Source organism: Drosophila erecta, unplaced genomic scaffold, assembly GCF_003286155.1.
Source record: "Drosophila erecta strain 14021-0224.00,06,07 unplaced genomic scaffold, DereRS2 tig00000307-arrow-arrow-pilon, whole genome shotgun sequence".
In the NCBI taxonomy this organism is placed as follows: Eukaryota; Metazoa; Arthropoda; class Insecta; order Diptera; family Drosophilidae; genus Drosophila; species Drosophila erecta.
Window position 1 is genome coordinate 587,667 of NW_020825221.1, and position 54,182 is coordinate 641,848.

Sequence of the window (54,182 nt, forward strand, 5' to 3'; positions counted from 1 at the left end):
TTCAAAGAATGATGATTTTCAGGTATCGAACCTTCTCAGGCATTCTTGTATATGATATGGATGACCTAATTGTCATCGGATGTTCAAAAAAACATACGATAAAAAACCTCACAAACGTTTTTGACTTATGTAGAAATAAGAAATCTTAACCTGCTCCAGAAAAGTGCTCATTTTTCTGAAACGAAGTTACCTTTCTAGGACACAAGTGTACTGACAAAGGTATTTTACCAGACAAAAAGAAGTATGACGTCATAGAAAAATACCCAATCCCAACGGACGCAGACAGCGCTAGAGGATTCGTTACATTTTGCAAATATTACCGATGAAATATAATAAATTTTTCCGATTATTCACGACACATGACAAAATTATGTAAAAAGAATGTAAAATTCGAATGAAGCCTTCCAAAAAGCCTTCAAATATTTAAGACTTCAATTAATGAAACCAACATTATTAAAGTATCCCGATTTCGGGAAAGAATTTTGTATAATAACAGATGCAAGTAAACAAGCATGTGGAGCTGTTCTAACACAAGATCATAATGGAACTCAGCTACCAGTAGCTTATGCATCAAGATCTTTCACCAAAGGAGAAAGCAACAAAAATACTACAGAACAACAGTTAGCAGCAATACTTTGGGCAATAAACCATTTTCGACCATATATCTATGGCAAGCATTTCACTGTAAAAACCGACTACAGACCCCAGTTTAAAATTGACCAGCATGAGTCTAGATTTAGAGGAAAACGATTTTACAGTGGAATATCTTAAGGGAAAAGACAACCAATAAAACATCTGAGTTAGATACTGCATTGATTATTAAGGAGTAACCCATAATAAAACATTGTAAATTTTTATCTGTACTAGACCTAAGTAAATAACCCTTGAATCCCAAATTCATGTATATAAACTCGAAGTCATACCCAATAAAATATGTATGAAAAGAAATCTTGTCGTATTCACTTCTCCGCAGCCCAATTTGTCCTGTACTTATCGTGGCGACTATTGTGCACTGGTTCTGTACTTGCGGCAACCAAAAAAATATCATATGTCAACACTACATTTTCGGTAGAGATTGTACATTTTCTTTGAACCGCAGCTTTGTTTGAATTGAGACTCCAATGCAGATGATGCCATCAATCACAAAAAAACAACCATTAAAAATGGCTGCAATTTCATATCTTTAAAAAAAAATGATTCATGCATGAATCGTCTTTACCCATTATTCAAAAAATATGGAATTTAAAAACAAACTTTACGTGAGAAGGAGAACGGCTAATTCGGGAAAGGCCAAATTGTTCGTAAACTTATTGAGCAAAAATCATTCTCCAAAGACATGCACAAAAAGAGATTGTATCAAGTGTAACAAGAAACACAATACATTGTTGCACACAATACATTACAAATTCGATGCTTAAAATAAAGGGCATTGGTGGAAAGGCTCACCCTCACAATCAAGGGTAAATGTTCTAATTAAATCAAAATATGGAGATTTCACCTCAAGGCTTGAAGCAATGGTGTTGCCTCACATAGTCGCTGGTCAGCCGATTTTTCCAATTTTAACTCAGGTAAACGAGGTTGTGGAGCAGAACACTATTTTCGCCTCATGCAAACTGAGTGCCTGAAGTTTACAAAGGATCCAAAATACCAATTTTTGTAGCCGGAAAAATATCACTAAGCGCAGTACTTACAGAAGGAGAAACGGTTGACGAACAACTCGCCAAGTTTTTGGAACTTGATTCATTATTTTCAACTTCATTTAACTTCATTTTCAACCTGGAACAAAAAGGTATTTCCAATGGAAAAGGAGTGCGAGCACATTCAGAAGGCCCAAGGAATCAAGTTTTATTTATTGAAGTCACCGTTTTTGAAAACTATTTAAGTGTTAGGGGGGTCCTGACGTTGCCAGGTTTTTATCCCTGTAAAAGCGATACCAAAAATCTTAAACAATAAAAGAAAGATATGTGGAGTTTATGAAAAAATATGAAACTCTCGGACATATAAAACGAGCTACCTCAGATAATTATTACGAGGTCCGACAGTCAAACAACAAAATTAAGAGTGGCTACGCTACGGCAGCTACATCATCGGAAAAATCCCTAAATGATTGAGAAAATTTACAAAAATTTTGATAAATGCTTATATGGAGAAACGACCCTTTAGAAAATTTAATATTTTACCGTCTAAAAACCGTTACATATGGAACATAATCAGCGCCATATCTGGCATCAAAAGGCTTGTAATATCTGTCTTCGAATCAAATGAAGCAGTATCCTATTGGAGTATTCAGTACTTAGAAATGATTGACGAGAACTTAAATAGATCCCTTTTAAGTCCGAATTCAAATTAAGGAAATGGTGCGCAAATAGTAGCCACGTAATAAGAAAGGAATATATAATCCCTTCGGTGCAATTTAAATATACTCCGTATGAGCATTGCAACATAAAAACTTTACGAATTACATTGAATCCTAAAAGTGATCAACTTTGTGGAAAGACACAAAGTTATTGAAGCGACTATTGCCACTGGTTCTGTACTTGCGGCACGCAAAAATAACATATTTCAGCACTACAATTTCGGTAGAGATTGTACAACCGTCATCGTGGAAAAAGCGAAATTGGCGAAAGTCACAGCAGAAAAGTTTACATCTGAAAAAGAAAGTTAAAGAAAACAGCTGAAGCATCGTATATCGATGAAGGTTTAACAGCCGAACATGCTGAAAAATTCAGTACACAAATTAATTAACACGATGAATAAAAATTGTGAACATGGCAGACTAAAGAGAATCCGGGAGACTGGAAATTCTTTGACTATGAACGAAGCTGTCTCAAAATATATACAAAAAAGTAGCAATGTCATGACTGGAAATGCCCAGTCAATACCAGGAGAGTCAGCCCTATCGCGGTAATAACTATCAAACTAATTATCGTTGCAGAGGAAACAATCGTAGTATCTACTACAACAACGGCTACTACCAAAATAATGGATACTAAGGAAGTAATACCCAGATCAATAACTACAGTAGAGGTCCAGGAAATTACAAAGGAAACAACCCGGTTGGCAACTATAACAACATGAATTATGTCAATAACAGACAAAATAATAATTTCCGACAGATACAAACTGTGCCGGAAAACAATTAGACCTCTTAAGATAAAACAATTAAAACAAAACATTTACTTAGATTAATCTAAGCTCAAACCTTCTAATTTCGATAAAAATACTACTCGAAAATACTACAAAACTATACACATTATTAGTTGATACAGGTGCATAGATTACAGAGAAATTACTCAAATATCAGGCATTGGTGAAGGAAGGACAAGTTCAAAAGGATTAGTATCAATAGATCTTCTTTCTTTAAACTATGCAACACCATTTTCACTTAGTAGAATTAAATTTCACTATTCCGTGCGATGGCATTATATGCATAGACTTCATGAAAAAATATAACTATCAATAGACTTATATCCAGAAAACGACTGGCTCATACTGAGGCCGGATAATATCCATCACCCAATTAAAATATTAATATCCCACAACCTTCAAAAAAATTTAACTGTTTTACCAGCAAGATCCGAAGTCGTCCCAAAAATTTTTAATACAATCCGACACAAACAAAGTTCATTCTTATACCAAACCAAGAAATCCAAAATGGAATATTCCTTGGAAACGCTATTGCGGATTCCAAAAATACCTTCGTCAGAATTCTTTACACAACAAATATAAATGTAATGTTTGAATTGAATAAGATAATAGTAGAACTTCTAGAACATTAAAAAATAATAAAAACTGAAAAAGAAGTAAATCAGACAGAAATTTTAAATCAATTGATCAAAAATTTTCCACCACAAAAGGAAAAAATTGCAAAGGAAATCTGAACGAAATCTGCATCAAGTACGTAGATATATTCGGAATTGATACCGAACCGATATCAACTAATAATTTTTATAAACAAAAAAAAGAAGGATAAATGATTCGGAGCGAATATATTATATATTATATAAAAAACTACCGAATCCCACATAGTCAACAAATTAATAAAAGACAAAATAGTAGAACCATCCGTCTCTGAATACACAGTTACGTATAGTACCCAATAAGGCTTTACCAGATTGTATTGATTGTAGAGATGGCGGTTAGTAATTGACTATCGCCAAATAAACAAAAAAATCGTATACGATCAATTTCCATTACCAAGGATAGATGATATTCTTGACCAATTAGGAAGAGCTAAATATTTCTCTTGTTTAGATTAAATGTCAGGTTTCCTTCAAATAGAGCTCGAAGAAAATTCCAGAAATATAACGTTTTTTTTCAACGAGCAATGGCCAAACTCTTTTCAAAGAATGATGTTTTCAGGTATCGAACCTTCTCAGGCATTCTTGTATATGATATGGATGACCTAATTGTCATCGGATGTTCAAAAAAACATACGATAAAAAACCTCACAAACGTTTTTGACTTATGTAGAAATAAGAAATCTTAACCTGCTCCAGAAAAGTGCTCATTTTTCTGAAACGAAGTTACCTTTCTAGGACACAAGTGTACTGACAAAGGTATTTTACCAGACAAAAAGAAGTATGACGTCATAGAAAAATACCCAATCCCAACGGACGCAGACAGCGCTAGAGGATTCGTTACATTTTGCAAATATTACCGATGAAATATAATAAATTTTTCCGATTATTCACGACACATGACAAAATTATGTAAAAAGAATGTAAAATTCGAATGAAGCCTTCCAAAAAGCCTTCAAATATTTAAGACTTCAATTAATGAAACCAACATTATTAAAGTATCCCGATTTCGGGAAAGAATTTTGTATAATAACAGATGCAAGTAAACAAGCATGTGGAGCTGTTCTAACACAAGATCATAATGGAACTCAGCTACCAGTAGCTTATGCATCAAGATCTTTCACCAAAGGAGAAAGCAACAAAAATACTACAGAACAACAGTTAGCAGCAATACTTTGGGCAATAAACCATTTTCGACCATATATCTATGGCAAGCATTTCACTGTAAAAACCGACTACAGACCCCAGTTTAAAATTGACCAGCATGAGTCTAGATTTAGAGGAAAACGATTTTACAGTGGAATATCTTAAGGGAAAAGACAACCAATAAAACATCTGAGTTAGATACTGCATTGATTATTAAGGAGTAACCCATAATAAAACATTGTAAATTTTTATCTGTACTAGACCTAAGTAAATAACCCTTGAATCCCAAATTCATGTATATAAACTCGAAGTCATACCCAATAAAATATGTATGAAAAGAAATCTTGTCGTATTCACTTCTCCGCAGCCCAATTTGTCCTGTACTTATCGTGGCGACTATTGTGCACTGGTTCTGTACTTGCGGCAACCAAAAAAATATCATATGTCAACACTACATTTTCGGTAGAGATTGTACATTTTCTTTGAACCGCAGCTTTGTTTGAATTGAGACTCCAATGCAGATGATGCCATCAATCACAAAAAAACAACCATTAAAAATGGCTGCAATTTCATATCTTTAAAAAAAATGATTCATGCATGAATCGTCTTTACCCATTATTCAAAAAATATGGAATTTAAAAACAAACTTTACGTGAGAAGGAGAACGGCTAATTCGGCAAAGGCCAAATTGTTCGTAAACTTATTGAGCAAAAATCATTCTCCAAAGACATGCACAAAAAGAGATTGTATCAAGTGTAACAAGAAACACAATACATTGTTGCACACAATACATTACAAATTCGATGCTTAAAATAAAGGGCATTGGTGGAAAGGCTCACCCTCACAATCAAGGGTAAATGTTCTAATTAAATCAAAATATGGAGATTTCACCTCAAGGCTTGAAGCAATGGTGTTGCCTCACATAGTCGCTGGTCAGCCGATTTTTCCAATTTTAACTCAGGTAAACGAGGTTGTGGAGCAGAACACTATTTTCGCCTCATGCAAACTGAGTGCCTGAAGTTTACAAAGGATCCAAAATACCAATTTTTGTAGCCGGAAAAATATCACTAAGCGCAGTACTTACAGAAGGAGAAACGGTTGACGAACAACTCGCCAAGTTTTTGGAACTTGATTCATTATTTTCAACTTCATTTAACTTCATTTTCAACCTGGAACAAAAAGGTATTTCCAATGGAAAAGGAGTGCGAGCACATTCAGAAGGCCCAAGGAATCAAGTTTTATTTATTGAAGTCACCGTTTTTGAAAACTATTTAAGTGTTAGGGGGGTCCTGACGTTGCCAGGTTTTTATCCCTGTAAAAGCGATAGCAAAAATCTTAAACAATAAAAGAAAGATATGTGGAGTTTAAGAAAAAATATGAAACTCTCGGACATATAAAAAGAGGTACCTCAGATAATTATTACGAGGTCCGACAGTCAAACAACAAAATTAAGAGTGGCTACGCTACGGCAGCTACATTATCGGAAAAATCCCTAAATGATTTTTTACGTAAAGGTCCAACAGTTCAAAACACGTTAATGCATAAATATGACATTGAGAAAATTTACAAAAATTTTGATAAATGCTTATATGGAGAAACGACCCTTTAGAAAATTTAATATTTTACCGTCTAAAAACCCGTACATATGGAACATAATCAGCGCCATATCTGGCATCAAAAGGCTTGTAATATCTGTCTTCGAATCAAATGAAGCAGTATCCTATTGGAGTATTCAGTACTTAGAAATGATTGACGAGAACTTAAATAGATCCCTTTTAAGTCCGAATTCAAATTAAGGAAATGGTGCGCAAATAGTAGCCACGTAATAAGAAAGGAATATATAATCCCTTCGGTGCAATTTAAATATACTCCGTATGAGCATTGCAACATAAAAACTTTACGAATTACATTGAATCCTAAAAGTGATCAACTTTGTGGAAAGACACAAAGTTATTGAAGCGACTATTGCCACTGGTTCTGTACTTGCGGCACGCAAAAATAACATATTTCAGCACTACAATTTCGGTAGAGATTGTACAACCGTCATCGTGGAAAAAGCGAAATTGGCGAAAGTCACAGCAGAAAAGTTTACATCTGAAAAAGAAAGTTAAAGAAAACAGCTGAAGCATCGTATATCGATGAAGGTTTAACAGCCGAACATGCTGAAAAATTCAGTACACAAATTAATTAACACGATGAATAAAAATTGTGAACATGGCAGACTAAAGAGAATCCGGGAGACTGGAAATTCTTTGACTATGAACGAAGCTGTCTCAAAATATATACAAAAAAGTAGCAATGTCATGACTGGAAATGCCCAGTCAATACCAGGAGAGTCAGCCCTATCGCGGTAATAACTATCAAACTAATTATCGTTGCAGAGGAAACAATCGTAGTATCTACTACAACAACGGCTACTACCAAAATAATGGATACTAAGGAAGTAATACCCAGATCAATAACTACAGTAGAGGTCCAGGAAATTACAAAGGAAACAACCCGGTTGGCAACTATAACAACATGAATTATGTCAATAACAGACAAAATAATAATTTCCGACAGATACAAACTGTGCCGGAAAACAATTAGACCTCTTAAGATAAAACAATTAAAACAAAACATTTACTTAGATTAATCTAAGCTCAAACCTTCTAATTTCGATAAAAATACTACTCGAAAATACTACAAAACTATACACATTATTAGTTGATACAGGTGCATAGATTACAGAGAAATTACTCAAATATCAGGCATTGGTGAAGGAAGGACAAGTTCAAAAGGATTAGTATCAATAGATCTTCTTTCTTTAAACTATGCAACACCATTTTCACTTAGTAGAATTAAATTTCACTATTCCGTGCGATGGCATTATATGCATAGACTTCATGAAAAAATATAACTGTCAATAGACTTATATCCAGAAAACGACTGGCTCATACTGAGGCCGGATAATATCCATCACCCAATTAAAATATTAATATCCCACAACCTTCAAAAAAATTTAACTGTTTTACCAGCAAGATCCGAAGTCGTCCCAAAAATTTTTAATACAATCCGACACAAACAAAGTTCATTCTTATACCAAACCAAGAAATCCAAAATGGAATATTCCCTGGAAACGCTATTGCGGATTCCAAAAATACCTTCGTCAGAATTCTTTACACAACAAATATAAATGTAATGTTTGAATTGAATAAGATAATAGTAGAACTTCTAGAACATTAAAAAATAATAAAAACTGAAAAAGAAGTAAATCAGACAGAAATTTTAAATCAATTGATCAAAAATTTTCCACCACAAAAGGAAAAAATTGCAAAGGAAATCTGAACGAAATCTGCATCAAGTACGTAGATATATTCGGAATTGATACCGAACCGATATCAACTAATAATTTTTATAAACAAAAAAAAGAAGTATAAATGATTCGGAGCGAATATATTATATATTATATAAAAAACTACCGAATCCCACATAGTCAACAAATTAATAAAAGACAAAATAGTAGAACCATCCGTCTCTGAATACACAGTTACGTATAGTACCCAATAAGGCTTTACCAGATTGTATTGATTGTAGAGATGGCGGTTAGTAATTGACTATCGCCAAATAAACAAAAAAATCGTATACGATCAATTTCCATTACCAAGGATAGATGATATTCTTGACCAATTAGGAAGAGCTAAATATTTCTCTTGTTTAGATTAAATGTCAGGTTTCCTTCAAATAGAGCTCGAAGAAAATTCCAGAAATATAACGTTTTTTTTCAACGAGCAATGGCCAAACTCTTTTCAAAGAATGATGATTTTCAGGTATCGAACCTTCTCAGGCATTCTTGTATATGATATGGATGACCTAATTGTCATCGGATGTTCAAAAAAACATACGATAAAAAACCTCATAAACGTTTTTGACTTATGTAGAAATAAGAAATCTTAACCTGCTCCAGAAAAGTGCTCATTTTTCTGAAACGAAGTTACCTTTCTAGGACACAAGTGTACTGACAAAGGTATTTTACCAGACAAAAAGAAGTATGACGTCATAGAAAAATACCCAGTCCCAACGGACGCAGACAGCGCTAGAGGATTCGTTATAATATAATAAATTTTTCCGATTATTCACGACACATGACAAAATTATGTAAAAAGAATGTAAAATTCGAATGAAGCCTTCCAAAAAGCCTTCAAATATTTAAGACTTCAATTAATGAAACCAACATTATTAAAGTATCCCGATTTCGGGAAAGAATTTTGTATAATAACAGATGCCAGTAAACAAGCATGTGGAGCTGTTCTAACACAAGATCATAATGGAACTCAGCTACCAGTAGCTTATGCATCAAGATCTTTCACCAAAGGAGAAAGCAACAAAAATACTACAGAACAACAGTTAGCAGCAATACTTTGGGCAATAAACCATTTTCGACCATATATCTATGGCAAGCATTTCACTGTAAAAACCGACTACAGACCCCAGTTTAAAATTGACCAGCATGAGTCTAGATTTAGAGGAAAACGATTTTACAGTGGAATATCTTAAGCGAAAAGACAACCATGTAGCAGATGCACTGATCTAAGAAACATCAATACTAATAATTTAATCCTGAAAGTCACTACCAGAAAAGAAAAGATCAAGTAGATTTGCCTAGGCAATCTCAAAATAAAGCTTCTCAACGTATACGAAGACATTTTAAATGACGAGGTACGAAAAGTGGTGACATGCGAATAACGGACTCACTATGTCCACTGAAACATGGGAAAAAATTTATAGCAAGAATTAAGGCTTGAAAAAGAAGCCGGTACACTTAAAATCAGTCAACTCAAACTGGCATCGAGCGAAAAAATTTTTGATACAATTTCAACAGATTTTTTTAAGAAAATGGGCAATAAAATACTACAATCTCTTAGAGTAGCGCTACTCAATTTGGTGACTGTATTAAATAATGAAAAAGAGAATGAAGCAATTCTGTTTACATTCCATGACAATCCAATACAAGGAGGTCATACAGGCATAGCTAGAGCATTAGCTAAATTATAGAGACGTTATTATTGAAAAAACATGACAAGATATACAAAATACTGTATAACAAAATATATATAAAACAAATGCCAAAAGTCAAAAACGACTAAACACACAAAGCATGTGTGGCACTCCTGCTTTCAGGCTCTTGCATCTACTTGCAATGTGCCCAGCTCCAGGCATCTATAGCACCGTGGCGGGCCGCTCATCGCGCGGATCCGGATCTCTCCCTCATTGTGTCCTCGGTTATTGCGCTTCCCTTATCCACTTCCAGGAGAAAGATACCGTTAAAGGTACGATTGACCTTGCTAACACTGCTCTCCAAGTCTGTAAGCTGGTTTTCATCCCTTCCGGTAACCATGGCAAGGATCTCGTTGTACGCCTTCCCTTGCGCATGCCTGATGACGGCTTCCGGGCGTCTGCGTACTTTCTCCGGACTTTCACTATTTCACCTAGTGACCGTGCTGTTTTTGGCCATTGGTTGCGCGGGATTGCTCAGCGCTGGCCACTGACGCTATCCGGGCTTCTCTTGGAGGGCGTTAGCGCCGGCTGGGTTGGTGGGTGCAAGCATCCTTCCCGGCCTGCCGCTTTTTGGCGTCCCATGCGGTGTTCATCCACTCACCAAAGGCTAGCTTGGCCTTAGTTGCCATGGCGATGTGGCTCACCATGCCACATTCAGGACCTCGTCCAGGATCCTTCCCAGTTCAGAAAGATTTTCGAGGGAGAATGGTTCCTTAGTTGCCTTGCTCTTTTTTTGCGGTGTGCTCCTCTGAGTGTTTGGGCTGGTATTGCCCAGTGCTTTTCTGGGGGTGTGGATGTCCCCGTTCTCTGAGTCCCTCTGTGGCTGCAAGTACAACCTTGGTTGAGTATAGGTGACCGCATGAACCGGTTGCTTTTTCTGAAAGCCATGGGAACTGATAGGTCACTTAATTCCTTGTGGCTTGTCGTTTTGTCGACAGTGACACCCAAGTCGGCTACCGCCACTTTCTTGTTTGCTGGAACGATTCTTAGGGCCTCCAGAATTTCAGAACTGGATTTCATGCGGGTGGATTTCCACTAATGTGGCTGCCCCTGGAGTGGTATCGCTAATCGAAGACATTCCTTGTTTATTACATTTTGGCACAAAATTGAGGTTGCATTTTATACCTTCTGCCAGGTTGGATATATTTTTTTTGTTTTTAACGCGTGACTCACGGGGCCACAGCTCCCGGTCAATCGACCGAGGGGCGCTGCTGTGTATCGTGCGTCTCGATTCGCGTGATGATACCCGCGATATACAAAATAGTAAAGGAAGATCTAATTATGTATTAAATATGTTAGTATTGATCGCATTAAGAGCGGCAGAGAGTCAGGATTAGAGATAATAGGATAAAGTCTATTATAGTCAGAACATAATACTCTGTCGGAGTCATGCAACTAATTGAATAAGGTTTTGGTCGTGTAGGGATCATCCAATTTTGAAACCACCTTATTATAAAACGAAGCATACCACTGGACTTATTGACAATAGACAAAATAAAGTCTGAAAAGTTTAGTTTAGGGTCTAGAAGAGCACCAAGATCATTAACTTGTGTTATTTTGTCCAAACAGCACCCTCGCGTGTCTTGGGTTGACACGGGAATTCGTCTTAGCTTACACTTGGAAAAATTTAACTTTAGTACGTTATCACGGCACCATCTTTGAAAGCTATCTAGATCGGATTGTAAGTCCGAATGGCTAGAAATGTACTTATATTGCAGGCATAATTTAACAAAGGGGATATTTTTTTAACAAAAGAAGGTCGTAAATAAGTAAATTAAAAAGGAAGAAGGAGGACCCGTTGCGTCCTGCCATTAAGATAACTTGAAATCCAATTTAGCAGATCAACAAAGAAACCTAATAAATCAAGTTTCCTAACCAAAAGTGAATGATTAACAGAGTCAAATGCTTTACTAAAGTTAGTGTAGAAGACATCTGTTTGAAGATCATTTTTAAAGCCCTGTATTAGGAAGGAAGTTAGTTCCAAAAAGTTAGTGGTTATTGATCTGCGTTTCATAAAACAGTCCCACGGTGACACAGTGATATAATTGACCTAAACGGCTTAGAGATAGCCGACAATTTATAGATTTTAATTGCTTGCATCCAATTTTTTACCTTTTTTATAGAGAGGTATCACAAAGAACTTCTTTCATATACAGGGAAGATTCTGTGAAGATTCCAGAGATAAGATACAGTTTTAGTTGAGGTTTGCACAAGGCTTCGGCACAGAACCTAACCACATAGCCAGGAATTCCTTCGTGACCTGGCTAATAGAGAGGCTTAACACGCTAAAGATCGTAAAGCAGTGAGCTTTCGTTTAGAGTGGACAAAATATTAAATTGGACTTTGATATCGCGTGAAGGTAAGGTATCATTAAATTGTGTATAAAGTCTGGTGTATACCTTCTTAGGTGTGTCATCTCTTTATTAAATCAAGGACGTTTGTTGGAGATAGACAGAAACACATTTTCAGGGCTGGTTAGAAGATATAGATTCAATAGGGAAATTCGAATATAATTAACTTGCGAATACGATATGACGAGTCGACAGTTATCTTGAAAGATGAAATGTCGCAAGCGTGACAAAAGTGAAATTTTTCCACCTTTATGTTATTGTCTTGCATTGTATAAAAGACGATATCTCAGATGATTATTGATTAGCGGAAAGCTGAGAAAATATGTTTTTTTAGTGGAAGCATCGAGGGGGTTTTGGCACTTCAGATTGTGTTTCTAAGGGTCAACTTGCGCCGGTAGTCCGGACTCAATAATCCTTTGTGGTAGAAAACTAATCGGAACGTTTGGAATCACTTGATGAGAAAACAGTACAGACAAAGCGGAATCTCTACTGGATTGCACCGAATTTTTTTTAGCTGCTGATCTAAGCAACATTTGAGGATTTGATGCGATCGACAACTGATTAGCTGTGGAGTCCTGTTGATCACTTGCCGGAGGCTGCGGGGCATTCCCCTTCGGCAGCCTACAATCAGCGGTTTTCTTGCGCTTTGGCGATTGCTCTAATAGATTAAGGATTCAGCTCGACGAAATCTATCTCTAGCCACGACAAAACTGCTGATCAGTCGTTTCAAATCACTTTTAGTATGGCGCATATAAGATTTCATTTCATTCACAATGATTTTGATTTAGATTTTGGCATTTGTTTTGCAAGCAGACAACTTTAGTTTTCATATTTTTCTTATTGAGACCAGTATACAAAGACACCAAATTTTCAAACGAGCTGTTAAATGTGCAGCAAGGGCGCAGTTAGCACGGTTAGAACTTTGCATTTTGCGTGGGAGAGCGATAGAGCGGGTGCACAGTGCAGATTATGTGAAAGAAAAACCAAACAGCACTACGGTGCACAAATTGCAGAAAAGGAGTTTTACTAACTATGTGTACAAAACATGATTATTAATGAATTTATTAAAAAAAACACGACCGTTCGCTTTAAAGACAGAATAAGTTCGAATCTTCAAAATTATTGAAGACACACTGAAAGAGTACATCTTGTCTACCCAATTATACAAAGTAATTAGATGCGTGAATCTATTAAAAGTCATAGCCGACTCACACGAACGAGAAATAGGAATACGAAAAATCATTTAGCAAACAGCCATAAGGAAATAAATGAAACAGTAGCCCATTGAAGCAGATATACATATACATATACATATACATACATATATATTTCGCACTATTAAGAAATAAATGCACTCACATTGACTGCGACTTCTTCAAAGATTTTTGTGCACAACACAGTATAGTAGTGCATTTTACGTCATTTCAACAATCTTCGAGTAACTCCCCAGGGGAGAGACTCCATTCATACCTAACGGAGATATACAAAATAACTTAAAATAAAAGAAAAACAGAAAAGAAGAAGGAGTAAATTTCATTAACGAGTTCATATCCAACCAAAATATGACAATAGAAACTGATGAACACTTATATAAATTATTAAAATACCTATATTTAAACACAAACGTATAAGCCAGCACACATCGTTTCTCTGCCATTGCACCAAACTAAATTTCAAATTGTGGCCTGTACGTTCAAAACGAACAAATTATGTACTTCGAGGAAAGATGACCCATAATACACAGCACCCATATATGCGAGAATGCTCAAACACAAACCAACTCAATTTACATCCACTTCCTGGGGAGGATATTATCAAGACAGTACAATAGCGTCACATTTTTATCTTTAATGCCATAAAAACCTCCTCGTATCAGAAGCAATTCTTAATCAGCGAAATGAAGGTTCAGCAAGTGTACAGTGTAAATTAACGACTTAACATACGACGACACAACGTTGGAACTCAAACAAGAAATATAACGGTTAAGTTTACATAAAGTCGTTCAAAGAAAGGAATATACCCAACACCTTCAATAAAATTAGATATACAACTACACAAACTCCACATATAGTCCCTATTAGGACTATTCATAGTATCCTGCTGGGAGATTTTTCCTGATTTGGGCCCCGACAGGCGTCCCAGCATTTTCTTTCCTCATAGCAAGAGACCATCGGCCCAATACGCGTGGGCACTAAGCTAACATACAAAGAAATAAAATCACGCTTCCATGGTAACCCGATGGCTATATACCTTCATCTCAAGTATGCGAAAGCGTGTGGCAGCATCTCGGGACCTATCACTTGGTCCAATGCCCGCTGAACCATCGCCGACGCATAATGTAGTCTGAAAGGCATCACTTTTTATTATAGAATCTGCCAGTATCCGTCTTTTAGGTCCAGGCTGCTTATGTACTTCGCCTCCCTTAGTTGGTCCAGAATGTAATATGTCATGTTTATTTGGCAGAAATCAACGCATAGCCTCCATTTCCCCGTCTTCTTTTTACCATCACTATTGGTGAGCTGAACGGGTTCGTAGACGTCTCAATGCATTCATTGTGGAACAGCTCGACGACCTCGTCGTTGATCTCAACCTGCTTCTTAGGGTTGATCATCCTTAATCGTGATTTTGTGCACCGCCACTGTTGATGTTCCTTGCATCCTTTCTATGTCGGCTAGTTCTGACTTTAGGAACCCATCAACATCCTCCTCCGAGAAGTCCTCCACGTACTCTCTCCACGATTTCTACTGACAGTCTTTTGCTTGATCAGCTTCGACCTGTTTTGCTTTCGGTATTGCCAGGCTGAGCTCTGCACACTCCACAAGAGTGGCCTTGTTAGGAAGTTCCAACCTATTACTAGAGTATCGATTATGTTGCTGAGGATTAACAGGTGCGTCCTTAAGCCTCGCTCTCCGAGTCCTATATCAACTTCGATCTGCGAGGCGTCTTCTTAATATTGCCCAATTGCCATCTGCAGTTCTCTTCTAGTGGGTAATGCCTTTCCCGCCGCCTGCTACCTGTCCACCAGCTCTTCGCTAATAATACTACCCGTGGCTAAGGTCTCCATCGTGGTCTTACCTTTCACTCCGTCTGTGAGCACTGTGGCGGACAGTTCCCTTCTTTCCGTCTTCAGTTCTCCCATTAATTTTAAGGGGCAGCACCTTGCGAACCCTAGTTTCCCCTTTAAGGTCGCGAGGTGTTTTCCGTTCTCGGGCAGCACTCCTCGATTCTCCCGCAATTTCATCAGAAGTTGATCGGTTCATGCACTCCCGCGTCCAGTGGTCTTGGAGAATTCCTGAAAGCTCTGTATGAACTCCGCCCATGTTTCGCAGCACTTGCTGTTGGCTATGAACCTCTTCAAGGCGCTGCCTTTCAGCAGCTCAGGCATCGCTCTTGGTATTTGGTTGATGTCCAGTCCATACGTCATTGCTGACCATTCAAATTGCTCCAGAAATTCCAGCTGCTTCTCGTGCCCGTCGAAACGAAAGCTGTTCGCATCTGTTTCGCCACCTTTGCGTAATCCTGCGATTTATCAGCTTTATCTTCTGTGCGACGTCGATCCCTCGATGTCCTTACATCGTCGTTCTGACCTCGTTGCCCTTGGCCGACTCGAGTCCAAGGTCCAGCGCGGTACCGTTAACTCAAGGTATCCGCTTTGCCGAGGTCCAAGATCCATTTATTTCCGTTTGACCTGGCTGCCGTTGACTTCTCCTGTATTCCAGCCTTCTTCGGTCTCGGTTACATGATTTCCAAATACACTGCTTGTCACAATCATATTACCACAATAACCGTTAAACAATTTTTATTAGATTTCTAATAAAAATGAGGGTACACCGCTCCCTCGGTTTTCCGACTATCAGATAGATACCCGTTACTCGGCTATTTGGAAAAAAGGGGAGAACTTTCAACATTTTTTTGAGTTCTCGAAAAAGAGTGGCACGCTAATTTATAAAATCAAAATTTGTTCAAAAGAAAAGGCAAAATGATTTAGGCCCTCGATAGATATTTAATCAAAAAAAAAAAAAATATATGACTTTAGGCGGTTTGTTGGGGTTCGAGTGTGTATCCATATGGCGTATATAGGAACAATAAAAATAAAAATAAAAATAAAAATTAACGCAAAAACGTAAATATATTTTTCGAAAATACTAACCAATTATAACAACGCATAATAATCCTTGTTGAAAATTTGCATTACCAGAGTGCATTATACAGCTACAACTATTACAACATCAATGGATCATCAAAACATAATAGAACTAAACAAGAGCTTACGCTGTATTAAAGTTTCACATTAGGTACCCGCTTTTCAGCTAAAGGTATTCAGACAAAATTAAACAATTTTATGGTAATTACAGCCAAAAAAATGTTAATAATGTCGCTACAGAATCGTTCTGGAACTAATCATTATCACGTAAGAATACTTAAGTATGTCGTCGGCTGTCTTGGCCGTCGTCAATGCTTCTTTGCCCCGAAGGCATTCCGCCTGTGCCTGTACTGATTCCCGAGAAAGGTGATATAAAGGATCGACGGCTCCTTGCCTTGTCGGCTATTGGTGTCCCTAAAACAATGATATACTTGGTATAGCTAGGTGTGCTAGAATTCGTGCATGCACGTAAGTCAGTTAAAAACGAGAAGTTGGTGAAGGCTCGTCAGTCTCCTAAGAACAAGAAAGTTGCCGAGACCCGATAGTCTGCTAAGATTGCGAAGTTGGTGGTGACCCGAATATCTACCAAGGGTGAAAAGTTGGTGCCTCGGTAAACCAAAAAGAAAATGCGGAGGAGCGGAGACCAAAACATCTGCCTATGCTTAAGAAAAGAAAGTACTAACTACAACATATTCGAATAATCTAGATCCAGAAAAAGTAGGACCTATTTTCTGACCTGTTCCTCTGGTGTATTCGCCAGACAAGTTCTCTGCCTCTTACTGACCAATACTTCTGAGGTCTTGACCTCATTGAAGTTGTCCTCTTTTATATCGGTGGCGTTTTATTTTGCTTCCGTGTTCATCATTTGCGTACCTAAGATTTTTTATCTCGGTACCCATTTCCTTTTATTCTGACTTATTGACCCACTTTATTGTATATTGTTTTGAAGCAGAACAATTTTTTTTTTCAACTAACCGCACTTTGCAATTTTTGTGATGTTGTCTGGACTTGTGAACCAAGTATTGGCCGTGTCGCTCTTGATAAGTCCCTTGGTATAGTGAGACCGTTTGTTTTTTTGAACGGGACTAGCGTTTAGTCCAGTTTGGACTGCACTACCCATATTTGGATTTATATTTTTCATTACCATTCCAACATTATAAGTACATTTCTTACACAAAGTACCAATCTACAGGTAATGGTGCGAAGATCCAATTTCGCTTAGCTTAAAGCAACGAACGCTTTTTTTGATAGTGCCTGGGACTATCTCTATCCCTCTGACGGGACACAAAGGTCGACATCGCTGCTAGGAGAGATTAGAAAATTATCCTTTGTTGTCGGATATAGAGTTCCTCTATATAGTTCCCTCTAAAATCCCGTCTAGAGATGCCTGCAGCGTACAGGCTTACATTGTTACAAGACGTGCCCGCTTGCCGTGTAAGCAGTTCAAGCATTCGTTTCGCTTACTTGTGCTGCAGATTTGGAGATAGTTCTACAAACAACAAGATTTTACAAGATTGTGGTACCTAGTATCGTAAAAGATGCAACATACCTGCGTGTTGAGATCGCGCTTATGCAAAATTATGTGGGCTAGCAATCCGTTAGGCAATTCAGTGATTGTTGGCATTATGCTAATGTCAGTTAATCACCAATCGGCAGTCAACACTCGAAGAGCCGTTGATGAACCTTTATTCACAACTGATATCCATAAGGTCGCCCGCACATGACTCTGAAAATAATCCAACTTAAAAACACTTTATAAGTAAGTCTAACGCTTTGTCATAGTTAGGTAGGTTCCATATATTTATTTGAGCTAGTCGCATTTAAATAAGCACGTAAATGTTGAAATTTCTCGACTTTACTCAGATTCTCGGTGTTTCCTATAACGGTGTTGTATACATGGCTATAAAATCCGTTCAGTCTTCGTTACACTTTCTGAACCTGAGTAAGTGTGGCTCCGGCAGACGAGACTTACGTGAATTGAATTGCGAAAGAACGGAGTTAGGCATTTTTGGCGCAGATCCACTATAGCACGACTTGCGGTAAAGATGAACAGCACAAGAACTTTAGATATGTATTTAGCATTGGAAAATTCCGAAGGTCAAACTAAGGGAATGCCACAATACATTAGCTCCCTTTTAAGCTGGCGTTAGCATATGAAAGTATGTTTCTAGGGCTCCCTAGCCTGTGCGAAAATTGTGCTGAACCGATATATGCACTGAATATACATATACACTGTTTTGCCTCTTGCAAGGGCATCACACTTGATTCAAATGTTTGTCTGTGAGTGTTATTTGCCAAGTAAGCTGAACGAGATTTGGAAAAATTTCTTTAAATTTCTGTTACCAACAAAAAACTAATCACATCTTCAATACGAACACAATCCAGCTGATTTTGCCTATCCCTTGCGGAAGTAATTGATAACCCGCTTTGGTGGCACAGACCCACCGGACTGCAAAGTTTACGAGATCAGTGGCTTAGCCAGTGCAGCGACATACCTAGGACCATATTAGTAAAAGGCAAGTGTCATCCATTTCGGCCAAAGATATTCTGGACCGTTTTTCCACGGTAGATAAGGCATTTTCCATGTCGAACAGTTAGTGGTACATCTTACTCTTACCCGGTCATTATACTGTGTTTTAAAGGTGAAGAACAACGCCATACGTTTGGAGCATACGTCCGACTTAACGAAAAAGAAAGTAAAATATGTCTGTTTTTGTGTTGTTCGGTTCCAGGAGGGATGTTGTCGCCCATGTGTTTCCATATGAATACTTCAGTCGACAATAATGCGACAATTTCTACTTTATTGTGACTGCTTTTATCCAGTTTACAAAGATTGCATGTTGCCCTAAAAAAGTGGCAACGCTTATCAATTTAAAGGACTAAAGATATTTAGTATTAAATTTTCGTTATACTTATTTATTTATTCAACATTTCAATTTTGTGCTATACAGCTCACATATCTTACAAATCTACTTCGCTCAAATAGACAGTTTTAATTATTATGTCAAATATTTTTTTTTTTAAATAGTTTACAAAGATTTTATGTTGAAAAAAAAAGTAAAAACGCGTCACAATGTCCAACACAACATTTAATGGTGTTTATTATTCAATTTTTGAATTATTCGCTTATTTGTTTTATTGTGCTTATTTTAATTTTGTCTATTTAATTTTGTGCTTTGAAGCTCATCTACTTTACAGAACTTCGACGTTCACATAGCCAGTTTTGATTAATAAAGCTTTTATTTCATATTTCATATATATTTTATTGATAGAAAGAACACATTAGGAAAGAACACAACGGTACAGTCGATTTCCTCGATTCATATCATAGATATACCTTACTTGGTTTTATGAACTGTGCGTGAAAAAAATTTGTTTGGCATATCGATAGAAATTTGCAAAACATTTAATGAAATAAAAAATCAATCTACAAAATTTTCAAAATTCGGCGTAGCGAAATACGGACATACAGACGTTACAAACATACAACGAATCTACTAAAAGCTTTTACTCTACGAGGTTCTGTATGCTACTGTACTGTATTATGCCGCGCAACACGGTAAAGCTGATAGTTATTGGTTGTTAAGATGTGTTTCTTTATTAAAACTAGATGCGACGGTAGCTTGATTTCTAGAACCAACCTTGTAAAAATTACGCATCCGTGGGGTTTTGCGTACCATCGAGTTTTGATCGCGTATTGTGTTAAATGGTGTTTCAACACTAACTTTTTTTATATTTTGCTTGTTGGGTTTCCGTTGAACGGTATTTTGACGAACTTTATCTGGAAGCAAATGATGACTCACTTCAAAGTCTTTAGTATTAAATACCTCACAGTCTACCTGGATCATTTTCATTTTACCGTTAATTCCGGGATTTTCTAAGGGAAGTACCAGCGACAATTTTGGCCGATAACTACTATTGTATGTTAATGCTGGAAGTAGTGCATGATCCATATTTAAAGAAAATACGTAAAAAGTATCATCTCTTCTCTTAATTTTACTTATTAGATTCAATTGTTCAAAAGATTTTGTATTGTTTAGTTTTCGCTGTTTTTCCGGTAAAACCGTAGTATATTCGTTTAAATCAATAAACATTTTTTGCTTTTCGTGTTTAATTTGTATGTCACGTCTTTCTTCAAAGTAATTATTCAATAAGTCAAAACCATTTAAGTCCTCTTTCTCGTTTGCAATTTTTGGAGACATGTTTAAGGTGCCGCTAATCCATTTATGTAAATTTTGAGCGAGCATGAAATATTTAGATTGATTGGAAGAAGAATTGAAGGACCTGCACCTGTTTATACAGGTTTGTGTAGGTAAATATGTTAATGGTGGAGGTTCATTAAATGAGTAAGTTTGAGATACATTTTTAGTAATGTTTTCTAAAGAATTTATATTGCGGTTGCGTTTACCAGAACTTAAAAAATAGAGAGGTGGATTAGGCTGTTTGTCTGTAAGAAATGTCTTTAATTTGTTTGTTTCTTGATATTCCTCCTCTGTGTCAGCCCAGAGTAAATGTCGACTGGGCATGCTTAATTGTTTTCCGATAGGCTCAATATCACTTATGCCTTCCATATTATTTGGCATGCTAACATATTTTTGAAAAGTTCCAGCATTCAGAGATACCACAAAAGCCATAGCAAATAATATAGCGACATTTTTTTTTATGGTTGCTGCGGTATTATTCTTATTGCAATGCTTTGCCTTTGATGTAAGTCTCTCATTTTTTCTCTCATTTCCATCAGATACTGAATACTTAGGAAAAACACCATTTGCATTTCCCAATTCACAGTGGCAAGACGTGGCAAACAAAAATAACTGATCCCGTATTGTGATATTTTCCTGCAAAAGAGGTTAAAATATAAGTAATGTAGTTCAAAAAATAAAAAAAGGGGGAACGCTATAGGCGATTTCCTCGACTATCATATATCCCTTACTCAGCTAGCGGGAGTGCTTGGAGATATTTAAAAATAGGGTTAAAATATCCATAAAAAACAGTCAAATGAAAAACAGTTCAAAAACATTTTTAAAGCTGTTGGCGTGACAGCTTTTGGACGGTTAAAAGCCGTGGCATATTAATAGAAATTGGCAAGACAAAAAATAAAATGAGAAAAAATAGCCGAAAACATATTCGCTACGCCCACTCTGACGTCCACATACCACAAATTGGTGTCTGAACCGCTAGAGCAATTTTCCAAATTAATTTTCCTTTTATCCATTATTTTAGTTTAAAAGCACTAAAAAAGTATTTGCTAATTTGAATTTTAAATTTTCTAAATCAGTTATATTTTGATCTATTTATTTCGGGATATTGCCTTTTCTAAACTAGTACTTTTTTATAGTATAAAAATAAATAAAGTAAACTAACACAACACGGCTACTGATACAGAAATTTATACAGATTTATTGTAGTTAAATAAAATAAAAAATTAATTATTTATTAATTATTGATAATACATTCAGAAGCTGTTCATTGAATGCTCACATACCCTTACCCTTAACAAAGTTCTGGGACCGGACTACTTGGCTTTAGTCACCCAATTTCCATGCGATCAGGTTTTAAGTTTTTCGGCACAGAATAGGCTATCACGACATTTAGTAGATATCAGTATCCGAGAGTAGAAACGGAGATGATCTCTTTCGTTATAAAGTTGATTGCGCGATTGTCAGATAAGTAAAGAATAACTATTCGAGCATGTATTTACTCAATTTTTAATAAGTTTCGAAAAGAAGCGTTTGAAGTGTTTTCCACCAACCAAGGCAAACGTTAGTGCTTACGTCATGGGGAATATAATAAATAAAATATATGAACCATCTAAACTGGTTTCCACCGTTAAAACTTCGGAACGACAATAACCCCTTAGGTTTTTTTTTTGCAAATTTTTAATTTTTGCAGAATTTTAGATAACAATAACTATATTGTAGTCATATGCTATAATATGACCGTTACTCATATAGTGACGAAAGAAAGAAAACAAGTCTCTTTTCGAAATGTTTTTTTTTTAATTTGCTTTCATTCATTGCATTTTTTTGTATAAGAAATAAGTTTAACAATCTTAACAAGAACAAATTTTTCTGAACCGTTGTTTTTTTTTTCCAACTGTTCTATGATTAGACGTCCCTAAAAATTTCTTCGCTGGGTTGGTAGATCCCTTCGTCGGAGACGGGAACGACTGCAGAGCTGTGTAAGACTCTGTATAATACAGCATAAAACTGCCACGCCCACACTTTTGAAAAATATTGAACATTTTTTTCATTTTTTTTATATATTTTGTAAAATTCTATAGATTTGCCTAACAACTTTTTGCCACTCCAACGCCCACAAACGGCACAAAACTGCCACGCCCACACTTTTAAAAAATATTTTGATTTTCTTTTATTGCTCCTTTTATTATAAATTTCTATCGATTTGCCAAAAATCGTTTTGCCACGTCCACTCTTCCGCACACAAACTGCCCAAAACTGCCACGCCCACACTATTGAAAAATGTAAATTTTTTCTTATTTTTTTATATATTTAGTAAATTTCTATTTACTAGTTTGCCAAAAAACTTTTAACCACGCCCACAAACCGTGAGCCATAGGTCCGGATAGGTTTCAATACAGAATTATAGAGTAAGACCTTGTGGTCTAGGCTGAGCGGAGAGTCTGCGTTGATGGGCCAGTGTAAATTGTTCGCTTTGAATTAAATATGATTTTTTTTTAGCTTCAATGTGCCTGCGCCTTTGAGTCTTCTGGCAAGGTGTATTCCTAGGTACGTTACCACATCTGCTTTCGGGAGTGGTATGTTATATTTATCGTAAACGTCACATGCTGGCATTCTTGATCACTTACTTTTATTCGCCAGTCAGAAAGCCACTTCTCAATGTCTATGAGGTGCAATGCCAGCTGAAACTTGAATTGGGGACCTTGAATGGCTAAGGATAGCGTATCTTCGGCAAACGTGAATACCGTTAGGCGACTATTCGTAGAAATGTCGGCTCTATAGATGATGTATAAAGAAGGACCAAGAACGCTGCCTTGGGGTACTCCAGCCTCAATATTATGATTAGTGGGAGTGGCTGTGTTGCACCGCACTGCAAACTTTCTGTATTACTTTAGGAGTTAAGTGCGTCTTCAGTTCATACATTGTACACGAGCGTTACGGTTTGCGGCTCTTCTACTGTAAACTTACGGTGCAGAAGAAGCTTGGAGTTTGCAAATTGTGTGAATTTACTTATTATCTATTAAGAGTCTTGTTTTCTGGTCTAAGCTCAATCTTAAAGAGTGGTTGCGGCTGCCTGTTTCTGTTTTAGATATTGAACACGCTTTTAGCGCAGAATCCTTTTCCTTTACCGTCTCAAGTATGTCTTCGGGCGTAACATCAGACTCAAAGCCCTTCAATACTATTTGTAGGCTGCTTGCTACTTATAAGCTGGTAAATGTATAAGCATACCTTGTTTACAGTAAGGTACTTTGTGAACTTTCTGTAGTTTTCCTCCGCTTTTTGTTTGTTTGTTTTCATTAATAGTACCTCTTATGAGGCCAATCAGAGTATTTACCAGACAGCTTGTGCTCCTCTGGCGGATGTAAATTGTGGGAGGCTTGATTTTTCGGTTCATTAACGACGGGTTCCAGTGGCACGTACTCAGCGGTATCTGCCAGCAAAGTGAGACTCACAGACTGTTGGTATTTACGGGCGGTACATTATTGATCAAGGTAGTATTGTCGGATATATTTTCCGGCTTGTTTTCTGCATCGGAATTTTTTTCCGTTTTGTTCTTGCGCTTTTGTTTTCGCTGACTCAGTGAGAGCGTGAGCGGATGCGGTCGACGACGAAATTCAGCGGGCTGTCGATATTGCTCCAGCTGTTGTTGTTGGAAATAGCGCACTCTTTCTTGATTTGTTGACAAAAAAAGGTTCGTTGGGCTATGGGTTATTGACTGCTCATTGTCTGCGTTGGCAGCTGTCGCGGAGGCGTTAGAAAAGTGAGCGTTGTTTCGTTGAATTGAGAGCCGGCGCTAGTCTTCCTCGCGCTGGCGCTAAGCGTTCGGGCTCGTAGTTTTATTATTTAATTATTGTTTTTTTTTTTTTTTATAAATCACACTATATATTTGAGCGATATATAGCGATCGCACAGAGTCTTTTTCGGTATTGGATTATTTATTTATTTTATATTATATTATATTAACTTCACTCAAATCAACCGGTTTATAAAAAAAATGGTTTCGCGCCCTATCCGATTACGAACGCAGATCTGACCGTGCCGTTTGTCTGGCAACGCGGCTCGATCAAGGTCGTCCACTGCAATAGGTTGGCAGCACTAACAGCTGGGACACCCACAACAAAGAATTTCAAAATTAATAAAATTGCAACTATTTTTGATTTGGCTCTTTTTCTAACTATTAATAATAACAGAAAACAACTTTTTATTCCCAAAACACAGAATAATAAATTAAATGAATTATTCCCAAAAAGCAGAATATTTAATTCAATTTACGCCCTGAAGTACCCAATCCAGTACCTTAGTACCAGCAAGAACAAAGAACACGGACCAGAGAAATGAAAACATTCAGCAAGCCGTGTACAACCTCAACACTATATGAAACTTTTGTAACAAAGTAAAATTTATTGATGCAAGGAAATTAACCAAAACAATAATCTATTTCGTTTCTTAGATAAAAATTGATTTCGGACCGAAAATCGTCTTCTAGCACAACTACGCACACATGCACACTTTTTTTCTTACTGTTTTCACTTACATGAGCAAGTGAATTCTATTTTTAGATTTTTAAGGGAGAGAGCAATTATTGCCGCCACCTAAAAAGTGGCTGCATAGTAAAAAACCAATGTACGTTACGCATCTTATTATTCTAGTGTCTTTGTATAATATATGTAATATATGTAACAGCCAGAAGGAAGAGTTTCCGACCAAATAAAGTATATAATATATATTCTTGACTAGTATATACTAATATTGACCTGGCCATGTCCGTCTGTAGAAAGTTGAGACTAAGCCCACCGTTTCTGAAACGCTCCGAACAGCCACACCCATACTTTTTGTCTTATTTTTTAAATCTTGTAAACTTTTTTTGGTTGGCCAAAAATGTTTTTACCTCGCGCACTCTAACGACCACAATCCGCCCAATACAAATGTTTTGATTATTGTTAACATTTTTCTTGTTTTTTCTCCGATTTTTTGGTTTAAATTGGTTATTGTGTTTATTAAAATATGAGTTGCTGAATCAAAAACTGTGTAAACAGTTGGAGGTATAACTCTTTGTGGCATATTGCTGGCTCTAAATTTTCGTTGATTTTTGTCTTATATGGAGTCATTGATCTTTGATCATTCCGTAAAGTAAAAGTAAACTCTCTATTTAACCAAATGGTAGGTAAAGTTCAGGCTTTATCTGCTGGATTACATTGAATTTCACACACAGTTTATACCCATGGAATTTTAAAGTGGAAGTCTTAATGAATCTCCTCAACGGGAGAAACGCCTTACCCTTTTGTCAATTCCTACAACTCCCACACAAGCAATTGAGGCCACACACCAATTGATCTTTAGTCCGCTAGGATACTCTCGAACCGAATCGAATCGAATGATTACGCTGCCATTGCTACTATCGCAGTAGTCTAAGCTACAGCAATGACTCTTCTCTATTTATGTTATTTCAAATTACTCTATTACTGTTATTTCAAACCAGGTAAATTCCTATTTACATTTCGGATGCTAAAGATCACTTTCCGAAAAAACGGATCAACAGGTGTTCAAATCCGTAATCTGAAACCAATTTGTTGTATGCTCTTCATCGCTGAAGAGCAACTGCAATGTCAGCATTGACTTTCCTGTTATTTCCTGTATCTCTCCGCCATCCCGATTTCTTAATCATTCCACACAATAGCCACTCAAAGTTGGAATAAAAAAGATAAGCAAATAGGTTACAGATGTCTACATCAGAGTAAGCTGGCATGTTCCCTTATGTCATTGCTGAGGGTATCAACGAAGATTTATTTTTGTAATTAATAAGACGCCAGAACTTGTAGGGAGTTCGTCCTTATTTCAACATCAGAGATATACTGATTATATACGAATTTATTCAGGAATTCAAATTCCTTTTTGTGTTCTCTCTTTCCCCATCATTGGACATTTATTTCTAAGAGTTTTTAACTTCTGAAGGGCTTTAAAGTACCTTGTCACTGTCGCACCTTTTCTGTCAGATACGATATGAAGGCAAATAAAAATTTGTTATAAATAGTCTCAAGGCAAGCACTCGAAAGTATGGAGACCCAAGGAGGAAAGAGATGAATGATAAATGATAATCTAATGATAAAAGAGAATACTTAATGCGTACAAGTTGTCACTACTGAGATTAACTTTAGAAATTAAGTTAACAGACGCTAGAAAATTTAGAAACTCAATGTTAAAACATAATTTCCATCACAAAAGGAAGTAGTAAATTCCGATAAAGAAATTGAAAGGCTAAGAAGAGAACTAGTAGATTAAATCAAGTAACTTGTGAGAAATATTGAAATATAAAAATCATCAATAACACTGATTTCATGAGACTGGAATGCTAGGTACCATGGATGTTTGGATGTTTTGAAATTCCTACTAAGAACACTACGCAAAATTTTAGTGAGAGTTGGTAAAATCAACCAAACGCATGCATCGAAACCAAAGCTGTTCTCTCCATTCGAGCTTAATGGCAACTGATTCGGAAATAAGACAAGGACGGGCGGCCAAACTGGTGATCGTTGAAAATGTTGTTGGAAATGGAGCGGTAATCCGAAAAGAATAGGAGCCGATTTCAAATTTAGAATTTTACTTTAGTTTAATTGTTGTATTTTATCCATCAAACCTTCAGTCTTGGTGTGCGAATTATTGCTCACTACACAGCTATAACACTGCCGATGAGTAATTTTATTGCCTGTTCAGGCAATACAACACAAGCCGTATGAAAAGTGCGACAACAAAGCGACGAATAACACTACACTTTGCACAACACTATGCTTGCAACAATGGTGTTTATTTATAGTGTAGTGAAGTGATTCATTCCCATGTTAACCCGTGAGGCGGCATAGTTAAAACACTTCCATTTTTGTTAAAAAGAACACGTCCGTAGTTTTAATTAAATTAATTATACAAGTTACTCCTAGAGTAAAAGGGTATACTAGATTCGTTGAAAAGTAAGTAACAGGCAGAAGGAAACGTTATATAAATTATATATATTCTTGATCAGGATCAATAGCTCAGTCGAGCTGGTCATGTCCGTCTCCGTATGAACGCCTCGATCTCAGGAAGGATACAGCTTCCAGACATAGACGTAGTGCGAGTTTGCTTCCAAATGTTGCCACGCCCACTCTAACGTCCAAAAACCGCACAAAACTGTCACGGAAACACTTAAAAAATGTTGTGATATTTTTTCATTTTTTATATATTTTGTAAATTTTCTTGCCAAAAAATGTTTGCCACGCCCACTCCTACGCCCATAAACCGCCCAAAACTGTCACGCCCACACTTTTGATATTTTCACATTTTTATATATCTTGTAAATTTCTACAGATTTGCCGAAAAACTTTTTGCTACTCAAACGCCCACAAACCGCCCAAAACTGTCACTCCCACACTTTTGAAAAATGTTGATATTTTTCACTATTTTATATACATATCTTGTAAATTTCTATAGATTTGCCAAAAAACTTTATGCCACGCCCACTCTAACGCACACAAACCGCACAAAACTCTCACGCCCACACGTTTAAAAAATGTTTAAGTTTTTTTTATTTAATTATTTTCACGGAAATTGCTGACCAAACATATTGCTGATCAAACATTCCTCACTACAGAATCGCATCCGCTCCAATTTCACTTTCAGTCACATCACCATTATTAGAACAAAGAAAATGTAGCAACCAAAACTGAAAAGATCAAATAATAAAGAAAGATTTTATTCTGGAATTAAAAGCCAAAGCATACAGTATAATGTATAATCTCCTCGAACCGACACTTAACTCGCGCATACTACCATGGGGAGTTTATCCTGCTTATTAAATATATAGGAATTACTCCCGTTTACTGGGTTTATCATTTCCCGGAATCCGTTTGGATTTTCTGCGAGTATGTTAAGAAATCCGTATTAATGTATGACTATGGATTATTAATTATGGACTACTCCCATTTATTATGTTTATTATTACTCGGAATCCGTTTGGATTCTCTAATTAAAGCGAACTTGAATATTCTCTAAGAGAGGTGGGCAGCGCTAAACAGCATTGATGACAGCCCTATGGACGAAATGCTGACCTTGTTTATTTGCATCCGCTGGATATCCCGCTGTGCAGTTCGGACGCCTTAGTCGAGAATACTCCCGTTGTATCGCTGTTTTAGCGCCTCGTGCACGTCGCATTCTCCTACTGCTAAGCGGCTGCGGTTACATTCCTTCGGATTGCTGATTTGGGAAATTGCATCCGGTGTTACAACTCCTTTTGGCTCTATGCTATCTCATATGTAATATCAAACATATATCACTCGAACGCCTAGATTATGTCTTTGATCTGGGTACCCTGTTCGATCACAAGATTAATCGTCATGTCGGTACGATATCTAATAAAGCAAAATGCCTATTAGGTTTCATCAAATGGTCCAAGGAATTTTATAATGTTTCACAATGTGTATTAGCAGGATATGGTTGAATCCCTACTGAAACGGTACTACTGAAACGGTGTAATCACACCGATAAGGAATTAGATGATCAAACGGATGGGCATTAAACGGAAAACCGGGTAAAGTACAGAGGGCTTTGCCAAACAAATAATATATAAATGGAGCCCCAAAGAAGGCTACCGAATTAAATATTCTAAAGAATAACCGAAATTAGAATCCAGAATGTCCTTATCGTTAATACTATTATTAATAATCTTCAAAGCAGAATTGTCGCCGAATCCCCAGATGTAATTAAATTCAAAATGAAAAACGTATTCCAAAGAGGACAAGCTGCAACTCAGTTCACAAACGAGCAACAGAACTTGCGGTAAATGCTAGAAGCATCTTATATCGAAGAAGTAAGTTTTGACACTGCTGACAAATTTAGCACCATAGGACACATACATACATATTAATTTCGGTAATGAATTGTAAAGGGGAATAATTTTGGAGGCTGGTTCTTTCTGAATGACACAAGAGAGAATAAACAAGCTATAGTCGAGTTCATCGACTGTTACCCGTTACTCAGCTAGTGGGAGTCCGAACGAGAAATATCAAGTATTTGCCTATTGATAAAATTTGACAAGAACAAAAAAAGAAACAAAAAAAAATTTAAAAGAAAGTGATTTGCATACCGATAGAAATTGGCAAGACAAATATAAAAATTAAAAGATTTTTCAAAATTGTGATCGTGGCAGTTTTGGGAGGTTCGTGGGCGTTAGAGTTGTCGGGGCAAAATCAAACTTTCGGCTATGTCTCTGGAATCTGCATGTTTAATTTCAACTAAGCTTTTTTAGTTCATGAGATCGAGGCGTTCATACGGACAGACAGACAAACATGGCCAGATCAATTCGGCTATTGAACCTGACCATGAATACATACTTATTAGGGTCGGAAACGTTTCCTTCTTCCTGTATCATACCAAAGACATTAGAATAACAGGATGCGTAACGCCATATGATTTTTTTGCACCCGATTTTTGTGCTGGCTCCAAGCTCTCTCAAATTTTAGTTCAAGAGCCAGAGAGAGAGCGCTCTAGAGCCAGCAGCTCTCTTGTAAGCATACAGCGACAGTCGATCACTGTATTGTAAATTTGACAAAATATGCCCTTCATTTTACAAGTTTATGGACTTTCATATATATATTTTTTTGATCGATTGCCAAAATGAAAAAGCTCTAATTTTGCATTGCCTTAACATGACAATTATTTGAATACATCATACAAATAGTAGTTGATGAATAAATGTACATAATACCTAATTCATTTTATAAATGAGTCCTGCCTAAAGAATTAAATTTTTCGATAAAAAGGTTGCATATTTGTACTTATGATGTACCCATTGAATTAACTTCGAGTAGATATTTTGTTGGATATATTGCTAAGGGATCTCGTTGTGATAAATGCAGATCGTTGATTTTAAAAGAAAGCGCTCAAAGCTTCATCAGAGTTTTTCTATATGAGAATAACTTCTCGATAGAATCGCACTTTGGAAAACTAAAGACACCATCTGTTTTCAAACATTTTCTTGTTTCTTCAAAATTAAAAAATAATAAGGTAAAAATTTGTATTGTTGAGCAATGCATTAGGTGCAAAAATGAAAGAAGCGATTTCTCATTATGGTTTCACTCAAATAATGTATGTTATGTGCATAAAATGTATCTTTTAAACAAACTTATAAAAGTTTTACTTCTTAAGCATTGCAAGCAGATAGAAAAAAAACCAAACTAAGCATTCTATTTCGTAAATGAAAAAATAGTGACAATTCTTACATGCTAAAAAATATATAAATATATCACGACTAAAAATATACATAATATAATAATAAAAATTAGTAAAAATATATAACATAATTAATAAAAAAAGGATCAAAATAATACGAAATATATTTAGAAAACAATATTTAGAAAACAAGTAAACTAAGTCAGGGCATAAACTTTTCAAATTAAATTAAATTAAACAAAACAATAATAAAATTCGTTTCGTCCGTCCGTCTGTCCGTAAGAACGCCTCGATCTCAGGAACTACAAAAGCTAGAATGTTGAGATTAAGTATGCAGCTTCCAGAGGCATAGACGAAGTGCAAGTTTGTTTCCAAATGTTGCCACGCCTATTCCTACGCCTATGCCTAACTTCTACCGATATTCCAGAAAATCTTTAAATTTCTCGTTAGCACTTCCACTAGCTGAGTATCGGGAATGTGATAGTCGGGGAACTCGACTATATCATTCTATGTTGTTATTTATTACATATATAAACTTCCTTCTTTTCATAGGTGCCATTGGTTTGAGTTTTTGCGCGGCGCCCAATTATGTTCTAATTATATTTATTTGGAACATTTGTTTACACCATACCACGGAAAGTGGCCGCTTAGTAATATGATATGAGCGTGGGATCCGCCGCCAAAGAAATCTACTTAGAATGAGGAAAACTGAGAAACTTACTAAGCCAATTAAAAGTAGATTATGAAATGGATAAAGAAATAATTTACGAGCTAATTTATTTGCATACAACCTCCTTGATGGAATTTTCTATAAATTTTTGTATGGCAGAGCTCCGAATCGAAAGGCAAGAGATGTATTAGGGGTTTGCTGGATACATTAATTCGAATTAAGTATAACGAAAAATTCGCTAGTCGGTTTCTTCTATATTAAGCATACCTTTATATATGGAAAAAACAAAAAAAAATTAATTCATATAATCGAATACTTCTTAAAATTCCCGGGTGACAGTTTTGATCGGTATTGTCGGTGTAAGAGTGCTGTTATACTTGCTGTGATCACACCGACCTTGGAGGGGATGTTAATGATATATTCCTCAAATTTAGTTAAATTTTACCAAACTGTTAGCAGTTTAAAGGAAGGGTAAATAAGGGTACTTATGAAAAGGAGGAATGCGATTAAATTACCAAATTTGCTTTGTAAAATTTGTAAAATTTTTTTTAATTTAAAGATAGTACTTACAGCTCTTAGGGCATCGCATTCTTTTTCAAGTGTATTTACTCGAGTCTCCAATGAAACAACATACTCCTTTCTTTTTTTGCGTGATAAGGAAGCACTCTCCCGGTTCTTAATCATACGTTGATGTTTTTTGTAGATCTTTTCATTCATTGTATGTGCTTGCGTGCTTTCTTTAAATGATTGTATAAATGTTGCATTTTTTTTCTTAATTACAATATTAGAAATCTTAGACCCGACATTAAAACTTCTTTTAAAGGCCCTATCTTTGTTACATTTCACTGTTTGCATAAGCGGTTTGTAATCATGTGATGTTAATTTTATTGTCTTTGACAAAGGTAAATCAGTTTTTGATATCTGATGATCTGTGTACACATTACTTAATGGCCAGCTATTGGTTAAAGATGAATTAATCCTCTTGTTATATAAAGTAAACCCCAAATCCTGGGAGGTTTCCTGAAGTTCGTTCTTAATATCAGATAGGTTGGATATTATGCTTTTGACTTCTTCTTTGGGGCTCGTAACTTTAGTAGGTTCAAAAAACTGTTCAGTTTTATCCGAATCGACTATGAGTGGATGTGGTGCTCCTTCAGTTAATTCGTTAGAAGTATCATTTACATTTGAATTGCTTAAACTTATCTCGGGATACGCATTGGGCATATGAATTCTGCTGTTACTAAACTCCAATTGAAAATTAGTGTCATTTATATTTCTTTTAGTTTCAGCAGAAATAGCGGAACTCGAAGCCATTGTATTTGAGCTAAATTCTAAAGATATTGGGTTTGACGACAAATGCAAACCAAACGGTTCTCTTTGAAAGTCAGGTATTAATTCACTCAGATCTAGCGATGTATCATTACAGAATTCGGATGAGTTAAGAATGTCGTGTAAAACATAATTGTCGTAGTCATTTTGAGCCAATTCTCCCAACAGCGATAAATCGTCTGAAAAAATATTGTATTATTTACCTTAAAGAAGAAAATATTATCAATTCTTAAAAATACTTCAAAAACAGTTATCCTTTTCTATAAATATTTTATAAAAACACAAAAGTGCCGTTGTCATTTACCCATAAGCAAAAACAAATATAAAAAAATAAATTTTTCAGGGCGTTCTCTAGAACCTAAATGTCTTAAAAATCTATTTTATTGCTTTTATAGATCCCGAGATCACAATGTTCATCGACTCGGCTATTGATCCTGATGAAGTATATATTTTTTATACTTTGGAGGGTCGAATACTACCCTAGTATACCCATTTTCTACTCTATAAATATACTGATTCGTATTATGTCAGGCTTCTCATATTTTCAACCCATGGTACTCTTCCGAGTTTCCCTGTATGATAGCAGACTGCTATAATCAACTCACAGAAAGATTTTCATCAAAGCATTAGCCTAAACGTACATATATGCTGATGACTACTATTTGATTCTAAGCCTAAAAGAAAAAAAATCTTATATCTTTATTTATATAAAGCTTAACCCCATTATCACAACCATTGCAAAAAAGACAACACAAATTCAAGCAATCAAAATTTTACTGAAACACAGTCATCACAAAAGCGACCATTACCGCACAACTAAGAGTACAGGCTTCCAATCTACGGATATTGCCCACAAACAAAGCACAAAAAGTAAGAGCAACAATAAACACTGCCTTCAAAATGACACCAATTGTCAACATCCATAACGAACCACCACCAAGCGCCCACAATATGGACAACAATTGACCGCATAATACAAAACTAAACAGCCCTCCAACTACCATATAACACCCTGACCATGAAACGGTACCAAATTTCAAAACAAAAATTTCACTGTAATTAAAACAAAGGACAATAACAAATTTAACTATACATATATATATACATAGGTAGATCCTAAACAAACACAGTTACCAGTCTTGCAATCATAAACGAAACAGATTGGGTGAAACCAAGGAAACTAGAATAATAAGATGCGTAACGCCATACGATTTTTTTGCACACGATTTTTTCGTGCTGGCTCTATAGCTGGCTCCAGGCTCTCTCGAATTTTTGTTCAAGAGCCAGAGAGAGCACTCTAGAGGCAGAAGCTCTCTTGTACGAATACAGCGACAGCCGATCACTGTATGTGTGCACACGTATGCTCATATATTGTAAATTGGACAAAATATGCCCTTCACTTCAGAAGTTTATGGACTTTTAATCTATATTATTTGTACTCGATTGTCACCAAGTAAAGACTCTAATTTTGCATTGTCTTAACAATATATTTATGTAGATAAATTATAATATAATAGGTGAATAATAATACTACCTAATTAATTTCAAAGATTACTTTAACCAAAATATATGGCGTTAGAGTATTCAGCTCGCGACGTGGAAAATATATTTGAAGTTAGGGATTCTTAGGTGCGCTTGTTCTGCCTCAAGGATTCAATTTTGCAATAAACAGGTTGCATATAAAGTTTTGACAAATAGACAGAGCTCATCGTTTGTTATTATTTTTCCAAATTTTAATAATATATATGTATATCACGAGCAAGTGAATTCTTTTTTTTAGATTATTATTATCTCAATTTTATGTAAGCTGGGAGAGAGCAATTATTGCCGCCACTAAAAAAGTGGCTGCACAGTGCAAAACCAATGTATGGCGGTTACGCATCTTTTTATTCTAGTGTCTTTGGTGAAACTACACTACTCCTCGCAGAGCTACTAGCCATTTTAGAGGGATTGGTTACCAATATTCAAACCCAAATATTATCTAAATAAGATTACTCAGCTAGTGGGAGTGCAAACGAGACATTTCTTAATTTTCTGGAACATCGGTAGAAATTGCGAAAAAAAATTAAAAATTTGTTCAAGTGTGGGCGTGACAGTTTTGGTTGGTTTATGGACCGTAGAGGGGGCGTGCCAAAACGAGTTTTGAGAAATCGATAGAAATTTACAAGACTAATAAAAAAATTTAAAAATATCAAAACATTTTTCAAAAGTGTGTGGTTGGAGTTCTCGGAATCGTGAATGGGCGTTGCAACATCATTTAAACAAACTTGTGTTCCGTCTATGTCTCTGGAATCTGCATGCCTAATCTCAACTTTCTAGCTTTTAATGTAACTGAGATCTCGACGTTGTATTTTTGTAAGTCTGTAGAAATTTACAAGATATGTTCAAAAGTGAAAAAATATGAAAACATTTTTTAAAACTCTGGGCGTGATAGTTTTTTGCGGTTTGTGGGCGTACGAGTGGGCGTGGCAACATTTGGAAATAAACTTGCGCTGAGTCTATGTCTCTGGAAGCTGCATGCTTAATCTCAACATTCTAGCTTTTGTAGTTCATGAGATTGAGTCGCTTATACGGACAGACGGACGGACATGGCCAGACCGACTCGGCTATTGATCCGAGAATCCGAGACCATACAAGAATATGGTCTTTGTATGGTCGGAAACGCTTCCTTTTGCCCGTTTCATACTTTTCATCGAATCTAGTATACCCTCTTACTCTACTAGTAACAGGTATAATAACAAGACTAAGAATGGGTCACATCCACATAACAGACACACATTACATACATCTTACACAAATCAACATCTTTCCTTTCTGCAATGACAGTTAATAATCTATACGCCTGCAGTTCACTGATATTTGACAATTGACCAAAAATAAAATATATTTTAAAGTACAGGTTATTTTTCGTGAAATTTATAATGCATAATTATACGTGTCGTGGGTGCTGCTGGCTCTAGAACTCTCTCTCTTTGCATTTTGAACTAAAATATGCAGCGAGCACAAAAAATGGTGTGGAAGAAAGACGTACATATCTAGTTATTCTAATGTCTTTGCTGGAACGGAATTTTCGAAACAAAGTCCTCCACCATTTGGAGAACAAATACCAATAACTTAGATAAATTTAGGATTGAAGAATAGCGCGTTTGTATTTACTATCAGCAAGATACAATTGTTTGCAGTGTTTTTTATGTTATGTTCAAGTTGCTCTAGAAGCATGAAACAAATATATTAGAAGCAAACTGCTTCTTCTACATGTCACAAAGCTTTCAAGGAATATAATACACCCATTTACTCTACCAGTATAAAGATCGGGTTCTATTGCTTTTAGTTTTTAACAAATCATAGGTAAAATATCGCAATAATAAGTATGTAAGCACAGATTCTACGATTTCTTTGTTATCGATTGCACTGGGGTTTTAGTATGTTTTTTTTTTTTAAATCCGACTTTTATTATTGAACCGGCCTTAAGGGAACCGGCATAGTGTCATAGCACGCAAGTCCAGCTGTTTGCCTAAGAAAGATAGGGACCATTCAGACCAATCGAAGTGCACCTAAATTTAGATGCAAACGTTTATTATAAACAAACTGCTTTCCAAAATTGATAAATATGCAGCGAGCACAAAAAATGGTGCTTCTGGCTCTAGTGCGCTCTCTCTGGCTTTTGAAAAAAAATTCGAGAGCCTAGAGCCAGCACAAACAATTTGTATGGCATTACGCATCTTGTTATTCTAATGTCTTTGGTGAAACGCTAGCATTGCGTGGCTGCTGCACAACACACTTTGTCCAATATTGTATTCATACAAATGTATGACGAAGTTGATAATAAAAATAAGAGCTGTATGTTTCGATCGGGAAGACTATTAAAACTTGCTTTAGTTATTACTGACAAGAAGGAAACTTACTGTATAATTTATATTCATTGATGTCCATAACTAATGGGACATAGAAGTATGTAAAAGTTAAATGGATACAGTTAAAGTATACATATTCGTGATCAGGATCAAAATCCGTGCAGAACTGATTATGACCGTCCGTTTGAACGACATTTCCGGAACAACAAAAGCTAGTGGGGCTACGATGTGCAAAGTTATTTTAGAAAGCCACGCCCACAAAATTGTCACGCCACTACTTTTGAAAGAAGTAAATTTTTTTTTTTCGATTTTATTTTTTTTATTTTTTATTTTACTTGCCAGTTTCTATAGTTATGCCAAAAACATTTTAGCCGCGCCCACTCTAACGCCCACGCCCACATTATTTTATTAGGATTTATTTTATTATTTGTCTTACAAATTTGAAATGACTGCATATTCTTATATTCTTTGCAAATTTCTATAGCTACATTTTTAAATATCTTCCCAACACCCTTACCAGCTGAGTAACGGGTATTTATTGTTTAATATTTTACTTAAAGTTGTGTAGATAATGAAAGGGCTTTTTCGATAGGTAGCACAATGTAACGATGGTTTCGGTGGCTGCCACAAAATTTGATAAATATTTTTTAGTGTATAATAAATCCGCAGGGTAGTGTACTGAGTCCTGTTCTATACACACTCTACACTTCCGACCTACCATATCCCAGAGATCCGAGTACCCTTCTGGCAACGTATGCTGATGACACAGCCTTCATCGCAAACTTGACGTGTCGATTGGAGGCATCCAGGAAACCCAACAATTCTTGGACCTGTAGAGCGAGTGGACAAACAGGTGGAATATATCCATCAATGGAAACATGTCCCAGCATTGCAACTTTTCCCTGAGGCATAAAGTCCTCCCGAGGGTCAAATTGCAGGACAGTCTTATCCCCCAATCACCCCAAGCGATGTACCTAGGATTGATCCTGGACAAGCGGCTCACGTGGAGGCAGCATACCAATAAAATTGCACCAACTTTCCGCGGGAAGCTTAGGAAACTAAACTGGTTGTTAAAGCCAGCGACCCAGCTAAGCCTAAGGAACAAAGTGCTGCTCTACGGAGCCATAGTGGTCCCTTCGATGACCTATTGCGTCCAGATATGGGGTACGGCCTCCGATTCGAACAGCATGCGAGTGCAAAGGGTTCAAAACCGAGCGTTGCGCACGATCACAAATGCGCCCTGGTATGCAAAAATGTGGACATTGCAAACGACCTCAACATCCTCACTGTTAGACAACAGATCAATCGCCATTAAAGTCGCTACAACGATCGGCTTCAGGCCCACACGAACCACCTAGCGGCTTCATTGGCTAACCCGACATCAGGGAGACCTTTGGTCAACAAGGAGGCAACGAACGCGGGTGCTCCTCCAGTAGTCAAAAACAAAATATATATAAAACCCATTGTAATAAAAATTGTTAGTTTATCCTTCCTGATGTGTTAAACGGCAGGACCTCATTAGAGGCTGAAAATGCCTTAGATCTGTTTGTGATCATGTTTCGAAATTCGATTTTTACCGGTACGGCAATGTTATTCACCTTAGTGAAATTTACATTGTCGCAGCTATGATGCTGCAGCTTTCTCTGTGTGCAGCTTTGCTCCAACTTGAGCTAAAAATTCAAAACTAATAATGTCATCAAAAGGCGTTAAAGAGTCCAAAAGGAAAAATTCCGCTGTTTTTCTCAAAAAAGGTTTGTAACAAATGAAACTATTCCCCCAGATTAGAGAAAATAAGTTGGAGAGCTTAGTCGACTTTGCAATGAAGGTGCAAAATGTGTGCGCCACTATGAAGGCGTCTAAACTAGAACAATATCTAAACAACCCGACTCTTACTTAAAAGATGGTATCATAGCTACCCTGCATATTACAGACCTTTTGGGGACTTTTTACTTTGCTGTTCGTAAAGTATGCAATGTGTGCTCGAAGGGCTGCAGGTCTGTACAGGAGTATAAGGAGTTTACTGAGATCGCACTCTGTGATCGTTGGAAGACAGTCAGGAGACTTAGACTATGCTGGAGGTGCCTATCAAATCATATGGTGCAGACGTGCGAGGTGGCAGGCACGTGCGGCGTGGACGGGTGGCCGGAGAGGCATAACCCATTGCTACATCGGAGTCCGTGAACTTATGCAAGCAAGTTGTAAGTTTATAGGCGACGGATCTTCTCTAACGCTAATTGACGAGGCTCAAGGAGTGAAAGGACTTGTGAAACCACTACCGCTCTGCGTGCAGTGGACAGCTGGCATGCACCGCTACGAAGAATAATGTTACTCTTCGAATTTCGGGTAACGGTATGACTAAGTCGTATGACCTACACGACGTCCACTCGGTTAAAGCTCTTAGCCTTCCGGAACAAACCCTAAATGCGGAACACTTAAAGAGCAAGTTCAAGAACCTAATGCATTTAGTGATGTAAGGATATGACAGGGCCCTTAACAACTGTACCCTGGGAATTTAGAGGACCCGATCGCCGAAAAGACTCGACTAGGCTGGACCGTCAAAGGTGGCGGTGCGGACACAGATGCCCCAAGATATCATGTGTTCCAGATATGCACGTGTGAGGGTGAAAATAATAAGAAGATTCTGCGACTTCTCAGACAGTGTATAAGGTCTGAACAGGGCACTGGTTATGGAGTGTGACCCAATCCGACGACGACCTGCTGGCTATACGCCAATTGGAGGCGAATACGAAGCGAATAGAAGGGCGATTCGAGACAAGCTTGCTATAAGGATAGTGACCTACCCGACAGCTTGCCCACAGCCCTTAATCAGAAGCTTTTGCGTCAGCCGGATCTGGCCAATGAAATGCGACGACAACTCAATCGTTTGTTATTATTTTTCCAAATTTTAATAATATATATGTATATCACGAGCAAGTGAATTCTTTTTTTTAGATTATTATTATCTCAATTTTATGTAAGCTGGGAGAGAGCAATTATTGCCGCCACTAAAAAAGTGGCTGCACAGTGCAAAACCAATGTATGGCGGTTACGCATCTTTTTATTCTAGTGTCTTTGGTGAAACTACACTACTCCTCGCAGAGCTACTAGCCATTTTAGAGGGATTGGTTACCAATATTCAAACCCAAATATTATCTAAATAAGATTACTCAGCTAGTGGGAGTGCAAACGAGACATTTCTTAACTTTCTGGAACATCGGTAGAAATTGCGAAAAAAAATTAAAAATTTGTTCAAGTGTGGGCGTGACAGTTTTGGTTGGTTTATGGACCGTAGAGGGGGCGTGCCAAAACGAGTTTTGAGAAATCGATAGAAATTTACAAGACTAATAAAAAAATTTAAAAATATCAAAACATTTTTCAAAAGTGTGTGGTTGCAGTTCTCGGAATCGTGAATGGGCGTTGCAACATCATTTAAACAAACTTGTGTTCCGTCTATGTCTCTGGAATCTGCATGCCTAATCTCAACTTTCTAGCTTTTAATGTAACTGAGATCTCGACGTTGTATTTTTGTAAGTCTGTAGAAATTTACAAGATATGTTCAAAAGTGAAAAAATATGAAAACATTTTTTAAAACTCTGGGCGTGATAGTTTTTTGCGGTTTGTGGGCGTACGAGTGGGCGTGGCAACATTTGGAAATAAACTTGCGCTGAGTCTTGTAGTTCATGAGATTGAGTCGCTTATACGGACAGACGGACGGACATGGCCAGACCGACTCGGCTATTGATCCGAGAATCCGAGACCATACAAGAATATGGTCTTTGTATGGTCGGAAACGCTTCCTTTTGCCCGTTTCATACTTTTCATCGAATCTAGTATACCCTCTTACTCTACTAGTAACAGGTATAATAACAAGACTAAGAATGGGTCACATCCACATAACAGACACACATTACATACATCTTACACAAATCAACATCTTTCCTTTCTGCAATGACAGTTAATAATCTATACGCCTGCAGTTCACTGATATTTGACAATTGACCAAAAATAAAATATATTTTAAAGTACAGGTTATTTTTCGTGAAATTTATAATGCATAATTATACGTGTCGTGGGTGCTGCTGGCTCTAGAACTCTCTCTCTTTGCATTTTGAACTAAAATATGCAGCGAGCACAAAAAATGGTGTGGAAGAAAGACGTACATATCTAGTTATTCTAATGTCTTTGCTGGAACGGAATTTTCGAAACAAAGTCCTCCACCATTTGGAGAACAAATACCAATAACTTAGATAAATTTAGGATTGAAGAATAGCGCGTTTGTATTTACTATCAGCAAGATACAATTGTTTGCAGTGTTTTTTATGTTATGTTCAAGTTGCTCTAGAAGCATGAAACAAATATATTAGAAGCAAACTGCTTCTTCTACATGTCACAAAGCTTTCAAGGAATATAATACACCCATTTACTCTACCAGTATAAAGATCGGGTTCTATTGCTTTTAGTTTTTAACAAATCATAGGTAAAATATCGCAATAATAAGTATGTAAGCACAGATTCTACGATTTCTTTGTTATCGATTGCACTGGGGTTTTAGTATGTTTTTTTTTTTTAAATCCGACTTTTATTATTGAACCGGCCTTAAGGGAACCGGCATAGTGTCATAGCACGCAAGTCCAGCTGTTTGCCTTAGAAAGATATGGACCATTCAGACCAATCGAAGTGCACCTAAATTTAGATGCAAACGTTTATTATAAACAAACTGCTTTCCAAAATTGATAAATTGTATAATTGCTTCTGGCTCTAGTGCGCTCTCTCTGGCTTTTGAAAAAAAATTCGAGAGCCTAGAGCCAGCACAAACAATTTGTATGGCATTACGCATCTTGTTATTCTAATGTCTTTGGTGAAACGCTAGCATTGCGTGGCTGCTGCACAACACACTTTGTCCAATATTGTATTCATACAAATGTATGACGAAGTTGATAATAAAAATAAGAGCTGTATGTTTCGATCGGGAAGACTATTAAAACTTGCTTTAGTTATTACTGACAAGAAGGAAACTTACTGTATAATTTATATTCATTGATGTCCATAACTAATGGGACATAGAATGCGAAATGAATATGTTTATTAAACCAGAATTGATTATCACAGCAAACGTCAGCAAGTGCACAAAATGTTGGTTCATTAAAACAACATCATCATTAATGTATAGTGTAATAGCCATTTCACATTTAAAGCTTATATAGTAAGTGTACTATTCACATCCGGCAGAGCGGTTGAGGTTCCCTAAGATATATCGGTATCGAAGAATACGCAGCATGAGACGTTGCTTTAATTGAAATTATTTTGCTTCGTGAGCTTATTTTGCTCAATAGCGAACAGGAATTCGGAGGAAAAAATTAATCAGCAAATAAACGTTTTTTAGAAAGGTATGTAATAGTTAAATGGACACAGTTAAAGTATACATATTCGTGATCAGGATCAAAATCCGTGCAGAACTGATTATGACCGTCCGTTTGAACGACATTTCCGGAACAACAAAAGCTAGTGGGGCTACGATGTGCAAAGTTATTTTAGAAAGCCACGCCCACAAAATTGTCACGCCACTACTTTTGAAAGAAGTAAATTTTTTTTTTCGATTTTATTTTTTTTATTTTTTATTTTACTTGCCAGTTTCTATAGTTATGCCAAAAACATTTTAGCCGCGCCCACTCTAACGCCCACGCCCACATTATTTTATTAGGATTTATTTTATTATTTGTCTTACAAATTTGAAATGACTGCATATTCTTATATTCTTTGCAAATTTCTATAGCTACATTTTTAAATATCTTCCCAACACCCTTACCAGCTGAGTAACGGGTATTTATTGTTTAATATTTTACTTAAAGTTGTGTAGATAATGAAAGGGAAAGTAACGATGGTTTCGGTGGCTGCCACAAAATTTGATAAATATTTGTTAGTGTATAATAAATCCGCAGGGTAGTGTACTGAGTCCTGTTCTATACACACTCTACACTTCCGACCTACCATATCCCAGAGATCCGAGTACCCTTCTGGCAACGTATGCTGATGACACAGCCTTCATCGCAAACTTGCCGTGTCGATTGGAGGCATCCAGGAAACCCAACAATTCTTGGACCTGTATAGCGAGTGGACAAACAGGTGGAATATATCCATCAATGGAAACATGTCCCAGCACTGCAATTTTTCCCTGAGGCATAAAGTCCTCCCGAGGGTCAAATTGCAGGACAGTCTTATCCCCCAATCACCCCAAGCGATGTACCTAGGATTGATCCTGGACAAGCGGCTCACGTGGAGGCAGCATACCAATAAAATTGCACCAACTTTCCGCGGGAAGCTTAGGAAGCTTAATAATGTCATCAAAAGGCGTTAAAGAGTCCAAAAGGAAAAATTCCGCTGTTTTTCTCAAAAAAGGTTTGTAACAAATGAAACTATTCCCCCAGATTAGAGAAAATAAGTTGGAGAGCTTAGTCGACTTTGCAATGAAGGTGCAAAATGTGTGCGCCACTATGGAGGCGTCTAAACTAGAACAATATCTAAACAACCCGACTCTTACTTAAAAGATGGTATCATAGCTACCCTGCATATTACAGACCTTTTGGGGACTTTTTACTTTGCTGTTCGTAAAGTATGCAATGTGTGCTCGAAGGGCTGCAGGTCTGTACAGGAGTATAAGGAGTTTACTGAGATCGCACTCTGTGATCATTGGAAGACAGTCAGGAGACTTAGACTATGCTGGAGGTGCCTATCAAATCATATGGTGCAGACGTGCGAGGTGGCAGGCACGTGCGGTGTGGACGGGTGGCCGGAGAGGCATAACCCATTGCTACATCGGAGTCCGTGAACTTATGCAAGCAAGTTGTAAGTTTATAGGCGACGGATCTTCTCTAACGCTAATTGACGAGGCTCAAGGAGTGAAAGGAGTTGTGAAACCACTACCGCTCTGCGTGCAGTGGACAGCTGGCATGCACCGTTACGAACAATAATGTTACTCTTCGAATTTCAGGTAACGGTATGACTAAGTCGTATGACCTACACGACGTCCACTCGGTTAAAGCTCTTAGCCTTCCGGAACAAACCCTAAATGCGGAACACTTAAAGAGCAAGTTCAAGGACCTAATGCATTTAGTGATGTAAGGATATGACAGGGCCCTTAACAACTGTACCCTGGGACGCGCCCTCCGCACAAGGGAAGGCAATTTAGAGGACCCGATCGCCGAAAAGACTCGACTAGGCTGGACCGTCAAAGGTGGCGGTGCGGACACAGATGCCCCAAGATATCATGTGTTCCAGATATGCACGTGTGAGGGTGAAATTAATAAGAAGATTCTGCGACTTCTCAGACAGTGTATATGGTCTGAACAGGGCACTGGTTATGGAGTGTGACCCAATCCGACGACGACCTGCTGGCTATACGCCAATTGGAGGCGAATACGAAGCGAATAGAAGGGCGATTCGAGACAAGCTTGCTATAAGGATAGTGACCTACCCGACAGCTTGCCCACAGCCCTTAATCAGAAGCTTTTGCGTCAGCCGGATCTGGCCAATGAAATGCGACGACAACTCAATCGTTTGTTATTATTTTTCCAAATTTTAATAATATATATGTATATCACGAGCAAGTGAATTCTTTTTTTTAGATTATTATTATCTCAATTTTATGTAAGCTGGGAGAGAGCAATTATTGCCGCCACTAAAAAAGTGGCTGCACAGTGCAAAACCAATGTATGGCGGTTACGCATCTTTTTATTCTAGTGTCTTTGGTGAAACTACACTACTCCTCGCAGAGCTACTAGCCATTTTAGAGGGATTGGTTACCAATATTCAAACCCAAATATTATCTAAATAAGATTACTCAGCTAGTGGGAGTGCAAACGAGACATTTCTTAACTTTCTGGAACATCGGTAGAAATTGCGAAAAAAAATTAAAAATTTGTTCAAGTGTGGGCGTGACAGTTTTGGTTGGTTTATGGACCGTAGAGGGGGCGTGCCAAAACGAGTTTTGAGAAATCGATAGAAATTTACAAGACTAATAAAAAAATTTAAAAATATCAAAACATTTTTCAAAAGTGTGTGGTTGCAGTTCTCGGAATCGTGAATGGGCGTTGCAACATCATTTAAACAAACTTGTGTTCCGTCTATGTCTCTGGAATCTGCATGCCTAATCTCAACTTTCTAGCTTTTAATGTAACTGAGATCTCGACGTTGTATTTTTGTAAGTCTGTAGAAATTTACAAGATATGTTCAAAAGTGAAAAAATATGAAAACATTTTTTAAAACTCTGGGCGTGATAGTTTTTTGCGGTTTGTGGGCGTACGAGTGGGCGTGGCAACATTTGGAAATAAACTTGCGCTGAGTCTTGTAGTTCATGAGATTGAGTCGCTTATACGGATAGACGGACGGACATGGCCAGACCGACTCGGCTATTGATCCGAGAATCCGAGACCATACAAGAATATGGTCTTTGTATGGTCGGAAACGCTTCCTTTTGCCCGTTTCATACTTTTCATCGAATCTAGTATACCCTCTTACTCTACTAGTAACAGGTATAATAACAAGACTAAGAATGGGTCACATCCACATAACAGACACATATTACATACATCTTACACAAATCAACATCTTTCCTTTCTGCAATGACAGTTAATAATCTATACGCCTGCAGTTCACTGATATTTGACAATTGACCAAAAATAAAATATATTTTAAAGTACAGGTTATTTTTCGTGAAATTTATAATGCATAATTATACGTGTCGTGGGTGCTGCTGGCTCTAGAACTCTCTCTCTTTGCATTTTGAACTAAAATATGCAGCGAGCACAAAAAATGGTGTGGAAGAAAGACGTACATATCTAGTTATTCTAATGTCTTTGCTGGAACGGAATTTTCGAAACAAAGTCCTCCACCATTTGGAGAACAAATACCAATAACTTAGATAAATTTAGGATTGAAGAATAGCGCGTTTGTATTTACTATCAGCAAGATACAATTGTTTGCAGTGTTTTTTATGTTATGTTCAAGTTGCTCTAGAAGCATGAAACAAATATATTAGAAGCAAACTGCTTCTTCTACATGTCACAAAGCTTTCAAGGAATATAATACACCCATTTACTCTACCAGTATAAAGATCGGGTTCTATTGCTTTTAGTTTTTAACAAATCATAGGTAAAATATCGCAATAATAAGTATGTAAGCACAGATTCTACGATTTCTTTGTTATCGATTGCACTGGGGTTTTAGTATGTTTTTTTTTTTTTAAATCCGACTTTTATTATTGAACCGGCCTTAAGGGAACCGGCATAGTGTCATAGCACGCAAGTCCAGCTGTTTGCCTAAGAAAGATAGGGACCATTCAGACCAATCGAAGTGCACCTAAATTTAGATGCAAACGTTTATTATAAACAAACTGCTTTCCAAAATTGATAAATTGTATAATTGCTTCTGGCTCTAGTGCGCTCTCTCTGGCTTTTGAAAAAAAATTCGAGAGCCTAGAGCCAGCACAAACAATTTGTATGGCATTACGCATCTTGTTATTCTAATGTCTTTGGTGAAACGCTAGCATTGCGTGGCTGCTGCACAACACATATTCATACAAATGTATGACGAAGTTGATAATAAAAATAAGAGCTGTATGTTTCGATCGGGAAGACTATTAAAACTTGCTTTAGTTATTACTGACAAGAAGGAAACTTACTGTATAATTTATATTCATTGATGTCCATAACTAATGGGACATAGAATGCGAAATGAATATGTTTATTAAACCAGAATTGATTATCACAGCAAACGTCAGCAAGTGCACAAAATGTTGGTTCATTAAAACAACATCATCATTAATGTATAGTGTAATAGCCATTTCACATTTAAAGCTTATATAGTAAGTGTACTATTCACATCCGGCAGAGCGGTTGAGGTTCCCTAAGATATATCGGTATCGAAGAATACGCAGCATGAGACGTTGCTTTAATTGAAATTATTTTGCTTCGTGAGCTTATTTTGCTCAATAGCGAACAGGAATTCGGAGGAAAAAATTAATCAGCAAATAAACGTTTTTTAGAAAGGTATGTAATAGTTAAATGGACACAGTTAAAGTATACATATTCGTGATCAGGATCAAAATCCGTGCAGAACTGATTATGACCGTCCGTTTGAACGACATTTCCGGAACAACAAAAGCTAGTGGGGCTACGATGTGCAAAGTTATTTTAGAAAGCCACGCCCACAAAATTGTCACGCCACTACTTTTGAAAGAAGTAAATTTTTTTTTTCGATTTTATTTTTTTTATTTTTTATTTTACTTGCCAGTTTCTATAGTTATGCCAAAAACATTTTAGCCGCGCCCACTCTAACGCCCACGCCCACATTATTTTATTAGGATTTATTTTATTATTTGTCTTACAAATTTGAAATGACTGCATATTCTTATATTCTTTGCAAATTTCTATAGCTACATTTTTAAATATCTTCCCAACACCCTTACCAGCTGAGTAACGGGTATTTATTGTTTAATATTTTACTTAAAGTTGTGTAGATAATGAAAGGGAAAGTAACGATGGTTTCGGTGGCTGCCACAAAATTTGATAAATATTTGTTAGTGTATAATAAATCCGCAGGGTAGTGTACTGAGTCCTGTTCTATACACACTCTACACTTCCGACCTACCATATCCCAGAGATCCGAGTACCCTTCTGGCAACGTATGCTGATGACACAGCCTTCATCGCAAACTTGCCGTGTCGATTGGAGGCATCCAGGAAACCCAACAATTCTTGGACCTGTATAGCGAGTGGACAAACAGGTGGAATATATCCATCAATGGAAACATGTCCCAGCACTGCAATTTTTCCCTGAGGCATAAAGTCCTCCCGAGGGTCAAATTGCAGGACAGTCTTATCCCCCAATCACCCCAAGCGATGTACCTAGGATTGATCCTGGACAAGCGGCTCACGTGGAGGCAGCATACCAATAAAATTGCACCAACTTTCCGCGGGAAGCTTAGGAAGCTTAATAATTTCATCAAAAGGCGTTAAAGAGTCCAAAAGGAAAAATTCCGCTGTTTTTCTCAAAAAAGGTTTGTAACAAATGAAACTATTCCCCCAGATTAGAGAAAATAAGTTGGAGAGCTTAGTCGACTTTGCAATGAAGGTGCAAAATGTGTGCGCCACTATGGAGGCGTCTAAACTAGAACAATATCTAAACAACCCGACTCTTACTTAAAAGATGGTATCATAGCTACCCTGCATATTACAGACCTTTTGGGGACTTTTTACTTTGCTGTTCGTAAAGTATGCAATGTGTGCTCGAAGGGCTGCAGGTCTGTACAGGAGTATAAGGAGTTTACTGAGATCGCACTCTGTGATCATTGGAAGACAGTCAGGAGACTTAGACTATGCTGGAGGTGCCTATCAAATCATATGGTGCAGACGTGCGAGGTGGCAGGCACGTGCGGTGTGGACGGGTGGCCGGAGAGGCATAACCCATTGCTACATCGGAGTCCGTGAACTTATGCAAGCAAGTTGTAAGTTTATAGGCGACGGATCTTCTCTAACGCTAATTGACGAGGCTCAAGGAGTGAAAGGAGTTGTGAAACCACTACCGCTCTGCGTGCAGTGGACAGCTGGCATGCACCGTTACGAACAATAATGTTACTCTTCGAATTTCAGGTAACGGTATGACTAAGTCGTATGACCTACACGACGTCCACTCGGTTAAAGCTCTTAGCCTTCCGGAACAAACCCTAAATGCGGAACACTTAAAGAGCAAGTTCAAGGACCTAATGCATTTAGTGATGTAAGGATATGACAGGGCCCTTAACAACTGTACCCTGGGACGCGCCCTCCGCACAAGGGAAGGCAATTTAGAGGACCCGATCGCCGAAAAGACTCGACTAGGCTGGACCGTCAAAGGTGGCGGTGCGGACACAGATGCCCCAAGATATCATGTGTTCCAGATATGCACGTGTGAGGGTGAAATTAATAAGAAGATTCTGCGACTTCTCAGACAGTGTATATGGTCTGAACAGGGCACTGGTTATGGAGTGTGACCCAATCCGACGACGACCTGCTGGCTATACGCCAATTGGAGGCGAATACGAAGCGAATAGAAGGGCGATTCGAGACAAGCTTGCTATAAGGATAGTGACCTACCCGACAGCTTGCCCACAGCCCTTAATCAGAAGCTTTTGCGTCAGCCGGATCTGGCCAATGAAATGCGACGACAACTCAATCGTTTGTTATTATTTTTCCAAATTTTAATAATATATATGTATATCACGAGCAAGTGAATTCTTTTTTTTAGATTATTATTATCTCAATTTTATGTAAGCTGGGAGAGAGCAATTATTGCCGCCACTAAAAAAGTGGCTGCACAGTGCAAAACCAATGTATGGCGGTTACGCATCTTTTTATTCTAGTGTCTTTGGTGAAACTACACTACTCCTCGCAGAGCTACTAGCCATTTTAGAGGGATTGGTTACCAATATTCAAACCCAAATATTATCTAAATAAGATTACTCAGCTAGTGGGAGTGCAAACGAGACATTTCTTAACTTTCTGGAACATCGGTAGAAATTGCGAAAAAAAATTAAAAATTTGTTCAAGTGTGGGCGTGACAGTTTTGGTTGGTTTATGGACCGTAGAGGGGGCGTGCCAAAACGAGTTTTGAGAAATCGATAGAAATTTACAAGACTAATAAAAAAATTTAAAAATATCAAAACATTTTTCAAAAGTGTGTGGTTGCAGTTCTCGGAATCGTGAATGGGCGTTGCAACATCATTTAAACAAACTTGTGTTCCGTCTATGTCTCTGGAATCTGCATGCCTAATCTCAACTTTCTAGCTTTTAATGTAACTGAGATCTCGACGTTGTATTTTTGTAAGTCTGTAGAAATTTACAAGATATGTTCAAAAGTGAAAAAATATGAAAACATTTTTTAAAACTCTGGGCGTGATAGTTTTTTGCGGTTTGTGGGCGTACGAGTGGGCGTGGCAACATTTGGAAATAAACTTGCGCTGAGTCTTGTAGTTCATGAGATTGAGTCGCTTATACGGATAGACGGACGGACATGGCCAGACCGACTCGGCTATTGATCCGAGAATCCGAGACCATACAAGAATATGGTCTTTGTATGGTCGGAAACGCTTCCTTTTGCCCGTTTCATACTTTTCATCGAATCTAGTATACCCTCTTACTCTACTAGTAACAGGTATAATAACAAGACTAAGAATGGGTCACATCCACATAACAGACACATATTACATACATCTTACACAAATCAACATCTTTCCTTTCTGCAATGACAGTTAATAATCTATACGCCTGCAGTTCACTGATATTTGACAATTGACCAAAAATAAAATATATTTTAAAGTACAGGTTATTTTTCGTGAAATTTATAATGCATAATTATACGTGTCGTGGGTGCTGCTGGCTCTAGAACTCTCTCTCTTTGCATTTTGAACTAAAATATGCAGCGAGCACAAAAAATGGTGTGGAAGAAAGACGTACATATCTAGTTATTCTAATGTCTTTGCTGGAACGGAATTTTCGAAACAAAGTCCTCCACCATTTGGAGAACAAATACCAATAACTTAGATAAATTTAGGATTGAAGAATAGCGCGTTTGTATTTACTATCAGCAAGATACAATTGTTTGCAGTGTTTTTTATGTTATGTTCAAGTTGCTCTAGAAGCATGAAACAAATATATTAGAAGCAAACTGCTTCTTCTACATGTCACAAAGCTTTCAAGGAATATAATACACCCATTTACTCTACCAGTATAAAGATCGGGTTCTATTGCTTTTAGTTTTTAACAAATCATAGGTAAAATATCGCAATAATAAGTATGTAAGCACAGATTCTACGATTTCTTTGTTATCGATTGCACTGGGGTTTTAGTATGTTTTTTTTTTTTTAAATCCGACTTTTATTATTGAACCGGCCTTAAGGGAACCGGCATAGTGTCATAGCACGCAAGTCCAGCTGTTTGCCTAAGAAAGATAGGGACCATTCAGACCAATCGAAGTGCACCTAAATTTAGATGCAAACGTTTATTATAAACAAACTGCTTTCCAAAATTGATAAATTGTATAATTGCTTCTGGCTCTAGTGCGCTCTCTCTGGCTTTTGAAAAAAAATTCGAGAGCCTAGAGCCAGCACAAACAATTTGTATGGCATTACGCATCTTGTTATTCTAATGTCTTTGGTGAAACGCTAGCATTGCGTGGCTGCTGCACAACACATATTCATACAAATGTATGACGAAGTTGATAATAAAAATAAGAGCTGTATGTTTCGATCGGGAAGACTATTAAAACTTGCTTTAGTTATTACTGACAAGAAGGAAACTTACTGTATAATTTATATTCATTGATGTCCATAACTAATGGGACATAGAATGCGAAATGAATATGTTTATTAAACCAGAATTGATTATCACAGCAAACGTCAGCAAGTGCACAAAATGTTGGTTCATTAAAACAACATCATCATTAATGTATAGTATAATAGCCATTTCACATTTAAAGCTTATATAGTAAGTGTACTATTCACATCCGGCAGAGCGGTTGAGGTTCCCTAAGATATATCGGTATCGAAGAATACGCAGCATGAGACGTTGCTTTAATTGAAATTATTTTGCTTCGTGAGCTTATTTTGCTCAATAGCGAACAGGAATTCGGAGGAAAAAATTAATCAGCAAATAAACGTTTTTTAGAAAGGTATGTAATAGTTAAATGGACACAGTTAAAGTATACATATTCGTGATCAGGATCAAAATCCGTGCAGAACTGATTATGACCGTCCGTTTGAACGACATTTCCGGAACAACAAAAGCTAGTGGGGCTACGATGTGCAAAGTTATTTTAGAAAGCCACGCCCACAAAATTGTCACGCCACTACTTTTGAAAGAAGTAAATTTTTTTTTTTCGATTTTATTTTTTTTATTTTTTATTTTACTTGCCAGTTTCTATAGTTATGCCAAAAACATTTTAGCCGCGCCCACTCTAACGCCCACGCCCACATTATTTTATTAGGATTTATTTTATTATTTGTCTTACAAATTTGAAATGACTGCATATTCTTATATTCTTTGCAAATTTCTATAGCTACATTTTTAAATATCTTCCCAACACCCTTACCAGCTGAGTAACGGGTATTTATTGTTTAATATTTTACTTAAAGTTGTGTAGATAATGAAAGGGAAAGTAACGATGGTTTCGGTGGCTGCCACAAAATTTGATAAATATTTGTTAGTGTATAATAAATCCGCAGGGTAGTGTACTGAGTCCTGTTCTATACACACTCTACACTTCCGACCTACCATATCCCAGAGATCCGAGTACCCTTCTGGCAACGTATGCTGATGACACAGCCTTCATCGCAAACTTGCCGTGTCGATTGGAGGCATCCAGGAAACCCAACAATTCTTGGACCTGTATAGCGAGTGGACAAACAGGTGGAATATATCCATCAATGGAAACATGTCCCAGCACTGCAATTTTTCCCTGAGGCATAAAGTCCTCCCGAGGGTCAAATTGCAGGACAGTCTTATCCCCCAATCACCCCAAGCGATGTACCTAGGATTGATCCTGGACAAGCGGCTCACGTGGAGGCAGCATACCAATAAAATTGCACCAACTTTCCGCGGGAAGCTTAGGAAGCTTAATAATGTCATCAAAAGGCGTTAAAGAGTCCAAAAGGAAAAATTCCGCTGTTTTTCTCAAAAAAGGTTTGTAACAAATGAAACTATTCCCCCAGATTAGAGAAAATAAGTTGGAGAGCTTAGTCGACTTTGCAATGAAGGTGCAAAATGTGTGCGCCACTATGGAGGCGTCTAAACTAGAACAATATCTAAACAACCCGACTCTTACTTAAAAGATGGTATCATAGCTACCCTGCATATTACAGACCTTTTGGGGACTTTTTACTTTGCTGTTCGTAAAGTATGCAATGTGTGCTCGAAGGGCTGCAGGTCTGTACAGGAGTATAAGGAGTTTACTGAGATCGCACTCTGTGATCATTGGAAGACAGTCAGGAGACTTAGACTATGCTGGAGGTGCCTATCAAATCATATGGTGCAGACGTGCGAGGTGGCAGGCACGTGCGGTGTGGACGGGTGGCCGGAGAGGCATAACCCATTGCTACATCGGAGTCCGTGAACTTATGCAAGCAAGTTGTAAGTTTATAGGCGACGGATCTTCTCTAACGCTAATTGACGAGGCTCAAGGAGTGAAAGGAGTTGTGAAACCACTACCGCTCTGCGTGCAGTGGACAGCTGGCATGCACCGTTACGAACAATAATGTTACTCTTCGAATTTCGGGTAACGGTATGACTAAGTCGTATGACCTACACGACGTCCACTCGGTTAAAGCTCTTAGCCTTCCGGAACAAACCCTAAATGCGGAACACTTAAAGAGCAAGTTCAAGGACCTAATGCATTTAGTGATGTAAGGATATGACAGGGCCCTTAACAACTGTACCCTGGGACGCGCCCTCCGCACAAGGGAAGGCAATTTAGAGGACCCGATCGCCGAAAAGACTCGACTAGGCTGGACCGTCAAAGGTGGCGGTGCGGACACAGATGCCCCAAGATATCATGTGTTCCAGATATGCACGTGTGAGGGTGAAATTAATAAGAAGATTCTGCGACTTCTCAGACAGTGTATATGGTCTGAACAGGGCACTGGTTATGGAGTGTGACCCAATCCGACGACGACCTGCTGGCTATACGCCAATTGGAGGCGAATACGAAGCGAATAGAAGGGCGATTCGAGACAAGCTTGCTATAAGGATAGTGACCTACCCGACAGCTTGCCCACAGCCCTTAATCAGAAGCTTTTGCGTCAGCCGGATCTGGCCAATGAAATGCGACGACAACTCAATCGTTTGTTATTATTTTTCCAAATTTTAATAATATATATGTATATCACGAGCAAGTGAATTCTTTTTTTTAGATTATTATTATCTCAATTTTATGTAAGCTGGGAGAGAGCAATTATTGCCGCCACTAAAAAAGTGGCTGCGCAGTGCAAAACCAATGTATGGCGGTTACGCATCTTTTTATTCTAGTGTCTTTGGTGAAACTACACTACTCCTCGCAGAGCTACTAGCCATTTTAGAGGGATTGGTTACCAATATTCAAACCCAAATATTATCTAAATAAGATTACTCAGCTAGTGGGAGTGCAAACGAGACATTTCTTAACTTTCTGGAACATCGGTAGAAATTGCGAAAAAAAATTAAAAATTTGTTCAAGTGTGGGCGTGACAGTTTTGGTTGGTTTATGGACCGTAGAGGGGGCGTGCCAAAACGAGTTTTGAGAAATCGATAGAAATTTACAAGACTAATAAAAAAATTTAAAAATATCAAAACATTTTTCAAAAGTGTGTGGTTGCAGTTCTCGGAATCGTGAATGGGCGTTGCAACATCATTTAAACAAACTTGTGTTCCGTCTATGTCTCTGGAATCTGC

At 37.4% G+C, this 54,182-nt stretch overlaps 1 protein-coding gene across 3 annotated transcripts; it reads right to left on the reverse strand.

The window, feature by feature from the left end:
• Positions 1 to 19,259: 19,259 nt before the first annotated feature.
• LOC6541903 (probable basic-leucine zipper transcription factor G) lies at positions 19,260 to 41,957 on the reverse strand. 3 transcript variants are annotated; one of them, XM_026983524.1, is made up of 3 exons: positions 41,751 to 41,957; positions 32,118 to 33,055; positions 19,260 to 21,316 (listed from the first exon to the last, which is right to left on the reverse strand). In XM_026983524.1, exons 1-3 carry the CDS (start codon positions 41,776 to 41,778, stop codon positions 20,051 to 20,053), a joined length of 2,232 nt encoding a protein of 743 aa, XP_026839325.1. In that variant the 5' UTR covers positions 41,779 to 41,957; the 3' UTR covers positions 19,260 to 20,050. The 3 variants fall into 3 exon arrangements, with proteins under 3 accessions (XP_026839325.1, XP_001970863.2, XP_026839326.1); XM_001970827.3 differs by lacking the exon at positions 41,751 to 41,957 and adding an exon at positions 36,782 to 36,824; XM_026983525.1 differs by lacking the exon at positions 19,260 to 21,316 and adding an exon at positions 28,202 to 28,373 and having other exon boundaries at positions 41,751 to 41,928.
• Between the last annotated feature and the right edge of the window lie 12,225 nt (positions 41,958 to 54,182).

Coding starts and splice junctions, on each gene's coding strand:
- LOC6541903 (XM_026983524.1), bottom strand. CDS start 41,778: ATGGACATCAATGAATATAAATTATACA. Junction 33,056..41,750: donor CAATGAATATAAATTATACA/GTAAGTTTCCTT, acceptor ATATTTTTTCAG/ACGATTTATCGCTGTTGGGA. Junction 21,317..32,117: donor AATGCGATGCCCTAAGAGCT/GTAAGTACTATC, acceptor CCTCTTTTGCAG/GAAAATATCACAATACGGGA.